Source organism: Schistocerca cancellata, chromosome 6, assembly GCF_023864275.1.
Source record: "Schistocerca cancellata isolate TAMUIC-IGC-003103 chromosome 6, iqSchCanc2.1, whole genome shotgun sequence".
In the NCBI taxonomy this organism is placed as follows: Eukaryota; Metazoa; Arthropoda; class Insecta; order Orthoptera; family Acrididae; genus Schistocerca; species Schistocerca cancellata.
This window is the reverse complement of record NC_064631.1, coordinates 382641320-382713408: the sequence shown is the minus strand read 5'-3', so window position 1 is coordinate 382713408 and position 72089 is coordinate 382641320. Positions and strand designations below refer to the sequence as shown.

At 40.4% G+C, this 72089-nt stretch overlaps 1 protein-coding gene across 6 annotated transcripts; it reads left to right on the top strand.

Moving 5' to 3' along the window:
- The first annotated feature begins 12692 nt into the window (after nucleotides 1–12692).
- LOC126191424 (putative beta-carotene-binding protein) lies at nucleotides 12693–62233 on the top strand. 6 transcript variants are annotated; one of them, XM_049932301.1, is made up of 6 exons: nucleotides 12693–12780; nucleotides 14796–14906; nucleotides 60447–60597; nucleotides 60720–60859; nucleotides 61133–61285; nucleotides 61995–62233. In XM_049932301.1, the coding sequence occupies exons 1-6, from the start codon at nucleotides 12723–12725 to the stop codon at nucleotides 62192–62194; spliced, it is 813 nt and encodes a 270-aa protein (XP_049788258.1). In that variant the 5' UTR covers nucleotides 12693–12722; the 3' UTR covers nucleotides 62195–62233. The 6 variants fall into 6 exon arrangements, with proteins under 6 accessions (XP_049788258.1, XP_049788255.1, XP_049788256.1 ...); XM_049932298.1 differs by having other exon boundaries at nucleotides 12693–12783; nucleotides 61995–62230; XM_049932299.1 differs by lacking the exon at nucleotides 60447–60597 and adding an exon at nucleotides 15673–15823 and having other exon boundaries at nucleotides 12693–12783; nucleotides 61995–62230.
- The last annotated feature ends 9856 nt before the right edge of the window (nucleotides 62234–72089 follow it).

The following is a 72089-nucleotide window of genomic DNA, read 5'->3' as shown; positions in this document are numbered from 1 at the left end:
GGGCGCGAGGCCAGATCCTTTGTCGACTCGGCACATATATGTATCTCATTTCAGGACAAGACGGATTGGAGCGCTGACATCACTATCAAACTCACCACTCTCACGTGCACGTTGATGCTTCTGTCTCCCTTCCCCCAGATTCACGGATCTCGAGGACAGTGCTGCAACAACAGCCGCCAGAGGGTTTCGTCACGGTACCGCGGGACGGCCCCATGGAGATAGAGCCTTCGCCTCCTCCGCTACTCCATAGTAGGGCATCTTTCTGTTCAAATCACTTATAGAGCTTGAAATAAATGATTGTTTAAATGCTTCTGTGCGTAGGCTGTATTTAGTCAAATCTCGACTGCGCATTGCCTACGAGAGTGATACACAGAATCTTCCGGCGTAAGTTAGCGTCGGTACGCCAGTCAGGAACGGCAGAGCAGAGAAGGCTATGACAAGGGGTCAGCCAGTCGCACACTGACCGACCCCCTTCCAAGACGACAAATCGAAAGCAACGGCCCCTATGTGAAGAGGACATAAGCGCCGCGACCGACTGGTGATGGCCCAATTCAATAACAACTCCAAGATTACTCACCTGGATAGCAGAGTCAACGTTAGGCACTTAAATAGCAGCTTCTATGTTAGGCACATGGATAGCAGCTTAAGTATTAGGAACATCAGTAGGGCCAAAGCACATTTTATTTGTCTATTCTGAAGAAGACTGATTAACCTGAATTTCGCTTGCGACACATTCATCAAAGTTGAGCAATTGTAGTTTTCTTATTGTAATAAAACTTATTAATACAAGTTGTTTGAGTGTTTGTCTAGCAAACCTAGTAGGCAGAATTCCTAGACACAACACAGGTCACTCAGAATCATCTCTAGATTCTTCGCTTGATACCCGTTCTCGAAACCCTGAAAGAAATCTTTCCAGACAGCAGTCATTTATCTCAAGCGTTTGCCAGTTCAGGCTTTTCATCATCTCGGTGACACTCTCCCAGAAGTCAAGCAAACCCGTGCCGTTGCAAAACTTGAGAAAAAGGTTGTAAATTCACAAACAGCAAGTCAGTAAACTTCGAGAGATTGAAAGAACCAGCTAACCAGCTGCAAGTAAAGGTTTATTGCAATCTCTGACCGAGGTCTCAGTGGTGTTACATTGTCTCATTCAGAAAGGAGAAGTGTATATCAGTTCCCTTCACATCTGTAGGCGCCCTGGTGATCCCGGTCGCCTACGGTGGACTGGAAGCCAAGCGCGGACCCCTCCAGTTGACAGGAAGCTAGGAAATGACTGTGGACGCGTCAGAAACGCCAAAGAAACATTATTAATTCATGACACCTTTATTCCTGCCTAGTACAATGTGGCTCGCGTAACACAGGTTGGCTGAGCTTAGTGATATCAACGACTTTCACCGAGTCCTCGCTGACTTGGAGCGATGACACCAGCTCCTGGCTGCACCAGTCTTGCTTGTGCAGCGCCGCGTACTGTGACATAGTGGTGGAATGCACTTACTTCGGCTGCACGTGGGTGGCAGCGCCAGGCCGGCCGGCTGGTTCGGCAGCGGACAGCAGGCCGCTGCACGTAGGAGGCTACGGGTTGGAGTCCCGGCGCTGTCGTCACGAGAAGCATTCTCGTAGTGCGGAGTGTACTCTATCCCACCCCGTCTTCTTCCCTGCTCCTGCTGGTGGCTCGTCTGCGGTGGCCGGGCGTAACGGGCTGCAGTACTCCAGCATCGTCGGCTAACCTGGTTGTGACGGAGGATGCACGGGGCATAGGCCCTGCACGATCTCGTCGACGGCTCACTGATGGGGTCAGCATTGGAGGCGAGCGACTCTGCCGCAATGTCTGTTAATCCTGGGTTGATGATTGACAGCGGCAGCACAGAGGACCAAAGGTGGTACTGTCCCGTCACGTCTGCTGCTGGATGGGCCACCCTTACTGCAACATCTCCTTAATAAAGATTAACATGTCGATCACCGAGCTGAGCGCTACGCAGCGTCCCAGTAAACATCTAACTGCAAGTCTAACGGCGAGTGCCTTGTTGCTATCAAAGCTGGTGTATTTAAAGGAAGCACGAGCGACATCCTGACGTCATGCTCGTTTGTAATGAACGCATTCGTTCCACTTATTCCATTTATCTGTCGTACTCGCCCCTTAGGTGTTCTTGTGACAGAGTTACGTGTTGTTACGGCAGACTTACATGAAATTATGAAATGCAGAACAGCTGACGCTATACCTCTGTCTTACACTCTACGAAAGTCTCCGTCAAACACAAAGCCGCGTGCTAAGCAATTCTCTCTCGCCTGTTGTGTGTAACCAGGCCACTGCCCCTGCGTGACGGTACATTCCGATACATGTGCAATCCTCTTACCTCTTGGCTAACCTACTGCCTCTGGCTCTTGGCATAGGCAACGAAACTTTGACAATATTCCACGTTTCCAACTCTTTACTATTCCGTGACACTACACATCTGAAATTCTCTGTTGCTGTATTCCTAAGTAATGGCTTGTGATTGTTTGACTTTGTAAAATGAGTGTCTCATACGAAAAGAGGCGTTTAGCTTTATTCAGTTTACTTCATCAGCATGTTGCGTAACAAAGCTCATTATTCCTTCAGGAGATGACAATTATAAATGTGTCGGAACCTAGCTCAAAGTTCCAATAAACCTGTATTTCATTCTTTAGCTTTTCCTAGTTTCTGTGACTGTGAAAGTAAGTTGCACAAATAAACACTAGAACTAAGATTGTAATAGTCGTCGACACACCAAATGTGTTTTGGTTACGTTTCTGCTGATACTGCTGCATGTGTTGCAGTAGTTGATTAACTGAGATCTGCTCTTTTTCTGAGATAATCAGGCTATGTAAAGATTGCGGCAATGTGGGATCCAAGGACTTGTTAATAAACGTTAGGTTCTGGCAAGGCAATATGTGTGGTGGTTCCTCTGGTTAATACAAGATAGGCGTTGCCACGTTAATCATTGTTGTACCTGTGAAAGTAGCTGGTAGGTGAAAATGCTTCCCCACTATTTCACATCCAGTGCCATTAATCAATAACCTATTGCCCTGTAATTCAAGCTTTGCTATATCTGTCAATCTACCATTTCTGTAAGAAGTGGCAACTATGGTCTCTAGTTTGAACACAGAGTAAATCCAATGTTTCCCAACTTTCTGAAATTTCGGTCTCGGAAGTAACAACTTCTTTTCACATTTTAAGGTTCCCATATTCCCCAAGAACAACTGCATCTCACACGAATGATTGTGGGTAGCCACCTCCTTTCCTGTACAAATAAAAACACTTCCCCTGAAACAGTCTGTCAAATTTTCCGTAGACATTACCACATGAGCACTCCTCCGTCTTGACACAAACAACATTTCCCGAGTTTGCACTTTCACCCACGTCCCAAGTGCACCCCATCTAACTGGATACGGGTGTACTGTATAACACTGGTACCGCGAATTGATACCCATCACTGCTATTTGCACTTCTACGCGTACACTCGCCTGATCCGTAATTACTCTCACTTTGGACATACGATAGAATAACGGTAAATTCCGCTTCGCCGGAGGCACGACATGACGCACTCCTTCTGAGAATTCTTTCTGCGCTTTCAGCAACGCCTTCAGCATCTGATCTCGACCTAACAATGTGGCACTCAATTGCCCATGCACTGCGTGATGCATAGCTTCATATAACGCTTCCAATTCTACACGCGCATCATCCACCCTGTTTGCTAATGCCCTTAATAAAGCTGCTACTTGTATTTTCCCGTCTGTTCGGCTCAATCTCGCCTGAATAGCCTCTATATCCCCATTCAACACTTTCCCGGTATTTGCTGCATACCGTTCCAGGTCTGACGTCAACTTCCGCACTGTTCTAGTGACATTCAATATCCCCTGCTCCATATTACCTATATGTGTCGTGTGCCAATCCACTTTCGACTTTGTATCCTTTGCCAACTCCTGCACCTCCCCCACCGTACTATTTAAGCTCCTTATATCTTCCTCGTCCACGGTTCCAAACACTGTTTTCAGCAATTTTACCCCTGCATCCAACCACCCTCGTTTCCTGCGAACTAGCGTTTGCGGGACCATTTCCGTTACTTGTTGCAGCTGCCTTCTCAGCTTTTCGTATGAGACCTTCAATTCTTGATACTCGTTCCGTATGTCTAGAAACAACCCCTCTTTCTCCATGGCCGCCTATAGCGCCGTAAACCTATCCTGTAGTGTCCGTACATCATTCTCCACCCCTTATATTATACGTGAACACAATTGTCCACCTGCGGCTTGACAATACCACATCTAATTGTCTTGCAAACAAAATTCCGTTATCTAGTGGTTGCACCTGAACCACCTCTCCTCTGCAACGGTGTAGCAGTACCAGACTAACGAAAAGTTTCCTGGGCCACATCCTGGCATGGCACCTGAAGGAAAAGGAAGCCATGTCAATCGCTCCCTTCCTTACCACGTCTAAAACACACAAATGACAAGTAAAAACTACACATGCCCTACTACCTAATAACAATAAATACGACATGTTCCTCTCCGACGACACTTAATCTACTTATCTCTAGACCTAAGTGCGTAAGGACCGTTCCTCTGCGGTTCCTTTAGCTTCGGTACCCTCACACCCTTTGTTACTGCTGGAGGAATCTGTGATAACGCATCTACTGCGCCCTTAAACAGCTTAATGCTACTCACATGAACTACTGACGGCTTGGTTGGTAACTGAAACTTTACGTTCACTGGAGACACTATTTCATTTACCTGATACGGTCCTGAAAATTTCGTCAAAAACTTCTTCGTTTTACCCTTCGGAACATAAGGATTAGCCAACAATACCCATTGACCGATTCTGCATTGCGGCAGTTTACCTGTTCCTTTCCCAATACTTTCTTGTTTCTCCAAAGCTTTAGTATTAGCACGCCGTACCCTTTGCCAAATCTCTCACAATTTCTTGGCGAAATTCTTCTCTGACTCATCCCGTGAACCTACCTAAGGTTTGAGCACATGAAATGGTGATGGCATTTTCCGACCATAAATTACCTCATACGGGGAGATCCCCGTTCCTGTATGAACTTTCGCATTATATGCGCTTGTCAACACATTTAAATACACGTCCCAATCCGTGTGTTCAGAATTTACGTAATGACTAATCATCTTAACTAACGTCCTATGAACCCGTTCTGTTCGCCCATTCGACTGAATATGAAATGGGCTTGTACGCAATTTCTTAACTTTCAATAAACGGCATAACTGCTTCATCAGCTCCGACATAAAGTTACTACCCTGATCTGTAATTATAGTATCAGGCACACCATACTTCAGCAACCAGTTATTTACTAAGGCTTGCGCAACAGTGCATGCCTTCTGTTCTGTAATAGCTACCATTACCAGGTATCGGGAAAAATGATCTAATATTGTTAATATGTATCGATTACCCGCTTTTGTCTTGTTAAACGCTCCGATTACGTCTAATCCGATGATTGCGAACAGACGATCCGCTTCAGGTAGTCTCTGTAACTGAATTTTCTGATGAGTTAAATCTGCTCTCTGCGCACACGGTATACAATTTTGCACATACTGCTCTACATCATTGCGGCGTGTCTTCCACCAAAACCTTTCAGCTGACCATCTATCAGTCGTTCTTTTACGACCATGACCCCACAATACATGGCCGTGCGCTTGTTTCAATACTTCTTCCCTCAGCGACTCTGGTACTAGGACGCGTAGTCCGCACTTCGTCTTCCTGCAAAGCAACCCATCCTGCATTTCAAACTGCGGTTGCGTTCGAAACAATTGACACTCTCTGTCAGTGGCTTGCGCTTTTATCCACTCCTTCTCACTTATGCCCACAACTTGTACTGCTGCTATTTTTCTACTAAGAGCATCTGAATTCGTATGTTTTACCCCTGGTTTGTGAATTACCTCGTAGTCAAATTCACTTAGTTTCAGTGCCCATCTCGTTAAACGACTCGAAGGATCTTTCAACCCCAACAACCACTTCAGTGCTGCGTGATCTGTAATCACCTTGAACTTACGCCCATATAAATAACAGCGAAAATGCGAGATACCGTAAATCACTGCTAACATTTCTTTCTCTGTAGTTGAATGATTCTTCTCTGCCTTATTCAGTTGCCTGGAAGCATAAGCCACTGGATGTTCCTGTCCATTAACCATCTGAGAAAGAAGACAACCTACAGCACTATTACTAGCATCACAAGATAGTACGAACTCTTCTTCGAAGTCAAGACGTATCAACACTGGGTCTGATGTTAGTATTTGTGTCAGCTTCTCTAATGCCTCCTGACGCTGTGCTGTCCATTCAAACTTAGCACTTTTTTTAACAATCTCGTTAATGGATGTGCAGTTTCCGCGTACCCCTTTACATATCGTCTGTAGTAATTACATAAACGGACATATTGCTGAACTTGTTTAGTGGTCTGTGGTACTGGAAAACCACGCACACCCGACGTTAGACGAGGATCCGTTCTTACCCCATCGTCACTGATAATATGCCCAAGATAAGTCACTTGCGTCTGAGCAAACTGATATTTCTCGACATTAAGCGTAATATTTGCCGCTCTTAGCCTACTAAATACTTCGCTCAGTCGTTCCACATGCTCTTCTATATTACGCGAAAAAGTAACAACATCATCGAGGTATACCATAACAATCTTCGGTTTCAGTCCCCGAAGCACACCATCTAACAGACGCTGGAAAGTAGTAGGAGTGTTTTTCAACCCAAATGACTTTCTGCGATACTGAAAGTGACCAAGGCTTGTTGTAAAGGCCGTCTTCTGTCTATCCTCGGGACACCTCTATCTGACGGTACCCACTCTTCAGATCTAGTGTCGAAAAATATTTACACCGGCCTAGGTTGTCCAATGTTTCCGTGATGTTCGGTATTGGATACGCATCTGTTACACTTCGTGTCTTCAAAAAACGATAGTCACAACAAAGCCTATACTTTTTAGTACCGTCCAATGACTTCTTAGGAACTACCACTATGTTGGCAGACCACGGGCTTTCACTGTTCTCTATAATACCGTCCCTTAGCTGTTCATTAATAAATTCTTCCACTAGTGGTTGTAGGTGTTTCGCTCTCCTGTATGGTTTTCTATAGACAGGCGGACTATCGCCAGTCGGTATACGGTGCTGTGTAATTGGAGTTGCTGGTAATGGACTTCCTAAATTAAACAAATATAAATAATAACAAGCTTCCATAGCTTTCCGATCACCATTCTCCAAATGACGAATCTTATCACGTAGTACAGATGCCTTAATGGTTTGTTTGACGTTATAATCACCTTGTGATTCACCTATATCCTCATCGTCGAGTATTTCCAAACTTGCTACCACTAAACCTTTTGGGAGATCCACTTCATCTGCCCCAAAATTATCTGCACCGACCGGAATCATCAGTTTCCCATTTATATCCGTTACGCGCGCAACGCTCCTCCTAATAAAACAATGTATTTCATCCAATGCTTCATTGTTCTCTGCTGCGGTACATCGATACCTACTGACAACCAAACTAACTTCACTGTACCCGAAGGCACTTTGACAAGCGTAATCATCTTTAATGCCCTTGTACGCAGTTAAATTTGTGACATCTTAGCAACGGATGCACCTCGCGATGTAGAAACATTTACAGCTGTTGTACCCATTGAAATCAAGTTTCCGCTAAGTTCAGCTGTACGCTGTGAAAGACTAATTTTGGCATGGTGTTTATCGAGGAAGTCCAGTCAGAGAATCACAGAATATCCTTGTCCCACAGTTGTCAACACTTCCATTTGCTCTCCGAACTCTATATTGCAAGGTTGGACATTGCTACTGACTTGCACTCACTTGAACCCGTTTGCGACTCTGGCGCGGAACGCAAGGTCTCCGTTTGCGTCATTAATTCTACATGACTTAACTTGTGCTGCGCATTCTCTTCTAACAATTTTGAGACTTGCTCCTTCTGAGCAGCTATACTCATTTCGGTACTAACGGATCTGGTTTCCGTCATGATTTGTGCAAATTACCAACAACTTACTCTATACTGAATTTACTCATCAGAACAATAACTACACTAGCTACTCAAATCCTTTGTCACAGTTGAGCACTACACACAAGAAGACAAACAAGAGTCACAAAGCACAACTAACCAAAATTAACCTTTCTGCCTTGTTATTGCCCAGCGACACTCTCTACAATTGTGCGCTGCGTGACCAAACCGCCTACAAATCGAACATTCTACTGGTACAAAGTTCGTGCATGGCTCCCCATGCCCCATTAAATTGCACACAGTACATCTGACTGGTACCAAGTACGTTTCCCAACTGTTTCCCTTAAACTCAGATAAATCTGCTGTTTCCGCAGGTCTCACAAAGTGCACTCCCAACAAAGAATGTGCATCCATAGTTATTAACAAAAATCGCCTCGTGCACTTACCACAAGGCTGCACTGAGTCGACCGCAACTCTGTGGTGTCAGTCCTGCAGTGGCGGTGTCGATGACTCCAAATACCAGATCTGCAGACCAGCACTGTAGTGGGCGGTTTGAACACTTCTGATACCAAATCCGTAGGCGGTGGGCGCGAGAACTTCTGACACCAAATCTGTAGGTTTCCCGGTGATCCCAGTCGCCTATGGTGGACTGGAAGCCGAGGGGTGACCGCTCCAGTTGACAGGATGCTAGGAAATGACTGTGCACGCGTCAGAAATGCCAAAGAAACATTATTAATTGATGACACCTTTATTCCTGCTGAGTACAATGTGGCCCGCATAACACAAGCTGGCTGAGCTTGGTGATATCAACGACCTTCACCGAGTCCTCGCTGACTCAGACCGATGACACCAACTCCCGGCCGCACCAGTCTTGCTAGCGCAGCGCCGCATGCGGTGACGTAGCGGTGGAATGCCATTACTTCGGCCGCGCGTGGGTGGCGGCGCCCGGCTGGCCGGTTGGCTCGGCGGCGGACAGCAGGCCGCTGCACATAGGAGGCTCCGGGTTGGAGTTCCGGCGCTGTCGCCACGAGAAGCGTTCTCGTAGTGCGGAGTGTACTCTGTACCACTCCGTCTTCTTCACTGCTCCTGCTGGTGGCTCGTCCGCTGTGGCCGGGCGGAACGGGCTGCAGTACTCCAGCATCGTCGGCTGACCTGGTTGTGACGGCGGATGCACAGGGCAAAGGCCCTGCACGATCTCGACGATGGCTCACTGATGTGGTCAACATTGGTGGCGAGCGAGTCTGCCGCGATGTGTGGTGATCCTGGGTTGATGATTGGCAGTGGCAGCAGAGAGAACCAGGGGTGGTACTGTCCCATCACGTCTGCTGCTGGATGGGCCACCCTTACTGCAACATCTCCTTAATAAAGATTAACATGCCGATCACCGAGCTGAGCGCTACGCAGCGTCCCAGTACACATCTAACTGCAAGTCTAACTGCGAGTGCTTTGTTGCTACCAAAGCTGGTGTATTTAAATATTCGCTCCACTTATACTGCTGATTTATCTCTCGTACTCGCCCCTTAGGTGTTCTTGTGACAGAGTTACGTGTTGTTACGGCAGACTTACATGAAATTATGAAATGCAGTACAGCTGACGCTATACCTCTGTCTTACACTCTACGAAAGTCTCCGTCAAACACAAAGCCGCGTGCTAAGTAATTATCTCTCGCCTGTTGTGTGTAACCAGGCCACTGCCCCAGCGTGATGACACATTCCGATGCACGTGCAATCCTCTTACCTGTTGGCTAACCTACAGCCTCTGGTTCTTGGCATAGGCAACGAAACTTTGACAATATTCCACGTTTCCAACTGTATTCGTAAGTAATGGCTTGTGATTGTTTGACTTTGTAAAATGAGTGTCTCATACGAAAAGTGGCGTTTAGCTTTATTCAGTTTACTTCATCAGCATGTGGCGTAACAAAGCTCGTTATTCCTTCTGGAGAAGACAATTATAAAAGTGTCGGAACCTAGCTCAAAGGTTCCAATAAACCTGTATTTCATTCTTTAGCTTTTCCAAGTTTCTGTGACTTTTCGTTGCGCCAAAGTCTGTCATCTGCCTTATGTATGATCGAGCATATATGATCATCCCATATGCATGTGCACAAGCTTTTACACACAGTTATTTATGTTGTCACTGACTGCAACTGAGAATTATCCGTGTCCCACATTTAAAATGTCGCAGTAAAAATTAGATTATAGATACGGTACGATATAGCACAATTTCTGCAGACTACAAATTCATCGCCTCCGAAATAATATCTAACCAACTAATACAAGTAATATGTCGCACGATCTATAGCACCAAATGGTTTTTTATTTCTTCTGGGTATGAAATTTGAACGCAGACGGCACTGGATAGAAAGTATAAAGCATCAGATGTCCTAAAACTGAATAGGCTCTTGTTCAGAGGGACGGTGAAGTAGAACTCTGTGAGATCGAAGTTTGCTCGAAAGTGTAGATTCCGAACTCATACGGCAGACAGATTATTTACTCTAATATTCATCCTCACCAATCGTAGCTCTACTCTGTCTTTACATGGACAGATTCGGTACTGAGAAAGATAGGCCACCAGGTGTCAAATGTGTTCCCAGTGGAGAATGCCATCTATTGAGGGGCAGGATTAGCTATAAATTGGTAATGGTGGTGAGGAATAACCTTTTGCCTTTTGTAATAACCACATAGTCCACATACTATCTGAGTGTCTCATGGAGAATGTGTCGTATAACATTCGTCTGGACTACTTACTATGCTCACTCGACCATCGATGTAATGTAATTGGCAGAATCGGTCTAAAATGGTATCACCCAAATCGACAAAGATGACACTGTGCCAAACAGTAAATGATTGTATGGTTACTTTTCAATTTTCTGCTTCATCCTTGCCCAACAGAAGCTTACTCGTCGTCTGTAACAATCTCAGCACCCACCGGAAACTCAGCACCAATCATTCCTTTAGTGTATCTGTATATTTCACAACACACAGAGCTATGTACAGGAATGAGATACTTTTCACATCAGAGCAAGTATGGACACAGTCTTACACTCCACTGTTGCCTACTCCAGATACGGTTACAGACCTGGCTAGCGTCTGACCTACATGTTATGTCGATAGGCCATGGACGCTCACGTTTAGACGCTTATGACTAATCTAGCAGTCATTTGGTCACCTACGACAATTATCAATCTATGTCCACGGTATTTCTTCTATACATCCCACATCGCAGGATGTAATCACCACTTGGCCCTCGACTAATCGTTTCCATAAAGGAAAGAAATCATATTGCTCTCCTGATAAAAATGTATTGCACTTCAAGGCTCAGGAAACAAAGAAAATCTCGAAATGAATGCGGGAGGAAAAACTGATAAACGACCGCATTTTGGTGGGATATTTGAGGTGTAGCAGTGGTCATACGTAATAATGTAGTTCTGATTTGCTAAGAGCATGCAAAACCATGGTGCATACATTTGGAATTTACGTCAGGTATTTAAAACTTGCCAACAAGGTAGACTTCTTTTAGACTTTCGAGTACTGAAGTTTTTTTAGGTTAACTATCAAGTCAGTTCTGCGAAACTGTATGCAAATAAAAAAAACGGATACAGAAATGTGCTAAACGTGTAAATTTATGCAAAAGTGGATGTAAATCGCTTGGCAATAAAATGTGTGTGACAAATTAGAAAGTGAAAATGATTCGTTAATACTTCACTTCAGGCCTTTCGCTTACAAAAAAATTTAACAGTCTCTGTTTTTCTGTTTGTTGTTGCCTTATTGAAAAGAAATGAACCCCTGCAGTTATGACAAAATATTTACGTAAATGTGTACAACAACTTACCAAACTTTATATAAAAATTATCTGAGAATCGTACCGCATCATAACGTAATAAAACTATACATTTTTTATATTAAGACGTGTTACGATAATCAAATAACTTTTATGCCAGTTGACTTTAGTTGGAGAAGATTACGCAAATATATAAGAAATACGATGTATCAATAGTAAATAAGGTAAAGTTTCTGTTGTAAAAGATATCAGTAAGACAGGTTATGATAATTACTGGCAGAGACAAATGGCCATATAGGCGTAAATACGACTTCACAAATTATAGTAATTAATTTTGTTTTTTAATAACACACATTTATACGTTTTAAAGGAACATATAGTCTATGATGAAATCCCAACATCTGATAATATCTTACTTTATGGTAATTTCGACTTTTGTTGTATTTTAAGCGTGCTGCTCTAAATACTGATAGCTTAATCTAGAAAATTTATCAGTGCTTCTTATGGTTAAACATTGGATTTCAAATTTTATCTCGGATTTCGTCAGTGAGATGCATTTTCAATAGCGATAAAATCTCACTAAATTGTGCTGCACATATACGAGTTCCCGGGAAGGGAGCGACATTTGTAGACTTCGTACCTCGGCATCCTTGGTTTGTGCCCCAGGAGCGACTTTTGTGAGATGCATTTTCAATAGCGATAAAATCTAACTAAATTGCGCTGCACATATACGAGTTCCCGGGAAGGGAGCGACATTTGTAGACTTCGTACCTCGGCATCCTTGGTTTGTGCCCCAGGAGCGACTTCACGTAGTGCAACATGTTACGCAACTACTGACGGTGTCGGCACTACGAAGTACCGTCGTCTTCGCAGAGACACGCGGAGGGAGCAATAAGTGCGGCGCGAAGCCCTATATAAAGGCCGGACGGCGATCTCTCGGCAGCTCTGGCAGCACGCAGCACAGCACAGCACCACCATGCAGCTCGCCGCCGTTCTCGCCCTGCTCGTCGTCGCTGCAGTCGACGCACGAATTGGTGGTAAGACGGTGCTCACGCCTGTCTAGCCTCTGTGGTTCTTAACAAATATTCCGACACCTTCCTCGCCATTCTATTTCTCGTTCAATGCTACAAATCTGTATTTGATCTTATGGTAGAAATAGATTATTACCCTGCAAGTTCTATTCATACTCACGAAGTTATTTTTCCAAATAACGTTCAAAACTAACCTATATCGTTCTTGTGCAACACAGCTAGCTCTTTATTCCCGTGAAGTAATGAGTGCTGTCGACAAGGTATCTCAGATCGATTCCATATTCCTAGATTTCCAAAAGGATTTTGATACTGTTCCTCACAAGCGACTATAAATCGAATTGCGTGCCTATACAGTATCGTCTCAGTTTGTGACCTGATTCGTGATTTCCTCTCAGTTAGTAGTGATAGACGGTAAATCATCGAGTAGAACAGAAGCGATATCTGATGTTCCACAAGGTAGTGTTATAGGCCCTCTGCTGTTCCTGATCGATATAAATGATCTATGTAATGATCTGAGCAGCCCCCTTAGACTGTTTGCAGATGCCGCTATAATTTACCGTCTAGTAAAATCATCAGACGATCAATTCCAATTACAAAATGATCTAGAGAGAATTTCTGTATGGTGCGGGAAATTGGCAATTAGCACTAAACAAAGTGTGCGCTGATATGAAACTTCCTGGCAGATTGAAACTGTGTGGCTTTCTTTCAGGAGTGCTAGTTCTGCAACATTCGCAGGAGAGCTTCTGTAAAGTTTGGAAGGTAGGAGATGAGGTACTGGCAGAACTAAAGCTGTGAGGACGGGGCGTGAGTCGTGCTTGGGTAGCTGAGATGGTAGAGCACTTGCCCGCGAAAGGTAAAGGTCCTGAGCTCGAGTCTCGGTCCGGCACACAGTTTTAATCTGCCAGGAAGTTTCAGCACTAAACAAAGAAAAGTGCGAGGTCATCCACATGGGTACTAAAAGAGATCCGATAAATTTTGGGTACACGATAAATCGCACAAATGTAAGTGCTGTCAATTCGACTACTTACCTACGAATTACAATTACGAACGACTTAAATTGGAAAGGCCACATAGATAATGTTGTGGGGAAGACGAAACAAAGAAAGAGCTTTGTTGGCAGAACACTTAGATGATGCGACAAACCCACTAAAGAGACAACCTACATTACACTTGTCCGTCCTGTGCCGGAATACTGCTGCGCGGTATGGGATCCTTACCAGGTGGGATTGACGGAGGACATCGAAAAAGTGCAAATAAGGGCAGCTCGTTTCGTGTTGTCGCGCAATAGGAGTAAGAGAGTAGCTTATACGATACGCGATTTCGGGTGGCAGTCACTGAAAGAAAGGTGGTTGTCTTTGCGGCGAGATCTATTTACGAAACTTCAATCTCCAACTTTCTCTTCCGAATGCGAAAATAATTAGTTGACACCCACCTACGTAGGGAGAAATGATCATCATAATAAAATAAGAGAAGTCAGAGCTACAACGGAAAGATTTGTGTGTTCCTTTTTCCCTTGTGCCATTCGAGAGTGGAATTGTAGAGAAGCAGTTTGAAAATGGTACGATGAACCCTCTGCCAGGCACTTAATTGTGATTTACTGAGTAACCATGTAGATGTAGATGTAGAATGAACAAAACAACAGCAGAAAGCTAAAGAGCTTTAAATACGCTCCTAAGACCTTCACTCACTTTCAGACACATTTATGCACGTGGATATCGACTGAAAAGAATAGAGGTATGAAAGGTGCCGTTTTCAATAAGATCCTGATGCCACGCTAGAGTTATTAAGAAATGTGATCATTGTCTTACTGACAAGGAGACCGCAAATGTTTAATGATAGGTTACGAATAATCGCCCCCTATCTGAAGATGATGAGAGTGCGCTTAGCGAAACGACGCACGTTCCCAACACCTGATTAGAAACATATATTAACAGGATTCAGCACGAAATACAGCGTGTGCTAATGCTCAAGGTAAACTCAGTGGTAAGGAATTCCTTGTTCTGGTGTTTGTCCCTCAGATGACCCGTCCCCCAGTGACCTGGGAGTGAGGACGTGTCCCAGTAACGAGCCCGACGTCGTGACCTGCCGCCGGAACGCCCTGCAGTCGGCGCTCTCCCTCTTGGCAGGCGGTAAGTACTAACATAAGACCGTACCACACCGTACAGCTAAACGTCAGGCACTTTTCAGCGTCAGTACAGTCTTGTAAACTGCGTGATACTCCAGACTTCCTTGGTATGAAGGGGAAGGGCTAATATCTGAATCTGAAATTACGTATAGTAAATTTACCACATGTTGTGTGTACTTCCCTTTTTATCATACTCTGAAGCAAATTTAAATTTTCTCAGCCTTACTCTCAGACCGGAACTGAATTGTTCCCCGTCCATGCTTTCCTTTTCCCTGATAAATCTGTCGTTCACTATTATCTCTGAAAGTTGTGTCATCATAGTATGAAAAACACCGTCTATTACAAATCGGTCTCTGACTTCTGGAACTAAAATTTCAGCGTAGAGTTTTACCATAATTAATTAATTATATAGCACAGATAATATGTAGAAAAACACAAAGCATAAGGCTATCAAGGTGTTTATAAGACGGGGAAGACATGCGTACAAAAAAAGTTAAAACTAGATAACTCTTTCCAGGGAATACTACAATAATATGGTTATCGAATCTGGCAATCCCATCTTATGCCACTTAGTGATTTCTGCTTTGGAGAAATGTGTCTCAACTTACATTGCAGATGGACGTCAGCTATCGCATAAATATTATCTTCCTATTTCGGTTTACACATCATTGTGACCAGCATTACTTATCACGATTCGCGAGATTCCCAACAAATGGTGCCTCGATTCATAATAACGGTTTAATGCTACTGGCACGTCGCCTCGTCTACAGGTCTCCCCAGCATCGGGGCGAAACCCATCGACCCACTGACGCAGATCCCACCCCTGATTCTGAAGGCCGACACGCCTCTCCTCAGGCTCAATTTCAAGCTGGACGACATCGTCATGATTGGTCACGCACGCAGCGTCCTCGACGACTTGCAGTGAGTCCCGGCAACGTTACATTAAGAAATAATCACGATATTTATCATTTTAAAATCTGATCTGTCACTCGCCAGAAGTTTTCCTGTTTGACGTTTTTAAAAATGTATTCCTGTTTTGCCAGAGTGGACGTGGAGAACCACACCATTCATGTTGTTACGCACACCCCTGGTGCCTTGGTGATGGAAGGCATCTACACTCTCGATGAAGAAGTTATTAAGGGCATTCCTATGAGAGGCAACGGCCGATTCAAACTTACAATGAGTAAGTATTCCGTGCCTAACTGTAGCTGGTCCTTTGGTTTTTATATGCGTGTGGTAATAAACTATAGACTTGTAAGGAAATGGAGATGAAAACAAAAATCAAATAGTTCGAAGTAAAATTGAATGCACAGCGTTACTTTCTGTGTTATAAAAGGAAGTTTATTAAAATTGCAACATAAGGTCACATTGCCTCATAGTGCAACTGTAAGTTCATTGTAAATAATTGGCTCCAACTCTTTCTTATGATTTATTTCTTCTCCCTTTCAGTCGACTCTACAGCAGACGTAACTTACAAGGGACACCCTGTCACTCGACGCAACGGCGAGACTTATCTGCAACTGGACTCCGCCAAGACGAAGTACACCTACGGGAAGACTTCCTACAAGCTCACTGGCCTGTTCGGAGGCTTCCCTCCTCTTGGTATGTCGCATACGCACACTTAAAATTGTGTTTTACAAAACCCAATTAATATATCGACAACATGCTGCTTACATATCAACGTATATAAGATGCTTCAATCATCTCTGGTCAACTGTGGAGTCATAGTATTTTTTATTTAACCTCAAACGTTTGTGACAACTATATACACCACGTAACAAACTCGATGACTACCTGAAACTACAGTAATACTCACATGATCGTGCTTTCTCTTTCTTTATACTTGTTTCAGTTTTTATGGCACAAATTCACATCAGTGTTTACTTGTGACGATATTATCGCCTACTTTACACACAAATCTCATTAGCCATAGAAGTTTACAGTATGAAAGTTCTTTCCTGATGAGATGCCTTCCAGAGTGATATCAACAAATAACATCTACTTGGGAATGAGTTACAAGTCTTTCGTCTTACACTTGGCTGAATCCAACTTCACCGTAATAAAATCGGCTAGAAATCTTATGATTCGAACAAGTTTTAACGCCTGTTCCTGTGAACTGTTCTTTGGCATAGCAATCCATTTATTTGAACTTCATCTCTGCTTGTGTATACTTTGTTCCCTCCTTTTGTTTCCGTGCATACCTGAGAATACTAGGAGCTCGGCTGTTTGTAAGTAATGCCGCTAACTGATCTCCTTACACATCCAGAATTTCAATGTGTCTGGCGTGTACACGTGATGTGCTGACGGCTTTCCTACCGCACACTAAAAGCATACTATCCGCACACTTGCAGAGGCCGCAGGCAACACCCTGATCAACGCGGTGACGTCGCCCATCGTGGAGCGCGAGATGCTGGGCCCCATGGAGGACTGGATGGAGCAGGTGTACAAGCAGCAGGCGCAGTACGTCTTCGACACCGTTCCGTACAACAAGCTATTCCCGGAGAGCGTGAATACTATTACAAAGAATTCATTTTTCCTCAGTTTTAAGTAAATGTTTTCTAATTTATAATGTGTATATAATCAGTAATACTATTTCTCTGAATAAAGAATTTTACTAGAAGTTCTTCAGTTACTTTTTTTAAAATTCTGAACTGACATCAGTTTCCAAGAACAAATACTTAATCATTTACCTTTTCCATTATGCTGAATACATATAACGCCACTAAACGATGATACCTTCTTATTTTCCGTAACAGGATGACAGATAGAACTTTAGCTTAGTCAGTTACTGAGTCTCAACTATACCGCAATGATAAGATACACTATTGTAACACTGAATAAATTAAAAATTCTTTATTATGTAAGCAAAATGTATGACTGTTCTCCGCATATATTATAACATGACTCACATAACTTTCCGAAACTGTAATTTACCAAAATATGTTCACTTCAAAGAACCCACAACTATGTACTGCTCATGCTGCTATGACAGTCGTTTGTTCGCGATGTCATAGTACATTTTCTGACTATTAGGAAATTAAATGTAGCCCCCAAGAAGCATGTTATGAGTTATTAGGGGCAGAAGCAGAGCGAATAAGTTAAGCATCAAACGTCAGACTTATGACTATCGGAGTGCCGAGCACATCAGTCTACTGAAAGAAGGAAATACCTCACTTAGCAGTGGAGGAAATCAGTCCTAACTGGCTCAAAGAAACTAGGAAGCATCCAAGTCTTTGTTTAACAAATTCACAGAAACCATGGCAAGCTAAAGTCGTGATGACTGGACTGGAATAAATCTTTCGTATTAACCACTAAACAAAATTTCTCAGTAGCATGAAAGAGGGTGACTAATTTGGATAATTAATCTATCTTTCACATAAGCAAATTACAAAATGTTGAAATGCTTAGATCTTCAGACGAGAGACCATTCAAAAGTGAAATAACTTTTAATATTTAAATGCTTATAATGAAGCTCTCAGTATTCAGTTAGGTTATATTATTATATGCCTTCGAGTAACACAAAGAGAATTTGAATGAGTATGAATAACAGAACACACGTAAGATAAACATTCAATAGCTGATTACAAAACAATGACATACAATTAAAAATTTAAAAAAATCTTTACAACCGTGTGTTCATCCAATCTTCATCTTAGATACTGGTGTAAGGTAGATCTCCAGGTGAAGGTTTCGTGCAAGTATCTGCATGAGAACTATGGTAACTAATGTCATTGAATCTGTTTACTGTAGTCTAGCCATGATATCCTTAAAACAGCCCCCCCCCCCTCCCCGCAGTCCGCCCTTACACTTGCTTATATAACTAATTTGAAAATTCCGTCATGCCTCAGGATAGATCCCATCAACTTATAAGTTTATCCCGTCACATTGTGCAATGAAGTTTTTGAGTCCCGACTCAATTCGACATCATTTAATTAGTTTTTGAACGTAAGCATATATTCATGACAATTCTTCTGTAGCATCACATTTCTAAACGCCTATGCATTCGTCCTTTCTCCCTAGAGTTTATCATCCACATTTCGCTTCCATAGAGACTAAAATCCACACAGACACTTTCGTAAAATACTTATTAAGGCTTTAAAATTACATTAACTAACTCTTTATATTTCCTCAACACTCCTTTCTGTTGCCAGTTGGAGTTTTATGAGTTACTTCTGAGATTATCGGTTAGTGTACCGACCAAACATTCGTCTACAGATTTTTACGTTTCATAGTCAGGTGAATATTTGAAAATTCATAGATGTCCGTATTGATGATAATTTAAGCTGGAAAAATATTATTCTGGAACTTTCTAAACAACTTACTACAGCCACATTTGCACTTGAAACCATTGCTAATCTTCTTGAGAGGCAAATCAATAACAGACGTGCTGAGCATATTTTCATCTGATAACATCCTCCTTTCCTAAAGAACGTGCTGGAAGGATAATACGTAGTGCTCATCCAGGAGCAGCCTGCACGTGTCTGTTTTATTAGTTAGGCAAACTGACAACTCCTTCATAGTACACTTACTCCGTCATGAAGTTTGTTGCATGTGATCCTTTGCAGTTCAAAACGGACAATGATGTACATAATTATAATACGAGAAGAAAAAAAAATAAAATTCATTACGCCACATTAAGGTTATCACTAAAAGGGTGCACCAGATGCTGCAGCTAAAATCTTTTATCCACCACCCAGTGATCTGACAGACAGCGTTTTGTATTTTGAAAACAAACTGAGAAGGTTTGTCCGTTACAAATCCTTCTTTTCAGATATTAATATCAACAGATGGTATGTACGAATTACTAACTCACATCCATATGTCCTTTTATTAAGCAAAAGTCCTTCGTAAATGATTGTATGTAAACGTATTTAAAAAATATTTTTTATGAGAATGTTAAATGACTCCTTCCACATCACTGACATTTATCCGCGAATGATCCACGAAACATGAAACCAAGTTACTAGCAGGGGCAGATAAGCGTCGGAATTGTCCACCATCAGCACAATACTACATAAAGTAGCTCAAAGCAATAGTATACTGAAGAATGGAAAGACAACTGAGGTTCAGTTGATGATCGGCCTATCTTTTGGAAATGAAGGAGTAACAGAGAGGTAGTTGAGATGCTACGATTGATAATGGAAGCAAGACTTTAAAGAAATCGATACACTTTAGCATGATTCGTGAATTTAGAAGTAGCGTTTGACAATATGAAATGATGCACGATGTTCATAATTTTCAAAAAAGAAGGCGTTCAGCTAGAGATACATTTTTAACATTTTACACAGAATATCTCTCAAGAAACATTATACCACCTTTGGCAATAAAAGGTAAGACACTTCTCACTGACGCCAATAGAATTTGATTTTTATCATTTGAAGCTGCGTTTCGGGATAACACCATCCTGAGATCTGTGACCTAAAACATACAATATAAGACAAGATATTAAAAGGTGAAAATATGACCTTCATACTACGTCAAGTACAAGAGATGTGCGCTTGGGGTGCCATTGAGTACACAAAACGATCACCTCTGCTTCACATTGCTAGTAATATGGACACAATCAGTTACTTAATTACTGTGTTGAGGTCAGTGCCTGTGGATCATCTTCAAGGTCTCCGTGACTTAATTTTTCTAAAAAATATTGTCTCTCACGTACTAACCCAACTTCGATTCCAAGACCATTCAACCGAGGCGTCGGCCAGCACGTTCTCTAGTCTCTCACATCTCGTCACGGTTTTCCGAAAGACTGGCATCTCACCATTTACCAACGACTATGGTTGATTTACTCTGGAATATAGTTGAGGCAGCAAGAAATGATGTACCCTCATCTGTTATCGAAGTTCGTCCGGATGCTCAGGAAATACTGGGTGACGGAAGTGTTAGCTCTGCACATTGCACTTCGCACATTTTACACACCTAATCACTCACGATATCGAATATATATTACTCATGCTACAAATTATATGATGTATAAACAGATTTAGTAATACTGCATTGCTTTTATTATTCTTGGTGCTCCAGTCTTGAGGATCATGTGCATATGTGAGTGTTGCGTCAGTATAGTTCATCTCATAAATTTCATCTTTCTCTGTGGCTTTGCTGCTGCTCAGTTTAATTATATAATACCAACGTCGCCCATCGAACATCAGAATCGCTTCATCGGCATCATTTTCTCATTAGTTCGACGACCTGAAAGCATCCCTAATGAGGCATATTGGTAACATCTTAACAAAAGCCAGAACATTTTTCCAATGCCATAAAAATTATAGAGCGTCAATAGTACCAAAGCGTCTCTTCTGGGTAACCGAACACTCCAACAGTACACACTGATAAGATAACGCTGAAATTGATAAGTAACATGAGAAGATAGTAACCTGTAGTATCAGGTTAATCCTCAATAAGGTACACCTGACGCAATTGGAACAGTTATGTTCAAGGTAACGACACCATTCTCCTTTCCTGTGGATGCACTATATTGACCACACTTTTGCAACAAATGTCCAAGGTCAGGCATGGGCATCCCCATCCTACCCAGGCAAATTATGAACGTGTACATGGTACAAAACATAACCCAGTATTGTTCACATGGTTGTCTGGTATTTCTGTGACTAAAAATTGACGAAAACCTACTATCTACCTCAGCCTATGAGAAAATATTAATACAGTGTGATACTCATCTCCCGACTTCCACAATGGGTTAATGATTGAGCTCTCGTCCACACCTCATCCATTATCAGTAGCACATTTGCTTGCGTGGTGTGAGTATTGTATTGAGAACTGTAAGTATTGGATCTTGTTTGTTGTAAACAAACTATTAATACAAAAATTTTCCTTACAGTTCAATAGTGAAATGGTCAATATAAAAAATCAATGATATAACAAATTAAGACCATTCATCATCATTTTCTTGATGCCTTATTCCCGCTTCAGTGAGGGGTCGGCCTTGCTACTTTTTATTTGGCAGTGTTAGTTGTAGAGGGTGGCCGGATGCCCCTACTGCAGCCACCCCGAACTCCCTGGGAAGAAATTAGTGTACCCCAGTTGTCTGCATCTAATGTAAGCCATTGAATAGTGGGAACGTTTTTCAAATGTCTGCAAGTCGTGTAACTGAGGCGGAACGTGGGGACCAGCTCTGCATTCACCTAGCAGGTTGTGTAAAACCGCCTAAAAACCACGTCCGGGCTAGGCGGCATACTGGCCTTCGTCATTAATTCTCCAGGCGCATTCAATCCGGGGCCAGCGCGCCTACCGAGTCCAGGAAGCAGCGCATTAGCGCTCTCGGCTACCTTGGCGATTTTATATAGCAAATTAAGATATGCTTTAATAATAACAGTTTCTTTTCCAGCAGAGTTTTCACAACGATTTTTTTATTGTTTATTAAAAGTAATTTTTAATCCTACCTTAAATAATGTGTTTCGCATTTAATTATTATCGTTCTGATTGCTTTAATCATTCTATATACAGTATTTTATATTTTACTTTTCTATATACAATATATGCAAAACATGGACTAGCAGGAGCTGCTGAACAAAAATCGCACCTACACACCAATGTATACAATATTTACATGCGCATATAGGTATACATATTTCACACACATATTTAGTTTACACTTATTCATGCATACTCATACACAACTATGACATGCAGTTCATCCAAAAATTCAACATGAACAATCACAATTTGCAAATAAATAATTGCACTGCCCAACACTGAATGAGATGAATACTGTGCACAGAGTAGTGTCCAGATCCCATCCTCACACTGAACCATATGTTTTCAAGATGCGATAGCACTACCTTCAACTGCCGTGCAGTATGTTCCATGTGCCTTCACAATCGAAATACTAGTTGGTACACAGACTGAGGAGCTGCACTAGCCTACTCGAGCAGACACCTCCATAATATTTGAATGTGAGGGCCTTTGAGACCACATAATACAACACCCTTTTTGAAACCTCTGTGTTTTACCTGCATCTATACCGTATGCTTACATTTTTCACCAGAGCCCAACAAAGTCAACAATGACCTTCACTTTTGGTAGTAGTATTTCACGAGGATTATCGGCAGTCTATCCAGACCTGCCGAATGCTTTGTGATTCTATCTAATTACCTCATATAAATCACAATCTGTCACTCTATAAATATACCTATCTCTATCCACACAAAGTAATTTGGGGTAAGCAAAGTTTGGATTTGCAAACTCATAATTGAATCAATACATGTGGAGTTTGGAGAGGTTTGGAACACACATATCGATATTAGACATGCTCTGATATCTTCGCCAACGCCATTGACCGGCAGTTGGTGAAACATGTCATTTGTGCCTCCAGGACATATTACTCATCAGATTCAGGAGCCACATTTGGATCTCATCTTCTACTCTAAGGATTTTCTCTTTGGATAGCTATCAGAATCCTAGAAACAATAGATAATGTGGCATGACGTGACTGTACTCCTTCTGCCGGATTTGCAATTTATTCACCTTTGTTTGCCTGTGCACATACTGGCGACTTCTGCGTTCGAATAGGAGCAGCATGTCAACATCGGCGCTGTCATGTTTTCTTTTTGATCACTGAGTTCGACGAAAGCCCTGATGTGGTGTAACAGATGGCTGCATGTAGAGAGTATATGCCTTGCCATACACTCCGTTATTATTCAAACAACAGTGTACATGTAAAATCTAATATTTTTCCTTGAATCAGAGGCGTTGAACTCATGCCAAACATGTGACGGTTGCTCATATTTCTCATCAACTATGGCAGAACCTATCAGGTTGCTGCAAAATGTCGTTACGTCAGGTAACTCTTTTCTGTGGTATCTCTCTATCGATTATAGGTATTCAAATGGAAGTACACTCTCTTCATCACCACCTTAAACCGCATCATCGGTGTATATAGCTCTGGTTCTGTGCGTATACTCCTGATGCATTGTCTCAGCAAGTTTCTGAAGTCATGCTTGGATGAATAATAGTGAAATAAGGAAGCACCTTTCAGACATAAGTCAAGCAAGTGCTCAAGAAGAAAGTGAGCATCATACTCGCTCAAATTGAGGACTAATACGGGTATGTGTTCTGACAGTTGGTACTTCAAGTTGCATGCATTATGAGCTTCTGTAGCCCTTTTCCATTAGACAACATAGGTCTCTGCATTTTGTTTCGAGTTTTCCGTCGAGAAGCGGACTACAAATATAACAGTCTATTGCATTCGTGTATAATGCATTGCTAGTCAACCATGAGATGTTGTTGCGACTGAGCTATCACATTCTGTCACAAATTTTTGAGCTCAGGGACCAGCCATCTTGCGGGATTAATCCCGAAATTTGATTCAAATTTGTTTAGGTAACAGCCTTCAGAGCATCTAACTTGATACATAGCCATATATGTTGCATACTGTTCTGTGAAGGTTGATTTTGAGGCATTCTGGTCACTTCCAAAACGATCCTCTGGAGCTAGGAGACACTAGAAGTTATCATCAACAAAGGAACATCAGTAATGGTGGAAATTTCTATCTTGGTACATATTTCCTAAAATAACGATTCCAGGCTTGAGCAATCAATGAGGCACCACTCGGTGTACTCTCTTGGTAAAGGAACTGAGGAATGCATGAAAGTAATGCTGTTTATGTTCTGTTTTATTCAGTTGGGCGGCAAATAGTTGGACTTCTTTTTATCCAAATTCAGTGATAATTCTGTCGGCGGAAGAATAGCAAAAAATTTACGTGTTTGGGCCGCTGACCACAAGTTTTGACAGCTAGAGTTTTCCAATTACTGTATGCTTTTAATTCCTTCTGCACAGTGTGCTCCTAGTCATCATATTCTTATCTGGGCTCGCTATTATTTACATTCAGGTTGTAAAAGTAAATTCAATAATCCAGATCCGGCCTCTCGAATTTTCGTAGGTCCCAGAGTTTTACAGGTAAAAAGGTGCTCTTCAGATTATAGATTCCGCAGACATAAGATGTATGATATGTCTTCGTATTCACGCAATTGGTGGCACAATATCAACAGCATTCCACAAGTACCACTGTAAAGCATAATTCATCCCCACTGACAGTATTCTGGACTTAAACGCATGCTTTTTACTGACATTATCTGTCGGAGGCATGACGAAGCTGCACACCCAATTAAGTGGATTAAAAACATACGAATATACATCAGTGTTGAGTAATGGCTGAGGGTCTTACCAGGACTCTGTTTCCCGAACTTCAGAAAAGTGTCAGACTACATCACTCCTCGTAGAAGTTCTGAAACACTCAGAGATTGACTCACCCCAGAATACCACATGATCAGCTCTTAAAATTGGGACGATTCCGTTTTATTCAACAGCATGACGATCTTCATTGGGAATTGCAAAATAAGGGAAAATGTGTAGAAACAATGAAATACAGAGAAACGTGGGAAATAAGGGAAAATATGGCAGAAATGGAAAAATGAATAAATATTGGAAAATCTAGGAAAATTTGGAAATTTTCCCCTACACAGGGACTAAGTTGTATCAGCAATAATCGTTTGGGAAAACATTTTAGCAAGCAGCGCTGGAAACCAGTTAGCCTTAATACACATATCATGTGGCTATGTTATAGATCAACGTTAAATGTATACTGATGAGTAAAAACATTATGATCACTTAATTAATAACTTGGTTGTATGACTATGGAACGAAATACCTCAGTGGTTCCGCGTAAAAGGCATCCGATAGTTGGTTGCTATGTTTGCGAAGCTATGTGGCACATGTCATGTGATTCGCGTAAATAACGGGCCGCTGAATTGCATACGCAGTGTTGGCGTCCAATAGTGACCCAGGAGGGTTCAATAGGATTTTCATAAGTATAATTTGGTCGCAGCGACATCAATTTGAGTTCACTGCAGTGCTCTTCAAACCACTGTAGCATGGTTTTGGCTCCGAGATATGGCCAATTAGACTTCTGAAAGATTACATCGCCGTCGGGCAAAACATCAAGCATGAAAGGATTCAGGCAGTTCGCAGCTGACAGCGTGTCTTCGACTGCTACCGCAGGTCTCATGCAAGCGCAGGAGAACGCCTCCCTTAGCATTATACTGCTCCCACCAGCCGTCGACCGTGGCACACTACACGTTTTGAGCCGCCGCTCTCCTCGATGACGGCGTTTGTGGAGACGACCATAACCCTATTGTAGCAAAAAGGTGATTCAGCCGGAAAACTGAGTGTTTCCGTTGTTCTAGATTCGAACTCCGATGAATCCGTGCCCCTTACGATCGTAACAGGCGATATATATGTCGTTGGGTCAACAAGTGTAAACACGTAGTGTTGGTCTGCTGCAGATCTATCAAGGTCCGATGAACGATATGCTCCGAAACACATGTGTGTGCACCAGCATTGTCCTCTTTCGGCGCAGCTGTCACAGATCAACATCTGTCCCACTTTACAGAGCAGATAAGCCTCCGAACCGTACGTTCTGTGAAGAGTCATGGACGTCCAACCATTTAGCGTCTAGTGGTAGTTTCACTGTTCATCTACCTTTTTCCGTAGAAGCTCACGACAGTAGCAGGTAAACATTCGTCCAGCTTCGAGGTGCTCGTTCATAGGCTCTGCGTAATAATAGTCGCCATTTCTCATAGTTGATTATCTCAGAGGATTGCCCTATTTGCAGCAGGTATCTTCACTAGGGTGAACTCGTCCGTGTGTACTCCGTTTGAACACTTTTGTTACCACGTTATGTGTCCGCAACGCCATGAGGTAGCATCCAGAGTCACGTTGAGCAGTGGTCATGGTGTTTTGGCTTTTCCATTTAAAATCCTGTGGATCATGTTCTTTGTAGGCGGTTATCATTCAAGTATTATTTCAATTATTTAAAAAATCTAGACGTTATATGGAAATACAAGATATTTTGTATAGTTTCGAGTGTGTTAGAAACCCTATTGTTGAGTTAGCAAGTAATACTGCATAATTATAAACGTCACACATCGATATTATATAATAGAGGTAATATTTAGTTGCGTTAATTATGAATATGAGTACTTATTGATCTTAAATTTCCTGGGATAAAATTGATAGGCATTAGGGAACCATGATTTTAGCGGTAAATCTTAGCAGTTAGTAGCAGGCTATTTTTACGACGTGGACTATCGTCCGCAGAATTAAAATGACGTCATCCTTTTTCGTATCTCGCAGAGTGCTATTGGCGAAATATTCGGGTTTGTATCATATCTGAAGTCTTCTCGAGGGTACTAGCCTCTTGATACAGATGTGCTCCTCTATCTCCGAATAATAAAACAACCTGTTGAGGCCTGTAGACAGGCTGGGTGCGACACCAGACATTCACAACGGGATGCTGTGTTGCCTTGATGTGTTGTCCCGCTGGCGGAGTAGAAAACTATTTCCACAATCTCTGTTTCATTACTTATAAGTGTAATACTAGTAAGTCTAATACTTATGTCCAAAATTAAAGCAACAGGATGCTGCTTGGCCGTTGTGTGTCTCATTTACGATATAATCATACGAACTGGCAACGGATGCCCGAACGAACATGCTGTGCATGGAAGGCGGCATTAACGTCTACCAAACTGAGCAGCACTTGGCGGTTAGTCAAATGTCCGTAGTTGCTGTGTACACAGTCACTGACGGTGCAGCATGGCACACAGAAGACGTCTACCCGACTCTCTGCGATGGAAGGCCTAGGAAGAATTGAAGCAGGACAGTCACAAGCCGATGTAGCCTACTGGGTTAATGCGAATCGTTCTGTTGTCTCCTGGATGGGGAGACTGTTTTAGAGATCGAGACTGTACTACAAAGGTCAGTCCAAGGGCGACTACGTGTGACACAGAAAGAGAGAAGCGTTATTTAACAGTAAAAGCGGGACGGTACCCCCTCAGTATTACTTTTCAACTGGCATCTGACCTATGAGCATTCACTGGAAGCGGTTTATCGAGGCAAACTGTCTACAGGGGGCTACGAGAGAATGGCCTTTATTGTCGGACACTATTCTATGAGTTCCTCTAACGCGTCTTCACAGAAGAAAACGTCTAGAGTGGGGTATTCAACATGCCACATGGACGGTCGAAGAGTGGGCGGCCAATGTTCTTTTCGCAGATGAGTCCCGGTTGCGTCTGGAGAATGATTCTCAACGGATTCGCATCTGGAGCGAGCTTGGAACACGATTTCCGGATTTAAACGTTATGGAATGAAACCAATATCGTGGAGGACCCCTAATATTGGGGACAGTAATCATACTGATCACTCGAACACCTTGAATGGGTGAACTGCCTAGCTTTAACTGCTGTTACGTATCTTCACGAGAACTTGTGACCCCATGTGCAGTTGTTGCGAGGTTCTGTGGGTCCAGACTTCGTATTGATCGATGATAGTGTTCGACCTCATAGAGCACAGGTGGATGTTGTTTTCTTGGAAGACATTGCACGGATGGCGTCACCTGTTTGTTCTTCCGATCTGAATCCCGCAGAGCATGTCTGGGATGCACTAGGGAGACGAGTTGCAACCCTGCATCATGCACCAAGCACTCTCGAAGACTTGCGACCAGCTCTGAAATGAGAATCGGCATGAGACTGATGACATCATTCACAGCATTCCCCGTCTTTTTCAGACCTGTACTTCTGCCGTGATAGCTCACATCCCATACTGGGCACATTATGCAGTTGTCGGAATGTGTGTGCAAATCCGTGAAGTTGGAAAAAACGAAGCACACTTTTGTCTACTGTTAAGCATGTTGCAGTTGTTTTCATTACATTTTTTCTACTTTACTATCGCCTTTTTATACTGTTTTGTGGCAAAATAAGTGCAACCTTGATAAATTTCCTTTTTTTGCTTTAATTTGGACCAACATGTTAAGTAGCTGGGCATTCCATGATAGCTACTGGACTCTGAGTATCACCAGATTTTTATATATGATCTATTTAGTGATCAATGTGTTTGCCTCGTTCCTTTTTTATATACAATATGTGGTGGTTTTATGCCTCATAGGAATAAAGAAAAAAGTATTCCACGTCGCCGCCCATTAATTGGGATTTAATTATTTTACTTGTAATTAGTGGTGATAGCAATTTCGGGTTGTGATTACAATTTCTGATTGTGAATCATTTTTTAGTAAAAGTGAAAAGCAATTGTAGCAGCGCTTAAAGAAACTAGGGCCTCTTTCATTAAATGACCTAGCTAATGCTGAACATTTACATATATTAATCCAGTTTCTTCTGAAAGTGGGAACGGCCCACAGATTTGGCTTGGAGAGCAAATGTTTTGGTAAAATTTGTTACTGACCGTGCATTTAAATACGCTCCCATGCGGAAGTTAGTTTTAAACTGATTATCGGACTTCATAAAATTGAAATGATTGCAGGTACATCACAAAAAAAAGTCTACGGCGCATGAAATGGGGCACGCAGATCATAATAAACGAAAAAAGTGATTCAGTATTTAAGAAAACACACAAAATTATGAATGTGTAAATGGAGAACAGGTGTACAAATGATATATGGTTAACAGTATATTTTGAAGGAATATTAGCTTAAACTAGTCCACAAAGCACACATTTAATGCCTAATATTTAAACAAAATAACCTGTAAAAGGAACCCGCGACATTCAAAGCACGCCCTTGATATTCTGATTTCTAATAACAGTTCCAGTTGCAAATAATTACTAACAGTCCACGAAAGATCGCCAGGGACCATTTCATCGAATCTGCAGAATTGTCAGCCTAGATTGAATAAAGATAACCGAGAGGGACAAGCACAAAGGCTAAAAGAAAAGAGCGAAAGATCAGAGCGAAACCGAGAAAGATGCCCTTGTTTCACTGCTATTTTTCAGTAATCACAAACTATGCACTTGGTATGATTATTGATTTATTATTCGGAGGTGTTTGTCATAGTTACATTAGTTTGGGTAAATTTCGTGTAAAAGTTGGGAACGTTAAAGTTGAATCGATTGACTGGGATAACGGTACAACAATATTCATCTAATGAAAACACAAAAGCTTTACCTAGATTTACAATAAATTACACTCACGAAAATATTAATCTCCAAACAAATAACAACAACCAAATAATACTTAATTAAAATTTTTAACCTAGTACAGTAGGATTAAATAACAAGGTGTTGCAGCGGAAGTCAGGATAGCAGTAACGTTATTGCATTATTCAAGAGGTAACAACATTCTTAGCAAAAACTTTAATTACCATTTGCACTGTTCTCAAAATTTTACCTTAAGCTGATCCGGTGCTTCAAGTTCTGAAAATTACTGAATTGATAGAGTGATAGAATGTTAAGGAGAATAATTAAAACAATGACAATAATTGAGACCGATGTTTCACGTGGCAGGAGCTCGGATGGTGTCAACCAGAATCCGCTGTAACGTGGGACATGGTACGGGCCCTCAGTCCATAAGTAAATACACATATAAGGAAATATCACAGGCTACTCTGAAGCAACTGTTAGCGACAGGAACCTAGGAGTTCTTGGTATGGCCAGTCAGTGTTCCTTGTATAATTTAACAAACAGACTGCACATCCGCCACATCCTGTCCTTCAAGGCTATAGTTATAAAACAAACTCCGAAACTTTGAATTCATGGAGGGTAAAGGTAAGTGAAGTCTATCGCTATAGAAAACCAGAGGACAGAGTGTATAGTACAGTCCTATCATACAGTTTAAATCACTCGATCAGCACACAATCGGTAAATGTTAATTATAATTTGTTGATATTCCCACACGAAACCACACTGCCTGTTTCAGTCAGAAGCGTACGTTATGTATTCCATGCTGCTTACTTGATTAAAAACATTATAACCACTGCCTCCATACTGCACAGGACTGCAGGCTCGCCAACCCTAAGAGTGTGCTCCTCGCCGATAGTCATACCGCGTTGTCGGCATGTGGGACAGCTCTTCTCAAGTGAGAAACCGACCGCATTTCCTTTTGTGGCTCCGAACAAAGACCGACTAATATACTTCACGTTCTGTCTGCCACGAGACAAACACTTCAGCCCCTAGAAAGGGATATATCTCCGCACACACCGAACTCTCATCCCCATCCCTCAATTCTGCTACACACCAAGGAAGCCAGTATAATCAGAACCCTAACTTCTTGCCAATTCTATCAGAGGCTTTACTGACCACACGAAAATTCTTGGAAATTACCCTGTCACGAGCTCGGTAGTCTCTTGTCTACTGTCCCAAACTGAATTGTATCACTTCCTTCTTACGTGCCTTCCTGATTTTGGTTTTGTCAACATCAGTTATGTAACCACCTTCCAAGTATTTCTTCTCTAAGGCTAAATGTCATCAATAGACCTGGATTTTAACGCCATCGTTAACCAGGGAAGTGAAGGTTCACATCCATTCATGATAGGGTATCAAGAGCTATTTAAGGTTTCTATTAATCTGATTAAGTGATGAGTTTAGACAATGAAGTAATGCAGTTAAGTGGCACACTTCCATATGAAGACAAAATTCCTTAAATTAATGTGTAGTAAATACAGTTGAATTGTCAGTCATTATATACTGTGGAAAGCCAAAGTTGTCCAAATTTCTTTGTAAATTTGGGTGGTCGCCACAATGGTGGATAATAACAAGTCAATCGAGTAAAGTCCTAAACGCAAATGAAAATAAATCTGTTTCCAGTCTTAGACCTAGGCAACGGTCCACAGAATCAATGTATATCTGTTGGAAGGGTCTTTCTATCAACTTGGACTCCAAATATCCGATCTTTTTATTTTGTAATGGTTTACTAACACCACGGTCTCAGAACTTGCTTTCTTCTGAAGGGTCTCATTATCAGTTCCAGACGAAATAAATGCGCTGTCTGATTTTCTCCCGCGTTTTCAACACTTCTAAATGTCCTCCCACAGATGATTCATTGAAAGAGTGGAACGCTAAGAGAACTAGTTACTTGGGTGCGACTTTTTGGGAATCGTTAGTACCCTGTGCCTTACAACATATTACTTTACTTTTCATGATATAGGGTTTTACAATTTTTCCTTCCTGTAACCTCTCTTTAATCTCATGAAGGCGTTCGTTGTGATCCTGGAAATGCCTAATATCACGAAACAGGTGAGGAATTTTTGTAAGTTACCAGGGGCTTATAACCATGGTCTGTCAGTAGCTGCTTATCCCCTTAACAGTCTCCGAAACATGTGACTCAGTCTACGAATCCACGAATATTGCAAATTTGAACGTTAAAGTTAACAACAAGTTGAGAGCTTGATTGTAGGATTCCAAGACAAGCTTGCAAGATTCCGGATGATAACTGCACTACTCTATGCTGAAGAAAACGGACAGGGCCTCCTACTCACCAACAGAACGTCTTTTCTCCTAGTTATTTAATATCTTCGAGGCATAGTCATTTACCTACTTATTCCCTTCCTGTTCCTGTAATAACACTCGTTCTACCCTCCCTACTGACACATTTATTTGCAAAATGAACTCATTGTTGAAATTAAAATTATCTAATGATAATGCCAAACTTATACTTGTATTAAGGCTCAAGATGGTAAGACCTCCACAGATATTTACATCCCTTTTTACATGTTTAGTTAAGTGAAGCTGCCATTTATGGAAAAACTGTAATACATTTCCTATATAATTAGCTATTAAGAAAAATCTGGCAATTTGTTTGATATTCTGCGATGGTGGAAACTCATGGCTAATACATCTTCAGGGCCATTATTTGCTAACACTTAAACTACATGTCCTATAAATCTTCACAGAAGAACATTGAAACATATTATCTGTGAACTGACTGCTAGCCTTATCATTCATAATCATCTAAATTCTTGCAAAAGAGCTAATTTAGATCACCAGATCATCCATATAATTGAATAGATATCTCAATTTTGTACTGGAAAACACATCATCTGTGATACACAAAACCATTCCCACCCCTATCGCCAATCCAAATTCAGAAATGTTTCAATCTATAACACACGCAGTAATCGGCTTTGAGGCCTTCTCCAAGCGAATTTCATTGTAATTCCTTAAACCACCCGAAACTCCAATGCAACTCTGGTAGCTGCACTGTTCTCAATATAACCTTTCTATTTAACTCCTGGGAGTCCACCATAAACAATGTTCACTCTTAGAAATACGAAGTAACACACAGGAATAGAATATGGGACATCTAGAGGGTATAATTGTACCGTTGCCTTCCTTGGTGGAAGAATATCTGGGTTCGTTTTCTTCACTGGAGCCTGTTCCGTTAATTCGATCTAATATTGCAGTAATGCAGTATCCCAAAACTTGCTATACAATACATCTAGAAATATCACAGAGACTGCTTCGCTCTTAACATTCAGAAATTTATCCAAGTGAGATAACAGGTTATAGCGCGAAACACAGTTCGCCAAATTGCCCACCTCTGGACTGCGTTCATCACAAACTAACATCACCATCATGTCTCTGCATCCATGCTGACAAAACTGAAAAAACTTTGTGGCTTAAATATAAAATGTATCTGCTAACCCATCCAATCCAGAATCAGATTCGAATAGGTTATCAAGTTAGCACTAAGGACCTCAATGACCTTTATTCCTACCTTCCAAGAAAATTCATCAATCCTCCCCTTTATTTGTAAAAACAAATTGAAGTTTAAAGTTGACTTATTGGCAATCAAACATTATTCATTATCTGTTATCAGTTTTCCTCACTTGCCAATCATGTAAGGCAGGTAAAACTGTAGAGGTAGACAGAGATTGGAATACGTCCAGCAAATAATAGAGGATGTACGGCGCTAGTGCCACTCTGAGACGAAGAGGTTGGTACAGGAGAAGAGTTCGTAGCAGGCTTCATCAAACATGTCAGAAGACTGATGACTCAAAAGACAGTGATGTATTTCGCTATGAGTCCAAGCTCAGCACTAATTTTCGTTGTTGTCATTGGCATAAGTTGACAACGGTTGTTTGTTCATAATGGTTGGTCACAAGAGTGGATGTGCCTTTGTGGATACATGCATGTGTGAAGAAATATTGAATCATTCTCCTTAACAACACAGACATGGAAACATTATTATTGCCCAACGATATCAGGCACCAACTTTTATTTAAAATGTACTCCCTGGTCCTGTACAGGAATTACATAATGTGTGTACGAATACAGATTGTGATACACGAACGACAACATATCGTAGTATGGGTCTGGGCATGAGTCATACATGGGTAGTCAGATTAGCTAAACGTGTAAAGTGGGAAAACTGGATCTGAGTCCTAATCCAGTACAAGTAATCATTGCTGTAATTTCCTTATATAGCTGATGAATGTTTTTATTCACAACTATATTTCAATAATGACTGTAATCGCTTTTGTGCCCATTCCTTCAGAGGTGGATGCATATCTGAAGGAACCTGGTATTGTTTTTCTCAAAAACACAGGAACTGCAAATATCTTAATTTTTTTAAATAGTGGTTGTGAATGTGCAATATGTCGATGAACAACTCACCATAATAGTCTGTAGAAGCCCAAGTGAATGGCTGCACACTATGTTGCCATGTGAATTAAAAACACTATGTATTTATCTAAACATTGTACATATTGGTGTGCCTGGTATTTCATCACCTGCTGCTACTAATCCATATTTCCCCTATACCATATGCAGAAAAATGATTATAGTGTAAAGGTAATCATGAAATGGGTAAGAAATATGATGATTAAATGAGAACGACAGTATTTACTTTCTTGTATAAAAGTTACTGTATATTTTTGTACATAATTCTGTAAATATGATTCAATTACATTGTTAATAACTAAAAAATTATTCCAACTATATTGCAGTACTGAAAAAACTCTTATCAATAATACATACATTCATTTGTTATATCATTGTCATTATTTCCTCACTTATTCACCAGTGAACTATAGGGAAGACACTATTCGTAAGAATTTTTGTATAAAGAGCTAGATGCTTTTCCTCTGGTACTCAGCACAAGACTGAAGTTGTCTGTACAATTATCTTATTCATAAAGGATGTGGTGGGTGATGGCAGCTTGAAAGTTATTGGTCCGGGGAGATAGTGATGGGTTTCTTGCCACTAGACTGTGTTCCCATTGTCTGAGAGAAATAGGGCATTCCGATAACTTTTACTTATACAGGTGCCCAAAACCACATGACCAGTATTAGGTCCTGTAGAACATACAGTTATGTACAGATATGTGGTTAAGGTAGTAATTACCCTTGAGGACCTTGAGCAGTTGTCTTTCATGTGTGGGTAGGAGTGTGATACCCCACGGAGAGAGGAGTGGAGGGTAACCTTGAGTATGACAGGTACACTACCCTGAGTTGTAGCCTGATACCATATGTGTAACCTAGTAATGAAGATCAAGAACATCTTGTACGTACATTTCTTATTCTCTTCTAACTCACTGCTGGATAATTAGTAAAAGTCTCCTTATAAGTTATCTGAGACAGCTAAATATGAGTTCTGTACAGGAATGTTATGCTGCATTTAAACAACATATTAACCTATTTCATTTGATCAAAACAGTTTAGAGTCATCACTATTACTGACTTAAGCCCTAATGTAACGCATTTTTATTACACACTCTCGCTGAGAGATTATACATGGAGCACATCGAATATTACTCCCAGTTGCAGCCGAAAAAGTGGGTGACGTAGATGTAACGTGTCTTAGCGAACAACAAAAGCGGTAAGTAATCTAGAATATGCATTATTTATCTGTTAAGTTGGGATCTGACTATTTTATTGTCACTGAGAAAACAATGAAAACAGCTCACACGTTATGGATATGGAATTCTAGCTGTAGATTGGTAGGCTGACAGAGGTTGCGCAGTGACTGGCACGCTGGAGACGACAACCGACTGAGGTCAGTTGAAATCATTATCCGGCCACCCAAACTGGAACAAACATCAAACGGAAAGTGAGAAATAAGCGGCAGATTTCTGTCATCCTCCTTGCTCAATCAGAGCTTGTATCTCCTTTGTAATAACTTAGTTATCAACTGTGTGTTCCTTTTCCTTGTTTCATTTGAACTAAGATGATGAATAGATCCTACAGCAGTGCAGCTCATGTAAATGTAATATCTGTTTAGAGATCAGAATGAAGTGAGTGCTGGAATGCGCTTAAACTTGCGAATATGCAATATAAATATTAACTGTCACAATAGACTCACATATAATGACATGCTTTTGCGTGTAGATATATTTTTGAACCGCACACGTGTAACTAAGGAAAGAAAGTTCTTTCAGTCACATGTCTAACTAAGATAAGGAAGTTACATTTCTAGAACAACGATTCACATTCCGTTTAACACGCGTATTTCGGAATTTCTAATGTTGCAGACTTGAAACTACAATGAAGATAATTCCATTAACACTTTGTGTGTGCGCTGTGATACTCAGATAACATTTAAAAATATTGCCAAAACAAGTAGACTCGTAGAAACGAACATTTTAATACACAGTACTACAATTTGGAGGAACATATCCTGTGGTCATGTGGCACAATATATAGATAAAAAGCGTAATTGTAACTGTCACTTACTTAAGATTTCATATACACTCATGAAGGACAAGTAAATATCTTTTGTATAGGGGAACTTCATTTGCAAAAAGCAATTAAACCTGCACAACATTCATTAACACATCATATATCAAGTAGCCCAAATGTTCTGCAGTAACGTCAGCAATTAACATCAGGTTGAGGAGCTACATTATCTTTAGCTGTTACATTTAATAGCAATAACAAAGTCCGAAGGGAAGAGATAACGCAACTATAGTAACAGGTAAATAAATACTCTCTGTAAACCAGTGTGAAAATTCTGTCAGTATACTTTCACATTTTATTGTTTAATTAAATTGTTGTTCATATCTGATAAAAGAATAGCTTTGGTAGTGTCAAGTCTCTTCCGAAACAGTTAAAAGTGTTTAAGTACTACTATCCACAATCTTGCAAAATTAGCAATTCGGAATTTCGGTACTACTTCAGCAACTATTTTATGCCACTTCCGGATATTACTGTGGAGCTTCCTGAATTTACATTTTCCCAGTTGAAATTAGCAACTCAAATGATATACTTTTATTTTGGAAAGACAAACAACTTTCCTTGAAACAAGCATTATTCAGCCTCACACAACTATACAACCACCTAACAGGCACTTCAAAACATGTGACAATTCGTAAACATCCGTTTGCAGATAGAAACACCTGCTCCATCTCATTTGTAAATATCCGTTTACACATAGAAACTCCTGCTCCACCTCATTCTCCTTATCTCCTAATACTTTCTAAGAGAACATTCATTTCCACAGCTGATGTGGATGTTCATGATGATAATGATGACAAAATTTGTACAGTGAATTTTCTATAGGTGTAAAGAGCCGTAAGTTTTTTTTTCATATGTATAGGAAAAAATAACAAATACTATAGAACAAGATTAAATTAACTAAATTCTGTAATGAGTTGCGTAACAAAATACTCAGTAATACGGACAGAGAGGATTTTTCTCCCTATTTGTAGAAATAATGTTTACTTTGCGAAATTCTCCACAATAATAGAAAGTGGGGTGTGAGATATAACTAACATTCTGTAGTTATGTACTAAATACTCAACGTAACCGTGTGATATTGAAGTACTAAAAAAAGAAATCCATAAAATCAAATGTGACACTTGTTTTTCACAGCAGTCACAATAAAACTACTTATTCCCTTCATCAAAATAGTCAATTGTCAAAATAAAATTCTTTCTCCTAAGCTAAGATTTCCTGCTCATTATTCAGGAAATTTAGCTGGGTAGGTAATATGTCCAATAAACTAGGACCTTCCTTCAAAACATTACAGTGTGACCACATTTCCAGTTCACTAAATACTTTCCTGTATTTCACGACGCTAGGACTGTTACTATCTACTCTTAATGGAAATGAAGTCCCATGCTTCTTTACAGAGCGTAGGGGAACGATGTGGGAGACCCGCACCGCCTTACTAGGCAAGGTCCTAATGGAGGTGGTTTGCCGTTGCCTTCCTCCGACCGTAATGGGAATGAATGATGGTGATGAAGACGACACAACAACACCCAGTCATCTCGAGACAGGAAAAATTCCTGCCCCCGTCGGGAATCGAACCCGGGTCCCCGTGCTCGAGAAGCGAAAACGCTACCGCGAGACCACGAGGGGTGGACTAGCCACACTAATTTGACATCATCCACTTTTTAGTGTCATTAAAAATTGTAGAAGCTTCATCTAGGTAGAAATACTTACCTCTCATTTCTACTGTATTAAAAGAGCACGTACCCCTGACACTTGTAGTAATTGGGAAAAATGCCAGCAGGAATTTCACACTTTGAATTCTCCCAGAGCTTTTCGATCAGATCAACTTTTCTTGTGGGAGAAGAGCAAATGTGTCCGACTATTAAGAATTTGTGATTGATTCTCTTAAACACTGATGTACTGACCAGAAGTAAAGGAATAACAATAAGTGGTTCTGTTATTTGCCAGCAACAATTATCACTGCAGACACACCATTTCTTTTATGTGTTAGAAGACTATCATTAACAACTTAGACAATGTTCCTCGGTACCATACAAAACCAATACCATCTACAGTATCAAAAATATGAATGCTGAAATTGAATAAATGAAAGTTACTGTAAGTGATACATATTCTAATGTGTGATTTTAGGTAGGTGGAATATTCTGTAAGTCCATGCTTATAGTGCACATGTCACTGTAAGGTAATGTTGAGGTAATACTGTAACTTTTTATGGAGTTGATGGCTACTTCGGCTTTTCTGTGGTGTAGGTCAAATATTAGTGTTTCTAATGCTATTTCTGGTTTGTTTCTGTTTTTCATGAATACACTGGAGTGGTCATAAGGTTTTGTAAGTGTCTAGTACAGATGGTTTCTGAGAGTAATGTGCGGAACTCCGTTATGGAAATGCATTAATACCTATATGTTTCTTACTGCCAGGATAGTTATGAGAAATGTCTTCCATAGAATATGAGTATTCAAACTCTCCTGGGAGGAACCGCCTTATCGTAGCACTGTCCGTGCTTACTGGAGAGTTTGTGTGTTCAAGTGAAGTTGGAAGCTATGCCGATATCCAATAAACAAAAGCCCTGCGGTGGTCGGCAAGTTGCAACAGGGCAGGAAGATATTATATGGAGGTTCTTAGTGACAAACTAGCACGTAGGCGGTAGGCGTGTGGTCGCGGTTTTACTCGAGGAGGCTGTAGAGTAAATCTTGTGCTGGACCTGTCATTGGCAGACCTAATGAAGATCTACTCTGTTCACACCTCACGGGGACAGGGCTTGAAAAGGTGCCCTAAACATAGTGAGCATGAACATCCGACTACCCGACTCGGTTGCCGCGTCCAGAGGGTATACCATATGCGGTCGAAACAAAACGAAGTATCAAAACTTAAATATTGCTGCCTGGTATGTTCGAACTCTCATTGACTCAGACAAAAGTAACGGCCACAACGAAAAACAGGTATTGTGGTACGTGAACCAAATAGATATAACATCGATAGTGCTGCCCTCAGTGAAACAAGACTTTTGGGCAAGGGTCAATTAAAAGAACTCGGCGGAGTCCACACTGTCTATAAGAAAGGGAAAGATGAAAATGAGCCTCCTATCAATGGAGTAGGGTTTGCTGTGAGGAATCAGCTTGTTGATGAACTAGATGAGCTACCCACTGGAATAACTGAAAGACTTACGCACTCAGTCTCAGTTTCATGAACAACCAAAAATACTATAATTAGTGCATAGGCACAATCCCTACACTCAGAATATGACAAAAAGGAAACGTACTACAACCATACCTCGATCAGATAAAATTATTCTGCTAGGTGATTTCAGTGCTCTATTTGGCAGGGACTATGCCCTATAGAAAGGTAACACCGATAAAGACGATATAGGCGATGGCAACTCCAATGGAACCCCCTTCTAACTAAATGCTCAGAATACGATCTCGTCATTACAAACAGTTGTGAAGCAAACGTTACCTAGAGAGTAACCTGACAATGTTGAAGAACATTGGTCAATACGGAAAACTATCGTGCTTCGGCTTGTCAGGGAAAAGATGAAATTCAAAGCATGTTAGTTAAAAAAGAAAGGCCTAGAATGCCTGGCAAAATGATCCAAAATCAGTCTATAAAAAAGTAGCTTATCTCCCTGCCAAAGCTGATGTTCAAAGGAAAACCAGAGCATTAAAAATCCAATGTTGGACTATAAAATCGACCGAAATAGAAAATTTTACAGCAACCAACGATTCCATAACCCTCTTCACTGTTATACAACCGATCTCTAGCCTCGCCAGAAAAGGCTTAAGCCCCCTTACATTTAAACATGGTACACAACTTATTAAAGACTCGGCTTCTATCGGCTGGCGGTGGAAGGAGCACTTTGAAGATCATCTAACCAGAAGTTCAGGATTGCACCAGGACGTTTTTACAGAAATACCACGGAAACCCACTCAAAACCATATGAGTAATGACCATTTCCTTCACGAGGTTGAAGAAGCTATCCACCAACTGAGCAATGGCAACGCCCCTGGACTCGATGGAATCCAGGATGAAATATTTAAAAATGGCGGCACCGCATTAATCAAAAACGTTCACATACTTATTGCCAAGATATGGAACACCGAGACAATACCTGTAGATTTACCTTACACCGCTATTATTACTATATTCAAAAAAGGCCATAAGACCCATTGTGGAAACTACTGAGGAATATCACAACTGTCAACAGCTGGAAAGAATCTTGCTAGTATTCTCTCCAACCGACTACTTCCTCTGGCTGAAAAAAATCCTACTGCTTGAGACTTAATCGAGGCACGGTTGACATGTTTTTCAGTGCAAGACAAATGCATGAAAAGTCTTAAGATCAAAACCAACCCCTGTATATGGCATTCATAAACCTTGTTAAAGCCTCTGACTCTGTTAATGGAGAAGCACTATGAAAAACTCAGGCATCAAGTGGATATCCTGGAAAATACTTAAAACGGCTTCTACAAGACAATATGAATGCTGCTCTCCTTGTCAGCAATGGACCCAGAGAGACGTTTAAGATTACCTCAGGAGTCAAATCAGGGTGTGTTATTGCACCTAGCCTATTCTGGATATTTTTGGGAATCATTCTTCACCTCGGTAAGGAATACCTACTGTTGGATGTTGACGTAGCTTGTAGGCCTTATCTTAACCTATTCAACCTTAAAAGACTCCGAGCTAAAAGCAAAATAGTCGCAACAGCTGTCATCCGACTTCAGTACGCTGATGATAACGTTATCTTCGCACACACAGAGGAGGATCTGCAAACCGCCCTAAATGCATTCAGTCCAGCATAAAAATCCAAAGGTGTAGAGCTTAACAAAAAATGGTTAAAAAATGGTTCAAAATGGCTCTGAGCACTATGGGACTTAACATCTGTGGTCATCAGTCCCCTAGGACTTAGAACTTCTTAAACCTAACTAACCTAAGGACATCACACACATCTACGCCCGAGGCAGGATTCGAACCTGCGACCGTAGTAGTCGCGCAGTTCCGGACTGAGCGCCTGAACCGCTAGACCACCGCGGCCGGCAGAACTTAACACAGACCAAACGGAAGCCCTCTATCAGCCAGCCCCAAATTCCACTGCAACAGCGCCGTATTCACAGTTGATAATACATCTCTAGAAATTGTAGTGTATTTTCCATACCAGGGACGCCATCTTTCCGTAAATTCAGACATTGACGCAGAAATTCAACACCGACTCAAGTGTGCAAGTGTTGCATATGGTCATCTTTTGAAAAAAGAATTTGATAACTATGACTTTAGTGTCAAAACTATGCTTACAGTCTATAATGCCATTATCATGCTACATTTCTTTATGTATGTGAAACCTAAACCACCTACAGGCGTCTCTTAAAGTCCTTAGAATAGTACCACCAACGCTTCCTAAGGAGAATACTGAATGTAAAGTAGCTGGATCGACGAACGAATCACAGCATTTTGGAAGAAACCAACTCCAAAAGCATTGACGCAAAAATAGCCAAACACCAACTTTGCTGGGCTGTTCATATTATCCACATGTTGAACAACTATCTCCCTAAGCAAATCATGTTCTCCCAAAATGAAGAATGACCAACACAATCAAGGAGGGCAAACAAAACGATATAAAGAAGTCCTCAGGTCATATATGACAAATGTTCAAAATGTCTCTGAGCACTATGGGACTTACCATCTGCGGTCATCAGTCCCCTAGAACTTAGAACTACTTAAACATAACTAACGTAAGGACATCACACACATCCATGCCCGAGGCAGGATTCGGACCTGCGACCGTACTGGCCACGCGGTTGCAGACTGAAGCACCAAGAACCGCACAGCCACACCGGCCAGCTGACAATATGTCAAATAAACACAAGTGGCTGGGAAACATCTCCCCTAGACAGATCCAAATGACGACAATTTGTTCACCAAGGCACACTTAATTTTGAAAAAAATAGATAATTCAAGAGAACAAGAAGGCAGATTGCAGAAGAGAAAAGTAGCTCTTGAACCTGTTACACTATTCAGTCAACACCAACTGGGTGTGCCAATACTGTGGGTGAATCTGTGGCTCCAGAAATGGACTATTTAACCACCAAAAATTCCACAGATAATTTGAAGATTATCGACATTGTCTTCGACTTACAGTGGGATCGGTACATAAGCCATGACGATGTCTTGTAACTGGCAATACTTGCAATGAGTAAAGGAAATAGCTACCTTGAATGTTGAAATCTTGCTTGAGAAGTGCATGAAAGGTTATGTCCTTGCATTCATACTGGCCACTGCACTGAACTCAAAAGGCAAAGAAGATTAGATTAGATTTACTTTCATTCCAGTTGATCCGTAGTGAGAGGTCCTCCAAGATGTAGAACATGTCAGAAAAACAACAATACATGACAAATATTCACAACTAAAACAAATAAGCTAATTGCACCATTCCACAGGTCCCAAGTGGAATGATGGTCAATTTTTAATGCACACTATATGAAAGAGTCATTTTAGAAATACTAATGCGCTGAATTTAAGATAAAAAATGTTTTTTATTGATTTATAAGGTAATAAATGCGTAATTCAATTACTATAATACTTATTTACAGTGAACACATTACTGCACTCAAATGGTGCAGAAGTTAGATTGTACTTACACATAAACACACACACACACACACACACACAACACACACACACACACACACACACACACACACACACACACGCACATGCACAGACACACACACATACACACAGACTCACACACAAATTTACAATGAACACATTACTGTACTGAGATTGTGTAGAAGTTATATATACAACTTAGTTGGTGTTACTGAGAAATTAATCAATGGAGTAGAAGGACTTGGCTACCAATAATCCTTTAGGCGTCTCTTAAACTGAATTTCATTGGTTGTTAAGCTTTTTATGGCTGTGGACAAGTTATTGAAAATGTGTGTTCCTGAATAATGCACACCTTTTTGTACAAGACTAAGTGAATTTAAATCCTTGTAAAGATTATTCTTATTTCTAGTATTGATTCCATGAATTGAGCTGTTGGTTTGAAACAGTGATATATATTTAATGACAAATTTCATTAAGGAATAAATATATTGGGAACCAGTAATTAGTATCCCTAGCTTCCTAAACACGATTCTGCAGGATGTTCTTGAGTTCACACCTCATATAACTCTTACTGCACATTTTTGTGCCCAGAAAACTTTAGCTTGGCTTCATGAATTACCCCAAAAAATAATCCCATATGCCATTATGGAATGAAATTAAGCATAGTATGTCAGCTTTGTCATTTTTATATCCCCTATGTCTGACACAATTCGCATTGCAAATAGAGATTTGTTAAGACACTTCAACAATTCTGTGGTGTGCTCCTCCCAGTTGAATTATTATCAAGCTGTAATCCCAAGAATTTAACACTGTCCACTTCTCCTATCTGTTTGTCATCATACGATAGGCATATACTCGCCGAACAACCCTTACAAGTTCTGAACTGCATATAGTGTGTTTTTTGAAAGTTTAGTGACAAAGAATTGGCTAGGAACCAGTGATTAATATCCACAAATATTTTATTGGCTGATCTTTCTAAGACTACACTTGATTTCCTATTTATTGCACTGTTAGTATCATCGGCAAACAAAACTAACTTGCCATCTGGTAATGTTACTGATGAGAGGTCATTGTTATACACAAGAAAAAGTAAGGGCCCCCAAATGGAACCTTGTGGGACCCCACATGTAATTAGTTCCCAGTTGGATGATGCCTGATAGCTTGATACATGTCTCATTCCTAATAAGACCCTTTGTCTCCTGCCAGAGATATAAGATTTTAACCATTTTGCAGCATTAACTGTTACACTATAGTAATCTAATTTATTTAAAAGGATATTGTCATTCACACAGTCAAATGGCTTTGACAGATCACAAAATATGCCAGTGGCCTGCAATTTTTTGTCTAATGAATTAAGTACATTTTCACGGTAAATGTAGATAGCCTTCTCAATATCAGAACTGTTTAGAAATCAAAACTGTGACTCGGACAGTATGTTATTCGAGATAAGATGGTTATAAAGTCGATTGTACATTACTTTCTCTAAAATTTTTGAGAATTCTGGCAATAGTAAAACAGGATGGAAATTTGATGCTATTTCTTTATCCCCATTCCTAAACAGTGGCTTAACTTCAGCATATTTCAACCATTCCAGAAATATTCCACTGATAAACGACTGGTTACACTTGTAGCATAATATGTTACTTTGCTCAGAATCACATTCTTTAATTAACTTTGTTGATATTTCATCATATCCACTAGATGTTTTTGATTTTAAAGTTTTTGTGATAGACATTAATTCTGCCGGGGTAGTGAGGGTCAAATTCATATTATGGAAGTTACTTGAAATGTCTGGTCAGAGGTATTCCATAGCAGCATCTACTGAACCTGAGAGCCCCATCTTTTCTGTAACAGTTATAAATATTTTTTAAAAGGTTCTGCAACACTATACGCATCTGTCACCAATGTATCACTTACTCTTAATACTATTTGTTCCTCTTCCATGTCTGATGAAGTCATGATTATATGTGACACATAGTTTCTTCGATTCAATTTCTAATGAAAGATGAAACAATGTTTTGGCCTGGGTTGTATAGATTAATTTCGAATGTAAATATATAAAAAAACGTATATAGTAAAAGCATTGTATCATGTGTTTAAGAAGCATGAAATAATATTAGAACATATGCCTATGTACTTCAGATGATAGTAATTTCTTTTCTGGCATCTCAACATTTCTGTAGGTATAATACCTATTGCCGCTAATTCTTCAAATGGAATGTTGTTTTACCTGACTCATAAGCTCCTGTTCATATTTAAAGTCATTTCCGGTACAAGCACAAGCTACATCCATTGTAGACATGTTGAGTGGAAATGAAAGTGTAGAACTTCATAAACTAGATGCACAGTCAAAGCTGGGTGCACACAAGGGAAACCTCTGTTATAGACTGTTGAGGTGAGCAGGGTGGGGGGCAGGAGGAATTTAGTAGTTCCAATCCATGACACATGATGTCCCTGTGGAGAGTAACTGCCCAGCTAGCAGACAGCAGGTAGTGGATATCACCACCACCACTTACACTCAAACGCTATCAAAGCGTAATATGTAAAGCCCTTGTCATAAGCTGGCATCTGCAAAAACAGATATTGTGGCACTGAAACTCATAATAGCATCAGAAAGCCAGTTGTTCTATGATTTTTAGTCTCTACTGACGTTTAGGCTGTCACCGCGACGTATTTCCGGATAGTGTCTTGTCAGGAACAAACTGTGCACAAAAAGGATGCAGATATACCTGGAAACACACAGCAGTGAATTTCTTTCCTTATGAAAAACTTAGCAAAGGTACATTGAAATCAATCGAATTACTTTATTCCTTGATGCATTAGGCACAACTGTCCTTCTTGTAGTAACTCAACAGGCATCTAAACTTAGAATCTTCATAATTTCTTTCTTTCTCATCTTCTTATTAAATGGCATTCTTTGTTTATTTCTGTACACAAGTCTTGGCACCTATTCACATGCTCCATAGCTTTGATATGTTAGTATAAATTTAGGTTCTTTTGATTATTAGCAGATCTGTTACCAATTACTATAGCATTCCTTTGTAATATATTCACCTGCATACCTGTTTCTTCTACTAGCATCAAACACATATGCTAATTAGGTTAAGTCTGGCGTATTCCAAGATTATAATGTTTTTGTCATGCTAAAGATGTCTCTTTAGTTCACGAAGAGCGTTTGCTATGAATAGTGTACGCTCAGAAATTATAAATACTGAAAATTTACATAAATGGAGTCCTCTACACTCAGAAAGAAAGCGGAAGCATTCTGTAACATTACACTCTTCCCTGTCTGTCTCAAAATGGCACACTCTGTCTATTATGACGATGTAATTAAACAACTGGCCCACAACAAATTAGTGGAATATTTTGATCTCCTACAAAACAAACATAAAATAATTATACCAAGCGCATGACCTGAATAAATCACTGACTAGTGATGTAATGATATTCAAGCTGCTTCTGGATCGTTATGAGAAAGGTTGATGTTTCTGTTAACCACATGCATGCTTTTTAATGGTCACAGTGCATCTGAGGTCATCTGTCCCCTAGAACTTATAACTATTTAAACCTAACTAACCTAAGGACATCACACACATCCAGGCCCGAGACAGAATTCGAACCAGCGACCGTAGTGGTCGTGCGTTACCAGACTGAAGCGCCTAGAACCGCTTGGCCAGTCTGGCTGGCGCAGGTACATAAACTGACAACTTCCAAACAGTATGGACATAAACCAAGAACCATCTGTGAATAGCCATTTCAACTGCTTGCAGTAGAAAGGAGCCATAGCGCTTTTCGCAGAAAACTGGCATTAGCACATAGCTTCTGTATACAGCAATAACCTATTTTTATAAGATTGCCATACAATGCCTAAGAATGTACACACTTACATCTGTTATGACCACACTATACTAAGTATTACAGGCCAAGTTGAACAGATAAACAGCATTTTATAAGTCAATTAAATTTGTGTAATATTCACTAACCCATTGTATGCAACATCCAACCAAACAAAAACTAGAAAAGTTCAAAAGAACTAGTTAGGTTATTAGTATTATTTCATGCACATATATTGTGTTTAATTGCCACAAGACCAAGTTATTTTATGTATCTTCTGGTATGTTACTAGTGAAACTGCCAACAAATAGTGGTATGGTTGTGCAGATAGGCCGTATCTTGTGTTTTAAAATGAAACTGATCTTGAAATTTTGTACTGATACGCTACTGATGTGAGTGTACATCTGTGGTATATCCTCGCCATTATGCTATAAGAAGCAGGAAAATATTATTTAGTGCAGTGTTTAGTAGTAGTAGTAGCTTCATTCACCTGTAGATCTATTTTTACAAGGATATATGACATGTCTAAGTATTTACAAATTTAGATCAATTTAAAATAAGCTAAGTCGTATACTCATATATTTACAGACTTCTAGTTAGAGACAGTCATTAGATTTACTCCTGGTACAGAATACTTTTTTATAAATAACTTATTTAATAATGTAATGCCACACTCTTCACTCATATCTCTCTATTAGTAACTGCACGCACTATACACGCATTGTTTTGTAACACTTTACTCACTACACACACACACACACACACACACACACACACAAACACATACTGGTGATCTCTGGGCCATTTTCTGTACCGCAACTTCCCATTTGCTATCCTGGAAAACTGAGTCAATACTCCATAATAAGTGAGATGTTTAGCTCACAAAGACGAAGAGGTGTTAGTACCATGCTATGCATAGCTTGGGGGTAAGTATTTCTAGAAAGGAAAAATTAAGGAAAAAACATAAAGTGAAGATGTTCTGGGAATGTTGTATATTTTATAATCATTATTATTATTATTTATTTGTAAAACATTTTTTTATCAAACCCCTACTCTGTAATCTTTCAGTGTATAAAAAGTATTTCTTAACAGGTACTTTTTAACTGCCTTTTAAATAAGTGTATTTTTGCAATTTTTTAAATCTCTTTTGATAATTTATTGTACAGATCTATTCGTTAGTAGAAAATGCTGTTTTGAGTTTTAAGTTTATTTTTTTATTCGTAAATGTAAGTTCAGTCTGTCTCTTGTTGCATGGTAATGCACAGAGCTGTTTGTGCAGTTATTACAAATATTATTTTTGATGTGTATAACTGACTGACAAATGTATTCACATGGAGCAGTTAAAATTCCCAGTGTTTTCAGAAGATCTTTACAATGTCCTCCACTAGCATTTTTGGTTATTATTCTTATGGCTCTTTTCTGGAGTTTGTAAAATTGTGTTCATATTTTGTGCATTTGTTCCCCAAATAAGAATGCCATAGCTATGAATTGAGTGTACATATGAATAATATGTAACTAAAACACTCTGCATGTTACACACTGATGATAAGGCATAACATTGTGATGACATTCTGTTTGCAAGTACCTTTGTGTGTTCACACCACTTCAACTGAGAATCAGTATTCATTCCTACAAATTTTGCATTCGTTACACAGTCTATAGAGGTGCCATCTACATTTAATTTAACATTGTCATTTTTCCTCTTCAAACTGAAATTCATGGCATTAGTTTTCTCTTTGCTCAATGTTACTTCATTGCGTATTGACCAATCATAAACTTGCTTCACAGTTTCATTTGCTTTCTCGGCAATGAGTTCTCTTGTTTTCTCAGTGACTATAGTATTTCTGTCATCAGCGAAGAGAATTCTTTCACCATGAGTATATCAGGAACAGTATTGGTTCTAATATGCTACCTTGCAGAACCCATATATTAGTGTATATTGGTTCTAATAAGGGTTTCACTAAATGCTTAGATATATTTGAAGTATGTGTCATCTCTACTCTTTGTACCCTATGTGTTAGGTATGATCAAAACCAGTCACTAGCAACTCCTCTTATTCCTAATGCTTCTAGTTTATTTGATAGAATCTTGTGGTCGACTGTATCAAACGCCTTAGAAATATCCAAAAATATGCCTGTGACACACTCGTCTTTATCAAGAGTGTCAAGTACAACTTTTGTGACTTCTACTATGGCTGAAAACTGTGATTCGCTTAAAAGGTTCTATTTATTCAGGTAATTCATTAATCTGGCTTTCATAACTGCTTCTATTATTTTTGAGAATGGTGACAGACGGTAAACGGATCAGTAATTCTCTGTGTCTTCTGCAAAACCTTTCTTAGGCAAAGGTACAACTCTTGCCTATTTAACTGCTCTGGAAAAGTCCCTGATGTGAAGGATTCATTTATTATGTTTGTTAAGGGGCCTTCTATAATCCCTATGCATTGTTTCAGTGCACACATTGGTACTTCATCTAAAAAAAATTGCTGAAATAGCTCTGAAAACTATGGGACTTAACGTCTGAGGTCACTAGTTCCCTAGAACTTAGAACTACTTAAACCTAACTAACCTAAGGCCATCACACACATCCATGCCCGGTCACACTGTTCCAGACTGTAGCGTGTAGATCCGCTCGGCCACCCTGGCTGGCGTACTTCGTCTAAGCCTACTGACATTTTATTTTTCAATTTTGACCAGTTTTATTGACTTCATTCTATGTGGTTGAATACAACATTACTGTATTTAGTGTAATTTTATTTACAAGTGTTATATTGTTTGGGGGAATTTTTTCTGTAGCTTCTCTGCAATACTGGAAAAATAGTTTGCTGTGAATCATTTGTTCCCTTATCTCCCTGCCTTAGCAGTATGTTATTCTGCATTTCTTTTCCTCTCCCCGTTTCCTTTTTTAGAACTTCCCAGACTGCTTTTCTTTTATTCTCTGAATTATATATTATTTTGTCATTAAATAACTTTTTTGCAGTAATCAGCACCATCCTACATGTATTTGTGTATCTATGCTAGAAATTTAAGACTTCTGGATCATTGTGAATCTTTTTCATTTAACTGAGGTGTTTAAGTGTTTGGGAGGACTTCTTAATACCTGCTGTTATCTATTTGTTTTTTGTGAGATTTTCATTCAGATATGCATACTTTTGGAAATGCCTTTTCAAAGTTCAATTTAAAGAATGTGGAGAACTTAGAGAATTTCATATTCATTACATTGATTTCCTTATACACTTCGTCCCAGCTTTCTTTTGCTATTTCTTTTGAAAAACCTTTCATTTTGATTTCTGATGGATGTTGTTTGTAGGCTTTTAGTTTAGGGATGCCTGATTTTACTGTTGTTACTTGACAGAGATTGTGTGATAATCCGAGATCTTTTACAGCTACATCACTTTTTTTCCTGTCCATATTTGTGAACACATGGTCAATTCCTGATGAAGTCATTGTAGTAGCCCTTGTTACACTATTGGCCAATAGGTACATGCTCAAACTTTGAAGGATGTTTATGAAGGTGCTGCTGGATTCATTTATGATATTAGTGTCGATGTTAATGTCCCCACAAAGAATTAAGTTGACCTTTGTACTTGAGACTTTATGTAGAACTACTGTTAACTTACTGAAAAAAGTGCCAACACTACCTATAGGAGATCTATACACAAGCAAAATGAGTAATTTCTTGGTGATATCAAGCCCTGTTAATTCAATAGCCGACATTTCAAAGTGTTTGTCTTCACTTACTGTAATGAGGTCATGTCTTGAATTGAACAGTATTCCTTTTCAGATATCAATGCATGATCCTCCACCCATTGAAGTAGTTCTGCAGTAAGAGTTTGCTTTTTCATACAATGATAACACTACATGTTGGATTCCTGTGTCTCTACCGCAGTGCTCAGTAATACAAACTACTGAAGAGTTGAAAGTTAGGAGCTCAAATTCTAATAGCTGCATTTTTTGCATGGAGGATTGTTTAGTCAGTGAAATGCTCCATGTTAGTCTTTACAACGGTTTGCTTTTCGTTGCGACATTTGTATATATGATATTTGAGGTGTTTAAATCTGTCTCGTGAGTCATTGTTTCAGTATTTTTTAAAGTGCTGAAGATACTCTTTAGGCAGTGGAACCTATAGTCTGGATTTATCCTGAAAGACACCTACTTTTCCTACCTACGACAATAGGTATTTCACCATGTGTGGCCCAAGATTCACCACCAGTTGTGCTGTTGCTGTTGTCTTCAGTCCTGAGACTGGTTTGATACAGCTCTCCATGCTACTCTATCCTGTGCAAGCTTCTTCATCTCCCAGTACCTAATGCAACCTACATCCTTCTGAATCTGCTTTGTGTATTCATCTCTTGGTCTCCCTCTACGATTTTTACCCTCCACGCTGCCCTCCAATGATAAATTTGTGATTCCTTGATGCCTCAGAACATGTCCTACCAGCAGGTCCCTTCTTCTTGTGATGTAGTGGCGCAACCTCCTCTTCTCCCAAATTCTATTCAATACCTCCTCATTAGTTATGTGAGCTACCCATCTAATCTTCAGCATTCTTCTGCAGCACCACATTTCGAAAGCTTCTATTCTCTTCATGTCCAAACTGTATATCGTCAATGTTTCTCTTCTATACATGGCTACACTCCATTCAAATACTTTCAGAAACGACTTCCTGACACTTAAAACTATACTGAATGTTAATAAATTTCTCTTCTTCAGAAACGCTTTCCTTGTCATTGCCAGTCTACATTTTATATCCTCTCTACTTCGACCATCACAGTTATTTTGCTCCCCAAATGGCAAAACTCCTTTACTACTTTAAGTGACTCATTTCCTAATCTAAATCCCTCAGCATCACCCGACTTAATTCGACTACATTCCATTATCCTCGTATTGCTTCTGTTGGTGTTCATCTTATACCCTCTTTTCAAGACACATTCCATAACGTTCAACTGATCTTCCAAGTCGTTTGCTGTGTCTGACAGATTTACAATGTCATTGGCGAACCTCAAAGTTTTTATTTCTTCTCCATGGATTTTAATACCTACTCCGAACTTTTCTTTTGTTTCCTTTATTGCTTGCTCAATGTACGGATTGAATAACATCGAGGATAGGCTACAACCCTGTTTCACACCCTACCCAACCACTGCTTCCCTTTCATACACATCGACTCTTATAACTGCCATCTGGTTTCTGTACAGATTGTAAATAGCCTTCGCACCCTGTATTTGACCCCTGCCACCTTCAGAATTTGAGAAAGAGTATTCCCCTCAATATTGTCAAAAGCTTTCTCAATGTCTACTAATGTAGGTTGGTCTTTCCTTAATCTATCTTCTAACGTATGTCATAGGGTTAGTGTAGCGTCTTTTTATATTAAGTAACCGAAAATATAATACAGAAACATATGCATAGATTACAAAATTACGATGTGGTAGTTCCACAACATTATAACTGATTTACATTTATTTGAGTTTTCTGATCTAGATTTGTCATAGAGAATGTAAACAATTGTCTGTAGTAATTACTGAATACGAAATGCTCAAAATCTGACCAGAAAGATTACTATAATCATATTCCTTTTTCTTCTGTTAGAGGAAGAGATTTTTAGGCGCCTTTCTTTAGTCTGTGGGAGGCATATAGATCCATAGCGTATCATTTAGGCTGCTTTTGATTTAAGCATAATAAAATTATATTTCTCCGTTTTTCCTTCTGATATTGATTTCCTTCACTGCAAAATCGGAAGAAATTTCAGTAGGATAATGTTTAAAACGAACAAAATTTCGAGTACTTGACAATGATACGTATTCGAATGTTCGCACAGGCGCGGAATTGGCACTGGTGGATTAGCAAGTTTGTTTTTGTGGTCTTCAGTCCTGAGACTGGTTTGATGCAGCTCTCCATGCTACTCTATCCTGTGCAAGCTTCTTTATCTCCCAGTACCTACTGCAGCCTACATCCTTCTGAATCGGCTTAGTGTATTCATCTCTTGATCTCCCTCTACAATTCTTACCCTCCACCCTGCTCTCCAGTACTAAATTGGTGATCCCTTGATGCCTCAGAACATGTCCTACCAACCGATCCCTTCTTCTAGTCAAGTTGTGCCACAAACACCTCTTCTCCACAATTCTTATCAATACCTCCTCATTACTTACGTGATCTACCCACCTAATCTTCAGCATTCTTCTGTAGCACCACATTTCGAAAGCTTCTATTCTCTTCATGTCCAAACTGCACATCGTCAATGTTTCACTTCCATACATGGCTACGCTCCATTCAAATACTTTCAGAAACGACTTCCTGACACTTAAACCTATACTGGATGTTAATAAATTTCTCTTCTTCAGAAACGCTTTCCTTGTCATTGCCAGTCTACATTTTATATCCTCTCTACTTCTACTATCATCAGTTATTTTGCTCCCAAAATAGCAAAACTGCTTTACTACTTTAAGTGTCTCATTTCCTAATCTAATTCCCTCAGCATCACCCAACTTAATTCGACTAAATTCCATTATCCTTGTTTTGTTTTGTTGATGTTCATCTTATACCCTCCTTTCAAGACACTGTCCATTCCGTTCAACTGCTCCTCTAAGTCCTTTGGTGTCTCTGACAGAATTACTAGTTTTTGTTTCTTCTCCATGGATTTTAATAACTCCTCCGAATTTCTCTTTTGTTTCCTTTACTGCTTGCTCAATATTCAGATTGAATAACATCGGGGAGCGGCTACTACCCTGTCTCATTCCCTTCCAAACCCCTGCTTCCCTTTCTTGTCCCTCGACTCTTATAACTTCCATCTGGTTTCTGTACAAATTGTAAATAGCTTTTCGCCCATTGTATTTTACCCCTGCCACCTTTAGAATTTGAAAGAGAGTATTCCAGTCTATATTGTCAAGAGCTTTCACTAAGTATACAAATGCTAGAAATGTAGGTTTGCCTTTCCTTAATCTTTCTTCTAAGATAAGTCGTTGGGTCAGTATTACCTCACGTGTTCCAACATTTCTACGGAATCCAAACTGATCTTCCCCGAGGTCGGCTTCTACCAGTTTCTCCATTCGTCTCCAAAGAATTCTTGTTAGTATTTTGCAGCTGTGACTTATTAAACTGATAGTTCGGTAATCTGTCAACACCTGCTTTCTTTGGGATTGGAATTATTATATTCTTCTTGAAGCCTGAAGGAATTTCGCCAGTCTCATACATCTTGCTCACCAGATGGTGGTATTGTTTTACAGCTGCTCTCCCCAAGCTGTTAGTACCACTAATCGAATGTTGTCTACTCCCGGGGCCTTTTTGGCTTAAGTCTTTCAGTGATCTGTCAGATTCTTCGTACAGTATGATAACTCCCATCTCATCTTCACCAATGTCCTCTTCCATTTTCATAATATTGCCCTCAAATGCATCGCGCTTGTATAGATGCTCTAAATACTCCTTCCACCTTTCTACTTTCCCATCTTTTCTTAAGACTGTGTTTCCATCTGCGCTCTTGATAATCATACAAGTGGTTCTCTTTGCTCCAAAGGTCTCTTTAATTTAATTATAGGCAGTATCTGTCTTACCCCTAAGGAAATATGCCTCTACATTCTTGCATTTGTCCTCCAGCCATACCTGCTTAACTATTTTGCACTTCCTGTCGATCTCATTTTTGAGACTTTTGTAATTCTTTTTTCCTGCTTCATTTACTACATTTTTGTATTTTCTCCTTTCATCAATTAAATTCAGTATCTCTTCTGTCACTTAAGGACTTCTACTAGCCCTCGTCTTTTTACCTACTTGTTCCACTGCTGCCTTCACTATTTCATTCCTCAAAGCTACCCATTCTTCTTCTACTGTATTTCTTTCCCCCATTCCTGTCAATTGTTCCCTTATGCTCTCCCTGAAACTCTGTAGAACCCTTGTTCTTTCAGTTTATCCAGGTCCCATCTCCTTAAATTCCCACCTTTTTGCAGTTTCTTCAGTTTTAATCTACAGTTCATAACCAATAGATTGTGGTCAGGGTCCACATCTGCCCCTGGAAATGTCTTACAATTTTAAATCTGGTTCCTAAATCTGTATCTCACAATTATATAATCTGTCTGAAATCTTTTAGTATCTGCAGGGTTCTTCCATGTATACAACCTTCTTTCATGATTCTTGAACCATGTGTTAGCAATGATTAAGTTATGCTCTGTGCAAAATTCTACTAGGCGGCTTCCTCTTTCATTTCTTAACCCCATTACATATTCACCTACTACGTTTCCTTCTCTTCCTTTTCCTACTCTCGGATTCCAGTCACCCATGACTATTAAATTTTCGTCTCCCTTCACTAACTGAATAATTTCTTTTATCTCATCATACATTTCATCAATTTCTTCATAATCTGAAGAGCTAGTTGGCATATAAACTTGTACTACTGTAGTAGGCGTGGGCTTCGTGTCTATCTTGGCCTCAATAATGTGTTCACCATGCTGCTTGTAGTAGCTTAAGAGCTCTCCTATTTTTTATTCATTATTAAACCTACTCCTGCAATACCCCTATTTAATTTTGTATTTACAAACCTGTATTCACCTGACCAGAAGTCATGTTCCTCCTTCCACCGAACTTCACTAATTCCCGCTATATCTAACTTTAACCTATCTATTTCCCTTTTTAAATTTTCTACCCTACCTGCCCGATTAAGGGATCTGACGTTCCACGCTCCGATCCATAGAACGCCAGTTTTCTTTCTCCTCATAACGAAGTCCTCTTGAGTAGTCCCCGCCCGAAGATCGGAATGGGGGACTATTTTACCTCCGGAAAACTTTACCCAAGAGGACGCCTTCATCATTTAATCATACAGTAAATCTGCATGCCCTCGGGAAAAATTACGGCTGTAGTTTCCCCTTGCTTTCAGCCGTTCGCAGTACCAGCACAGCAAGGCCGTTTTGGTTAATGTTACAAGGCCAGGTCAGTCAATCATCCAGACTGTTGCCCCTGCAACTACTGAAAAGGTTGCTGCCTTTCTTCAGAAACCACACGTTTGTCTGGCCTCTCAACAGCTACCCCTCCGTTGTGGTTGCACCTACGGTACGGCTATCGGTATCGTTGAGGCACGCAAGCCTCACACCAACGACAAAGTCCATGGTTCGTGGGGGGGGATTAGCAAGTTTATTTAATTCAATTGTAACTGAAAACCTTAGTTGCCATTACTAAAACTCGATCCGTAACATTTTATTATCCTGGCTCGCAGTAACAGTTTATAAGTTGACACGATCTGTTAGGAACATGTGTAGACACTGAAATGTCAGCTAGGCCTAAAAAAACGATCTCCACAAGGAAGTAGTTCAAATTTCACTTCTCAACTTACTTTTCAACATATATTTTCTGCACTCTGATCCAGTTTCATTCCGAATTTAACAGTGCACAAGACATTAAAGATTTTTTTAAGTAGCTGATGAGAACTACAGTTAGTCGTCCTGAATAAGTGTTAACCGGTGATGGAAAAATCCCTGGTGAAGGATATTTTTCCAGTTATTTGCTTACATACAAAATCTGTTAAAAATTATCTGCATACAAAATAAAGTTCGCAAAAATTTTCAAGTGGTTTAACCCAGTCCTGTTTAGACAATAATTTGTCATTTTAAATATACAGATTGTTACAGTCAATTCTAATAATTTTATAAAATACCCTGTTGCTTAATGTATCTAGATTTTCCTAGTGTTGAATGTGATATACTTGTGGTGTGTCTCAAATGAAACTAAGTTTTATAGTTGCAAAATTCGAACAATTCACTGTGTATATTGCCTAAACAAGACATAAATCATGAGTTGATTTAAGGATGTGCATGAAGAGACAGCAAAATTATAAGGCTAGGAATATCTTCATTCTTTTTTTGTGTGCAGATTATTGTCAAATGGTTCAAATGGCTCTGAGCACTATGCGACTTAACTGCTGAGGTCATCAGTCGCTAACAACTTAGAACTAATTAAACCTAACTAACCTAAGGACATCACACACATCCATGCCCGAGGCAGGATTCGAACCTGCGACCGTAGCGGTCACGCGGTTCCAAACTGAAGCACTAGAACCGCGAGGCCACACCGGCCGGCAGAATGTTGTCAACCAGGTCATAATTGCAGCTGTTGCGAGTCGCAATGAAATATTTTCTTTTCAAATATTAATTTGTGTTGTGACAAGGATTAGTTCGTTATTGAGCCTTGGCGGCTTGTTACACTGTCGATAACTTCTAGCTGGCGTCTCACTCGGGGGCTCGGATTAGCCCCTTGTGCAGTTATCGCTGCCTCGCCTAGTCTTCAAAAGCGCGTCGCGTCCTGGCAGAGAGCACTCTAGACAGGGCTGCATCGGCAGTTGACGGGAGTTTTCGCACAGCGTGGGCCGGGGGGCAGTAGCAGTGCTTGGAGCGACGCACACGGTCTGTGGATCGTCACGACGTCTTTTCCGGGTCCTCGTTCACTCTTCTTCACCAGGACTGCGCTGAAGCCAAAGGTATGGTTCGCTTATGTTGCGCGCAACTAGTTGTTCAGCGCTGTGCGCCGATATACCGCACCGCAAACTGATTAAACAGATGTTCGTGTTGGTGTTTCATTGAGTCGACATGCACTCCTTGTTACTTGGCTCAGGAATTTTGAGGATAGTGTATCCCTGTGTCGGTTCCGTGCAATTTTGAAGTACCGTTCGTTAATATGCTGGACAGCCTTTTCTCTCCAAAACTTTGCCGCGGTTAATGTTGTTATGCTTGTAATGTTCCCAATTGTCACACATAGCTATCTGAGGAGCCTACGTCTTACATAACGTTTTTAAAATTGCGTTTGTTGCGAAATTCTTATTCAAGAAAATCCGCTTGTCCTAAACTTTAATGTAAGTTTTCAAAGTATTTTAGAAGCTGGAGATCCCTTAGGTATTACCATTATTCAGACCATTTAAGCATGTTCTAAACTCCGGTGAATTGTAGGACCTTACCGAATTGTTTACTATAGTTCTTCCTGGAAGAAATTAGAGTTTCCTTTCTCTTGTTCTGTTAGAAAAACGTATTTTCTAGGGCGTATCAACTTATTTGAAACACTCTGTAAGTGTGCTCATGATTAAACCGTAGCTTTACTTCTAGTTTAATACAGTCTTACAATTACCTATCTTGTTTGTTAACAGCACCTTCTAAGTTGCTCGGAGAGTGTTCACTGTTGGCGGCTCTTTCCCGCGTGGCCCTGGTTTACTTCCGACCATGTGCACGGCTCTCGATCATTTCCTAGCGCGGCTTGCTATTTGTTTGCAGTCGCACATCCTTGACGTCTGTGCTGAAGCTGAGTGTCTTACATTAACTGACCTGCAGTGTCAGCCAAGATGCTTTTGATTAACTGGCTTCGCAAAGGAAATTTTCTGTGTAATGTTTAATACATATGGCATCTTTGTTCTAAGTTGTACTGTAAACATTTTGTGTTAACTTTTGGGCAATCCCGATGTTATCTTTGTTAGTATTTGTTCATTAGGTCCCTCTAATGTCTTGTACTTGAATTTGTTTGAAGAAAGTTGTCTAGAACTGTTTTAATTATTATAATTGGGCAGTTTATCAAAGGAAAATATACAGAAATAAATGTTGTCGTTGTTGAAGAATGAATGATGTTACTTAAAGTGGCCTAGTCCTTCCATGTCATTTCCCTTATCCTCGTAATTCGAGATTCAAATGTCGTCAGTGAAATGCAGTTTCGTTAGTAGGAAAATTACACTAAATTACGCTGGACATCTACGAGTTCCTGAAAAGTCAGCGACATTTGTAGACTTCGTACCTTGGTATCCCTGGTTTGTGTCCTGCGACCGACTGTACATAGCGCAACAGGTTACGCAACCACTGACGGCATCGGCACTATGAAGGACCGTCCTCACCGCAGAGTGCACCAGAACCCCTATACAAAGCCCGGACTGCGAGCTCTCGGCAGCACTGGCAGCACGCAGCACAGCGCGGCACCACCATGCAGCTCGCCGCCGTATTCGCCCTGCTCGTCGTCGCTGCAGTCGACGCACTAGTTGCTGGTAAGCAGACACACACACCTCTCTAGCCTCTGGGATTATAATCCAACAACTTCCTCGACATTATAGTTCTCTGTAAGTGCTAGGAATCTGTGTTTGTTGCAAAACCAGTTTGTTCCATTCCTATTCACCAAGTTATTCTTATAAATAACGTGCAAAACTAAATATATATTTATGAACGAAGATAACAATAGAAGTAAACTGAAGACCAATAAAAAACCTCCTAAGACCCTCATACACTTTCGGATACATTCATACACGTGGATATCTAGAGAAGAGGATAGTGACTGAAAAACCGTTGTTTTCAATAAAATCCTGATGTTGTACTAGAGAGATGTCGGCATTAACTCATCAGAAGGTATTTTAATTTTTCTCTGGGTTCCCACAAATGAAGACCTTTCCTTCTGGCGTTTTCATTGATCAAAGAAGAGCCAGGACATCTACAACAAATATACTCGACAGAAAATTTTCTATGAAAATAAGTTGAGGGTTGATGCATACAACCTATATTCAGTCGAGCTCACTATGCGTCGGATTTAATATAAACATCCATAGTGTGATCGTCATCTTGGTACGTAAATTAATCTGCCAAGTATTGAGCTATTAAGGCGTCTTAGTTCTTATATTTAAATTTGTGCTACCTTCGAAGTCGGTGTTAAATGCAAACAATGACAAATACACGTGGTAAATGTCACCATCGCACACCATATGAGCTTCGTTGTACTGACACTACGGACTGCAAATGTTTAATCGTAGTTTACGAATCATCGTCTCCTATCTCAAGACGATGAGAGTGCTCTTACTGAAACGTCGCACATTCTCAACAATATATACTGGTTTCACCACAAAGACAATGTGTGTTGATGTTCGCGGTAAACTCCACGATAAGTCATTCCTTGTTCTGGTGTTTATCCCTCAGATGACCCGTCCCACAGCGGCCTGGGAGTGAGGACGTGTCCCAGTAACGAACCTGACGTCGTGACCTGCCGCCGGAACGCCCTGCAGTCGGCGCTCTCTCTCTTGGCAGGCGGTAAGTACTAACATAAGACCGTACCACACCGTACAGCAAAACGTCAGGCACTTTTCAACGTCAGTACAGTCTTGTAAGCGGTGTGACGCTCCTGACATCCAAGGGATGAAGGGGAAGGGCTCATTTATGAATTTGAATTGATGAAAACAGATTTACCACAAATTATGTGTATTTCGTTTTATATCACAGCTCTGAAGCAAATTTAAATTTTCTCAGTCTTACTCTCAGACTTGCAGTTGTTCCCTGTTCAAGCTTGCCTTTTCCCTGATCAATTTTCCCTTCTTTTTCATTATCTCTGACAATACTAGGTAATATAAATGAGTGACTTAAAAACACACCTAGGTCAAAAGGCCACCTGAAAAACTCGCTAATAGGAATATTCCAAAATTGTGGTTAGTGACCTAGCCGTACCATTTTACGCCACTTAGTGATTTGTGCTTTGGAGAAATGTGTCTCAACTTACATTGCAGATGGACGTCAGCTATCGCATAAATATTATCTTCCTATTTCGGTTTACACATCATTGTGACCAGCATTACTTATCACGATTCGCGAGATTCCCAACAAATGGTGCCTCGATTCATAATAACGGTTTAATGCTACTGACACGTCGTCTCGTCTACAGGTCTCCCCAGCATCGGGGCGAAACCCATCGACCCACTGACGCAGATCCCACCCCTGATTCTGAAGGCCGACACGCCTCTCCTCAGGCTCAATTTCAAGCTGGACGACATCGTCATGATTGGTCACGCACGCAGCGTCCTCGACGACTTGCAGTGAGTCCCGGCAACGTTACATTAAGAAATAATCACGATATTTATCATTTTAAAATCTGATCTGTCACTCGCCAGAAGTTTTCCTGTTTGACGTTTTTAAAAATGTATTCCTGTTTTGCCAGAGTGGACGTGGAGAACCACACCATTCATGTTGTTACGCACACCCCTGGTGCCTTGGTGATGGAAGGCATCTACACTCTCGATGAAGAGGTTATTAAGGGCATTCCTATGAGAGGCAACGGCCGATTCAAACTTACAATGAGTAAGTATTCCGTGCCTAACAGTAGCTGGTCCTTTGGTTTTTATATGCGTGTGGTAATAAACTATAGACTTGTAAGGAAATAGAGATGAAAACAAAAATCAAATAGTTCGAAGTAAAATTGAATGCACAGTGTTTCTTTCTGTGTTATAAAAGGGAGTTCATTAAAATTGCAACATAAGGTCACATTGCCTCATAGCGCAACTATAAGTTCATTGTAAATAATTGGCTCCAAGTGATAACTATTTCTTATGATTTATTTCTTCTCCCTTTCAGTCGACTCTACAGCAGACGTAACTTACAAGGGACACCCTGTCACTCGACGCAACGGCGAGACTTATCTGCAACTGGACTCCGCCAAGACGAAGTACACCTACGGGAAGACTTCCTACAAGCTCACTGGCCTGTTCGGAGGCTTCCCTCCTCTTGGTATGTCACACACGCACACTTAAAATGGTGTTTTATAAAACCCAATTCATATATCGTCAACATGCTGCTTACATATCAACGTATTTAAGATGGTTCAATCATCTCTGGTCAACTGTGGAGTCGTAGTAATTTTTATTAAACCTCAAACGTTTGTGACAACCCTATACTCCACGTAACAAACGCGATGACTACCTGAAACAACAGTAATACTCACATGATCGTGCTTTCTCTTTCTTTATACTTGTTTCAGTTTGTATGGCACAAATTCACACACAAATCTCATTAGCCCTACAAGTTTACAGTACGAAACTTCTTTCCTGATGAGATGCCTTGCAGTGTGATATCAACAAATAACATCTACGTGGGAATGAATAGAAGTCATTCGTCTTACACTTGGCTGAATCCAATTTCACCGTAATAAAATCAGCAAGAAATCTTGTTATTCGAACAAGTTGTAACGCCTGTTCCTGTGAACTCTTCTTTGGCATAGCAAACCATTTATTTGAACTTTTTCTTTCCTTGTATATATTTTGTTTCCTCTTTTTGTTTCCGTGCACAACTTAGAATACTAGGAGCTCGGCTGTTTGTAAGTAATGCCGCTAACTGATCTCCTTACACATCCAAAATTTCAATGTGTCTGGCGTGTACACGTGATGTGCTGACGGCTTTCATACCGCACACTAAAAGCAGACTATCCGCACACTTGCAGAAACCACAGGCAACGCCCTGATCAACGCGATGACGTCGCCCATCGTGGAGCGCGAGATGCTGGGCCCCATGGAGGACTGGATGGAGCAGGTGTACAAGCAGCAGGCGCAGTACGTCTTCGACACCGTTCCGTACAACAAGCTCTTCCCGGAGAGCGTGGAAACTATTAAAAAGAATTCATTTTTCCTCAGTTTTAAGTAAATGTTTTCTAATTTATAATGTGTATATAGTCAGTAATATTATTTATCTGAATAAAGAATTTTACTAGAAGTTCTTCAGTTAATATTTTTAAAATTCTGAACTGACATCAGTTTCCAAGAACAAACACTTAATCATTTACCCTTTCCTTATGCTGAATACATATAACACTACTAAACGATGATACCTCTTTATTTTCCGTAACAGAATGACTGACAGAACTTTAGCCTGGTCAGTTACTGAGTCTCAACTATACGTCAGTGATCAGATACATTATTTTAGCACTGAACAGAGCAAAACTTCTCTATTGTTTAAGCAGATTCTGACTGTTCTCCGCATATATTGTTACATGCGTCACATAACTTTCCAAAACTATAATTTACCAAAGTATGTTCACTTCAAAGAACTCACAACTGTGTACTACTTATGCTGGTATGACAGTCGTTTGTTCGCGATGTCACAGTGCATTTTCTGACTGTTAGGAAAATTCAAGCTAGCGCCCACGAAGCATGTTGAGAATTATTTGGTGCATAAGCAGAACGAATCAGTCAAGTATCGAACGTCAGCTTTATGACTGTCAGAGTGCCGAGCGCATCAGTCGACTGAAGGAAGGAAATACCTCACTTAGCAGTGGAGTAAACAGTCCTCACTGGCTCAGCGGAAGTAGGAAGCATCCAAGTCTTTCTTTAACAAGTTCACAGAAACCGTTGCAAGCTAAGATCATAAAGGCTGGACTGAAATAAGTCTTTTGTACTAACCACTAAACAAAATCTGTTACTAACCTGAAAGCGGATGACTAATTTCTATATTTAATCTCTCTAACACATAAGCAAACAAAGAAAGTTGATATGCTTAGATTAGCTTCAGACGAGAGACGATTCAAAAGTGAAATAACTTTCTTATATTTAAGATTCCAATAATGAAGCTCTTACTTTTCAGCCGGGTTACATTATTACATGTCTTTGACTAAGACAAAGCGAAGTTGAATAAGGATGATTAACACAGCACATGTTAGATCCAGCCGATCACAAAACAATGAGATACACATAAAATTTTAAAAAGATCTTTCAAACCATTTGTTCATGCAATCTTCATTTTAGATACTGGTTTACAGCAGATCTGCAGGTGAAGGTTTCCTGCAAATATCTTCATCAAAACTATGGTAACTCATGTCACTGAATGTGTTTACCGCAGTCTAGCCATGGTGTCCTTATTGCCCCCCCCCCTCCATACCCCCTTAAACTATTTACATAACCACTTTGAAAATTGAGTCATGCCTCTTATAAATTTATCCCGTCACATTGTACAATAAAGGTTTTGAGGCCCAACTCTATTTGCCATCACTTAATTAGTTTTTGGACATAAGAATATATTCCTGAATGTACTTCTGCAGCATTATTCTTCTAAATCCCTGCGTAATCTTCTCTTCTCCCTAGAGTTTATCATAAACGTTTCACTTCCATATGAGGCTAAAATCCACACAAACACTTTCAAAATAAACTTGTTAACGATATAAAATTATATTGGGTAACTCATTATATTTTCTCAGATCTCCTTATTATTTCCAGTTGGAATTTTACGAGTTACTTCTGAGATTATCGGTTAGTGTCCCGATCAAACTTTCGTCTACAGATTTATACGTTTCATAATAAGGTGTAAATTTGTAAATTCGTAGAAGTCCTTATTGATGATAATTTAAACTGGGAAAACCACTTTTGAAATTCCCTATACAACTTACTTCAGCCACTTTTGCATTTGGAACCATTGCTAATCATCGTGAGAGAGAAATCAGTAACTGACGTATTTTTCATATTTTCGTTTAATAATGTCGTATTTAATGATGCCTCCTTTCCTCAAGAACGTACTGGAAGGATAATACGTAGTGCACATCCAGGATCATCCTAAACATGTCTGTTTAGCTAGTTAGGCTAACCGATTACACCTTCATAGTGCACTTGTTCCCTCATGAAGTTTGTGGCATGCGAACCATTGCATTTCAAAACGTACAATGATGTACATAATTATAATACGAGAAAAAAATTAAATTCATTACACCACATTGACGTTATCACTAAAGGGGTGCATTACATGACGCAAATAAAATATTTTATCAATTATCTAGTGACATAAAAAGTCTCATAGACAGCAAATTATATTTTGAAAAGAAAGTGAAAATGTTTGCCATGACAAATCCTTCTATTCTGGAAATAAATTTCTCTTATTGTACTATGTATAAAGTGTAAATGATGGTATTTAAGAATGCCTAAGTCACATGCATATGTTCAAGCAGAAATCACTCGTAAATTGCAGCATGTAGGCGTATTTACATAATAATTTGTGATGTGGATACTAAACGACTCTTTCCAGATCACTGCTATTTATCGTGTGGATCATCCACGAAACATGCTACTAAGTTACTAGGAGGGGCAGATAAGTATCGGAATTATCTACCATCAGCCCAATACTTCATGGAACCAAGTAGGTCAAAGCATAAGTATACTGAAGATTAGAAAACAACTGAGGGTCAGGTGATGACCAGCCTGTCTTTTGGAAACGTTGGAGCAACAGGACGTAGTTCAGACGTTGCGATTGACAATGGCAGCAATACTTTTGAAAATCGGTACGAGTTGATTCGTAGATTTAGAAGTAGATTTTGTCGATGTGAAATGATGTACGGTGTTCAAAACCCTCAAAAAAGTAGGTGTTCAGCTACAGAGAAATATTTTATCATTTTATACAGAAAGTCTCTCAGGAGATAAGCTACCAATTTTGCCGTTAAAAGGTAGCACACTTCCAATTGACTCCAATATAATTCTATTTTTATCATTCCATTCTGCGATTCGGTATTTGTGGTTTAAAACATACTATCTGAGACAAGATATTAATACGTGCAAAGATGACCTTTATACTAAGTCAAGTATCAGTCATGGACGCTTGGGATGCCACTGAGTATACAAAACCATCACCTCTTCTGCATATTGCTGTTAACATGGACACAATCCGTTACTTAACTACTATGTTTAGATCAGTGGCTGTGAACTATATTCGAAGTAATTGTTACTTCATTATGTTTGCAAAAAAATATTGCCTGTCACGTCCTAACCGAACTTCGATACAGAGAGCATTAAACCGCGCCGGCCAGTGTGGCCGAGCGGTTCTAGGCGCTACAGTCTGGAACCGCACGACCGCTACGGTCGCCGGTTCGAATCCTGCCTCGGGCATGGATGTGTGTGATGTCCTTAGGTTAGTTAGGTTTAAGTAGTTCTAAGTTCTAGGGGACTGATGACCTCAGAAGTTAAGTCCCATAGTGCTAAGAGCCATTTGAACCATTAAACCGGGGCTTCAACCAACAAGTTCTCCGGATCTCTCATATCTGGTCGTGGCTTGCTGAGAGACTGGCATCACACCAACCTCTGTGACTGATGTATTCACGATATAGTTGAGGCAGCAACCAATGACGTACCCGTATCTGTTATCGAGTTCAGTCCGTTCTGATGCCCAGGTAATGGGGAGTGACCAAGTGTCAGTTCTGTGCATTAAACTTAACTCACTTTACACACCTAATCACCCACACTATCAGTCATTTATTATGAATGCAACTAAGTGTAACTTGTACAAGTAGATTTAGTAACATTGAATTGATTTTATCACTCTTGGTGCTGCAATCTTAAGGGCCATCAGTGTATGTGAGTGACGTAACAGTATAGTTCCCAGCGTAAATTTGAACTTACTCTTTCACTTTGCAGTTTGCTCAGAATAATAGTATAATACCAGCATCGTACATCGAACTTCAGAATCGCTTCAAATGTTCAAATCTGTGTGAATTCCTAAGGGAACAAACTGCTAGCATCATCGGTCCCTAGACACACTACTTAAACTAACTTATGATAAGAACGACACACACACCCATGCGCGAGGGAGGACTCAAACCTCCGGCGGAAGAGGCCGTGCACTCCGTGACATAGCGACGCAAACCGCGCGGCGACTCCACACGGCTCAGAATCCCTTTATCGGCATTATTTTCACATCAGTTCGACGCCCTGAAAGCATACCAAAATAATCATACTGGTAACGTCTTGACAAATGCCAGCATTCTTTTCAAATGCCATAAAAATCATAGTGTGTCAATAGTACCACAGCGTCGCTTATGGGTACCCAAACACGCGAACAGTACACATGAAAGGGTCACTGATAAGGTAATATTAAAATCGATAGGTAATAGTTAAGTGGTGAATGTATGAGAAGACCTCAACCTGTAGTGTCAGGTTAATTATCCAGAATAAGGTAAACCTGAGGCAACTGGAACGCTTATATTAAAGGCAACCACAGCATTCCCCTTTCCTGCGGATGCACTATACTGTCCACACTCCTGCAACAAATGTGTAAGATCAGCCATGGGCATCCCCATTCTACCCAGGCAACTGAGGAACGTGTACATGGTAAAAAACATAACCCAGTACTTTTCACGTGGTTGTCAGGCAATTCTGTGACTAAAAATTGGCGAAAACCGACTACCTATCTCAGATTATGAAATATATTAATACAGTGGGATACTCATCACCCTCCTCCCACAATGGGTTAATAGTTGAGCTCTCTCCCCCACGTCATCCACTATCAAGAGCACATTTGCTTGGATGGTGTGAGTATTGTGTTGAGAAGCGTAAGTATTGGATCTGTTTGTTGTAAACACACTATTAATACAAAAATTTTCCTTATAGTTCAATAGTGAAATGGTGAAGATAAAATATCGATAATATAACAACTGAAGATCATTCATCATCATTTTCTTGATGCCTTATTCCCGCTTCAATGCGGGATCGGCCTTCTTACTGTTGATTTGGCAGTGTTAGTTGCAGAGGGTGGCCGGATGCCCTTCCTGCTGCCACTCTGAACCCCCTGGGATGGAATTAGTGTACCCCAGCTGTCTTCATCTAATGTAACCCATGGAATAGTGGGAACGTTTTTCAAATGTCTGCAAGTCGTGTAACTGAGGCGGAACGTGGGGACCACCTCTGTATTCACCTAACAGGATGCGAAAAACCGCCTAAAAGCCACGTCCAGGCTGGGTGTCATACCAGCCTTCGTCATTAATCCGCCAGGCGGATTCGATCCTGGGGCGACGCGCCTACCCGAGTTCAGGAAACAGCGCATTAGCGCGCTCGGCTACCTTGGCGATTTTATATAGCAAATTAAGATATGCTTTAATAATAACAGTTTCTATTCCAGTAGAATTTCCACTACATTTTGTTGTTGTTTGTTAAACCTAATTTTTAATCTTGCCTTAAAGATTATGTTTCCCATTTAACTATTAGCTTTCTGATTAATTTAATCATTCTATACACAGTATTTTATATTTTAATCACTTTTCTATGTACAATATATGCAAAACATGGACTAGCAGCAGCTGCTGAAGGAAAACCGCACTTACACACAAATATATACAATATTGACATGCCCTCATAGTATACATATTTTGCACACATATTTAGTGTATACTTATTCATGCATACTCATGCTCATCCATGACATGCATTTCATCCAAAAATTCAACTTGAACCATCACTGTTTACAAATAAATAAATGCACTGCCCCACACTAAATGCGCAGAGTACTGTCCTGATCCCATCCTCACACTAGAACCATATGTTGTCAAGATGTGATAGCACTGCCTACAACTGCCATCCAGTATGTTCCATGTGCTTTCATAATCGAAAGACTAGTTGGTACACAGTATGAGGAGCTCTACTAGCCCCATGAGCAAACACCACCATTATATTTGAATGTGATGGCCTTTGAGTTCACATAATACAACACCCTTTGTCCATTTCTGTGTGGTACAGGCATCTATACTGTATGCTTACATTTTCCACCACAGCCCAAAAAGTCAATAGTGATCTATACGCTTGGTGGTGTTATTTTATGAGCATTATCGGCAGTCTATCCAGACCTGTCAAGTGCGTTTTGATTGTACCTAATTACATCATATAAATCTCAATATGTCACACATTTTTGAGCTCAGAGACCAGCCATCTTATAGAATTAACCCTGACATTTGATTCAAATTTTTTGCGGTAAGAGTCATAAGACCATGTAACTTCATATGCTACCATACACGGTACATGTTGCTCTGTGAAAGTAGAAAAAGAGGCATTGGGGTCACTTCCAAAACGCGCCAATGGAGCTGGGAAACACTCGAAGACAACGAAGGAAGATCCGTAATAGTGGAAATTTTTATCTGGGTCGATATTTCGACAAGTACCAATTACTGGATTGAGAAATCAATGAGGCACCTTTCAGCAAACTCTCCTGGTAAACGAATTGGTGAATGCTTGGAAAAAGTCATTCTTGGTCTGTTTTATTCAGTTGGGCGGAAAACAGATGGACGTGTTTTTTACCCATTCTGGCCGCTGAAGAGTAGAAAAAAATTTACGTATTTCTGTCGCTGACCAGAAAATTTAGAAAACTAGAGTGCTCCAATTACTCTATGTTTACATCCTTCTGCACAGTGTGCTTCTAGTCATCATCTTCTTATTTGGCTTGCTAGAATCTACATACAGGTTGTAAGAGAAAATTCAATAATCCAGATCCCGCATCTCGAATGTTCGTAGAACCTAGACTTTTACAGGTAGAAAGGTCCTCTTCAAATTTAAGATTCAGTAGACATCATATGTATGATATGTCTTGGTATTCACTCAGTTTGCAGCACAATATCAACAGAAACCAGAAGTAACAATGCAAAGCATAATTCACTTCAACTGACGTTATTCTGGAAATTAATGCACGCTTTTTACCGGCAATATCTATAGAAAGCATGACGAAGCTCGACCCTCCATTAAGTGAATTACAAACACGCGAATATACACCAGGGTGGAGTAATGGCTGAGAGTCTTACCAGGACTCTGTTTCCTGAATTTCAGGGAAGCGGCAGAGTACGTCATTCTTACTAGAAGCTATGAAACACTCTGCGATTGACTCACCCCACAATACCCCGATTAGTTCTTAAAAATGGCAAAACACCATTTTATTCAACAGCATAACAATCTTTTTTCGGAAATGCAAAATAAGTAAAAATATGTATAACCATTAAAAAATACAGAGAAACGTAGACAATAAGGGAAAATATGTCAAAAGCAAAAAACGAAGAAATATATGAAAATGTAGAAAAATCCGGAAGCGAAATAGAGAGGATATCTGTAATTCAACAAAGGGAGTTGTCGTAATATGACTCATGGCCACTAGATTAAAATGCTGAAACCAAGGCATGTACCATTTTGCGCCCGTATGATTTCTGCGGTTGATCAGCATTCCAAGAATTTTTTTCTACATCGTATGTTTAGAACATATTTTGAGCTTTGGCAGAAATACATGGAGTGTATTATGAGTTATTAACATATGAGCAGGTGTGGGTTGCTTTCTTTACTATCCAACTGTGATAAAGGTTCACCACCCGGCCATTGTATCTACATCGCTTTCCTAAATATGCTCTTCGAAAAACTCCAATAAACTATCAAAGGAATCCGTTATATTTACACGAAAACACATGAATTGTGGAGGATATGGTATGTGTTGCAATGTTTGTTAGTGCTTCATAGGCTGGTGCGTTGGCATTAGCTATCTTAGATAAAACTTTATGCTTACAAAAATATCTTAGATATAACTTTATGCTTACAAAAATACGGTTTCATGAATACTTACCAATGGCTTGCCGGTGTGACAGAGCGGTTCTAGGAGCTACAGTCTGGAAACCCGCGACCGCTACGGTCGCAGGTTCGAATCATGCCTCGGGCATGGATGTGTGTGATGTCCTTAGGTTAGTTAGGTTTAAGTAGTTCTAAGTTCTAGGGGGCTGATGACCTCAGAAGTTAAGTCCCATAGTGCTCATAGCTATTTGAACCATTGTTGAACTTATCAATGATGTCTCTCATTTATACTTCTCTCCTGTGTTGATGATATGAAATAAACGTTAAATTCTGGATGAGCGTAACACTTGTAAATAAAAATAATGTTCAATGACTTTTTGTACTATTGAAGAACAAGCTTAGTTAAAGTAATTTGTGTTGGTTTAATAGACGAAACTATCATATTCCGCTACACAGGTACTATATTGTATCAGCCATAATCGTTTCGTAAAACTTGAGCAGAGAGCGCTGGAAACCAGTTAGCGGATATACACATAACTTGTGGCTCTGTTATAGGTCAACGTTAAAAGTATACCAGTGACCATAAACATTATGACTAATGAATTAATAGCTTGTTCGCCTCTCTTTGGAACGTAATACCTCAGTGACTCCACGTACCAGGCATCCGACAGTTCGTTGTTAGATTTGCGCAGCTATGTGACACATGTCATGTGATTCACGTAAGTAATAGGCCGCTTAATTGCATTTGTGGTGATGACGTCCAATAGTGATCCAGGAGGGCTCCATAGGATTTTTGTCAGTAGAATTTGGTCGCCGAGACATCACTGTGAGTTCACTGTAATGCCCAGTAATCTTGCTACTGTTAAGATTATGGCTCCGAGACTTGGCCAATTATACTTCTGAAAGATTACATCGCTTTCGGGCAAGACATCAAGCATGAGGGGATGCAGGTGGTTCGCTGCTGTCAGCGTGTCTTCGATTGCTAGCACAGGTCCCTTGCAAGTGCAGGAGAACGTCTCCCTTGGCATTATACTGCTACCACCAGCCTTTGTCCGTGGCACACCGCACTATCGAGCCAACGTTCACGTCGATGACGGCGGTTGTGGAGACGATCATCGACCTAGTATGGCCAAAATCTGATTCATCCGACAAGCTGCGTGTTTCTATTATTCAGCACTTGAATCCCGTTGGTAACGTGGAGATTGCAGCTGTAACTGATGGCATTGTTTGGTCGACATGTGAATACATAGTGCTGGCCTGCTGCGTAGCCCCATGTTCAACATATTCAAATGAACGTTGTGTTCTGAAGCACATGCGCGTGCACCAGCATAGTGCTTTTCCGGCGGAGCTGTCACAGATCGACATCTATCCCTCATTATAGGGCAGACAAGCCTCTGAACCGTACGTTCTGTGAAGAGTCATGGACGTCCAACCATTTAGCGCCCAGTGAAAGTTTCACTGTCCACCTACCAGTTCCCGTAGACGCTCACGACAGTAGCAGGTGAACATTCGACCAGCTTCGTCGTTTTCGTGATGCTCGTTCACAGGCTCTGCGTAATAAGATTCGCCCTTATGTTATGTTAACCGGGGACCCAGAAACGACGGAGAGGCTCCGTCCCCGCCACAACCGCAGTGGTCCACAACCCCACGACAACTATCGCAGTCCACTTCAGCCCTCCGCCGCCCCACACCGAACCCAGGGTTATTGTGCGTTTCGGCCCCCGGTGGACCCCCCCCCCCCCAGCAAATGTCTCACACTAGACGAATGTAACCACTATGTTTGCGTGGTAGAGTAATGGTGGTGAACGCGTACATGGAGAACATGTTTGCACAACAATCGCCGACATAGTGTAGTTTAGACGGAATAAGGGGAACCAGCCCGCATCACCGAGGCAGATGGAAAACCGCCTAAAAACCATCCACAGACTGGCCGGCTCACCGGACCTCGACACAAATCCGCCGGGCGGATTCGTGCCGGGGACCAGCGCTCCTTTCCGTCCGGAAAGCCGTGCGTTAGACCGCACGGCCAGCCGGGCGGGCAAGATTCGCCCTTTCTCAGAAATGATTATCTCAGTGGATTTCCCTACTTCCAGCCGGTATCTTCACTAGGGTGACCACGTCCGTGTGTACTCTGCTTACACAGTTTTGTTACCGCATCATGTGTCCACAAAGCCACCAGGTAGCATCCAAAGTCACGGTCAGAAGTGGTCATAGTTTTTTGGCTACCCATTTATGTTCCAATGGATCAAGTTCTTTGG

Excerpts from the sequence above, each read along its gene's own strand:
- LOC126191424 (XM_049932298.1), top strand. The coding sequence starts at position 12,723 with ATGCAGCTCGCCGCCGTTCTCGCCCTGCTCGTCGTCGCTGCAGTCGAC. Across the intron at positions 60,598-60,719 it reads AGCGTCCTCGACGACTTGCA|AGTGGACGTGGAGAACCACA; the intron begins GTGAGTCCCGGC and ends CTGTTTTGCCAG. Across the intron at positions 61,286-61,994 it reads CGGAGGCTTCCCTCCTCTTG|AAACCACAGGCAACGCCCTG; the intron begins GTATGTCACACA and ends GCACACTTGCAG.